Raw genomic sequence first — 72,089 nt, 5'->3', positions numbered from 1 at the left:
AATTAGACTTTTATTCAAATTACCCATTGTTAATTTAGTTAAATTGCATCTAGATTTAGAATTTATTTGCTTGCTCTTTACCCATTCCAATTAGATTTATCAATTTACTTTGCTCATTTACATTTACCATTTACTCATCAATCACTAGCTCAAATAATCGCTTTATTAATAGTTTGGTACTCAAATAGCAAATCCTCGTGGGAACGATACTTATCACTCTATTACTTGATACGACCCGTATACTTGCGGATTTGCGCATCAAGTTTTTGACACCGTTGCCAGGGATTTGATTTTTGTTTGATATTGAACGATTGTTTGTTTGGTTAATTTGGGCATTTTACTTTGAGAATTTGTTTATTTGGTTTTTCAGGTACTTTTATTTTATGAGAAGGACAAAAAGTGAAGAAATCAATTTATTCTTTGATCCAGAAATAGAAAAGACAGCAAGAGCTTTAAGAGCAGAAGCTAAGAGGAGAAAAATTGAATTTAAAGCTCAACAACAAGAAAGAGCACAAGAGCAAGAGCAATTACAAGAAGAAATGGCCAACAACAATAACAATCATTTTGTGAAGGATCATGCCTATCCTAACATTGGAGATTTCATACCAAGTATCACAAGACCAAGAGTAGAAGCTAATAATTTTGAATTGAAGCCTGCACTGTGTCAGATGGTACAACAATCACAATTTAGGGGAAGTCCAAGTGAAAGTCCACATGTACATCTAGCACATTTTCTTGAGATCAGTGATATGTTGAAGATAAATGGAGTTTCTGATGATGCAATTAGACTCAGATTATTCCCTTTTTCTTTGAAGGATCGAGCTAGAGAGTGGTTACATTCTTTGTCATCGGGTTCTATCACAACATGGGATGAACTTTCTCAAGCATTTTTGGCTTAATTTTTTCCACCAAGCAAGACAGCTAAGCTAAGAAATGAGCTGACTTCTTTCAAACCTAGAGATGATGAGAGCTTGTATGAAGCATGGGAGAGGTACAAGCATTTGCAAAGGAGATGTCCACATCATGGGATTCCTAAGTGGATGCTTGTTCAACACTTTTATAATGGAGTTTCACCAGCTATTAGAAGTACAATTGATGCATCTTTTAGAGGCGATCTTATGGAGAAATCTGAAGATGAAGCTTTTTCTGCTTTAGATAAAATTGCTTACAACAATTACCAGTGGAGTTGTGAGAGGAATGAGATCAAGAAACTAGCTGGTATGATTGAGCTTAATGCCATGAATATGATTAATGCTAAGTTTGATGCTTTAACAAGGAAGATGGACAAGCTAAGCATGAACATAGATTCTTCAGTTGGAGGTTCAAGTAATTCAGTGGAAGTTGGAGCTACAAATGTGTAACACCCTCACTGTAGCAATTTCGTACATTCTACTGTTTCGGTGACCGGTGTCGGTCCGGACAGCTAGAACGTTTGGAAAAACATTTAGACTAAAGTGAAGAGCCATAATTAACTCATATATTAATAAGAAAAATTTAGGAAAAATTTTAGAAATAAAATACAACTAACTAAAATGAGCCGGTGCCCTAGCGATGGGTAACCTAGTGGGAAGTTGCGGTCTTCACAGTTAGGAGCTCTAAACCCGGGGAAAATCTCATGAAATAATTTTTGGGACACCAGAGAAGAGTCATTGAGATTTTTATGGCATTAGAATGCCAAGAAAAGGCTTAGAAAAATTTTTCAATTGGTACAAACAATTTTAACTCATTAAGCTAAACGGAGGGCATTTTGGTCATTTCGTCTTCAGAGATGATTTTTGGCCAACTTGTCCAGTTAACTAAATAATTAAAAATGAGTAAAAGAAATGAGAAAAGAAAATAAAATGTAAATTGAATCATTACATAAGCAATTATGTCATAATGCATAAAAGAAAATTTCCAACAAATTATAAATTCTAACTAATGGGAAATGGACAAGCCAATTAAAAAGAGATAAACACAAATAAATTGAGGTAAAAATGAAAACAAAATTCTACAACTTACCTTCCCATTTCAGCCGGCTTCTTCCTCTCACTCCTCTCACCATTGTTGATCAAAACTTCTCATTAGAAATTCTTGATAAACCACCATAAAATTTTAAAGCTTACTTCACAAAACCTCTTCCTCACCCCTTAAAATCTCTCTAGCCAGTAAAAAGAAGAAGGAAAAGGAAGGTTTTGCAAACTTGGGAGTTAGCTCTAACAAGGTTAGTGTCCAATTCCTTTTCTCTTTCTTTCAAATTTCTTGTTAGAATGATAAATTAAACTAGGATATGTAAAATTCCATCAAAAATAAACATGTTGAAGTGTCACCCCATTTTCGGCAGCCATGGACTTATGAGGGTTTTGATGATTTCTTTGGATTAATTGAGTATATAAGCTGCCCTTTGATATGAACTTAACACTTAGCACATTGAATTGTAAGTTAATGGAAGAATAGAGAAATTGAGAACGTAGGGTTTTGAGCAAATTGAGGTGTTGCTCCTATAATGGTGCAGGAACATTTTGATGGCCAATTAGTGACCATTTGGTAAGTTTTAAACTTAATATGAAGTGAATTGAGTCATTGAATGTTGGAAAGGGTAGGCTGCCTTGTGTGCTGCAGTCTAGACTCTTGGAGTCTAGTGTGCTTGGAGAGCCTTAACTGAACTTGTGTAGCTCCAATTGGTGTAAGTACAACTGGAGGTGAAACTAGATACATAATGCCACAACTTTGGTGAAGAAATCCTGCCCAGAAAACCAACGTAAGTGGCCCTAAAAATTGGCCTAATCTGGGTGACCAATATGTAGTCCCTAGAAAATGATCAAATGAATAGTGTTTATTCATTTGGCCATAACTCAGTGTAGAAATGTCCATTTCACCTGAACTTGATATCAATGGAAAGATTAGACAATTTAGGACAACTTTCATGAAGACCATAACTCTAAATTCTGGCCAGAACTAAATGAAATTGTCCATCAAAGTCAGGACATCAAAACTGCAGAATTGATTCTGCCTAGAAATTTTGGAAAAATTGCAATCTGGCCAGTTATGGTATTTAGGCCATAACTTGAGCTGTAAAACTCCAAATGGAGTGATTCAAAAAGTGAAATGTAACTAGACACAATAAGGAACAACTTTGATTAAGAACACTTGGCCAAATTCTCACTGTAGAATGGCTTAATGGAACAGTGAACTCTAGCTCCCAAAAACTGAAATTTTAATTTATTCTCCATTGGTTAGAAGTATGGATTGGCAACTAATACCAACACTTTTGGAAACCAAAATATGGTAAATTTATGTGATTAGGACTTATGTAACTATTATGCATTGAAAAGTCAATAATTTGACCTAAATAGTAAAATGAATAGTAACCTTATATGCAAAACATGAAAATTCAATCAATAACTTTGTAATGTGCCCTAGTACACCTGGTAAGATTGGTTTGGATAGGTTAGCATGCCAATAGGGTTCAGTTAGTAGTACTGAATATGGCATTATGCCATTCTGTGATTTTATGGCTTTTAGCCATTCTGATATCAGTGTGATACTTAGCCTTGTGCCCAATGTTTATTACAGCTTATTAGCTGTTCTGTTGCACACCGGGAGATACATACATGACCGATGGTGTGACGGCCCGAGGTACTTGGTACCCAGTGTCAGTTTACTCGTTTATCCAGTCCAGTCATCTAGTATAGGTTACTTGGGCAACCAAATATGGAAGTTGATAAACTTAATGAAATAATTGATATAACAAGTGCCAAATAAATAGACTATAAATAATTACCAAAATTTTTTCTGCATGAGAAATTAATATATACAATGCATATTTATTTTCTTTTAGTTCTTTTATTTTATTATTGGCACCACTAAGCATTATTGCTTAGCGCGTTGCTTTTTGCCGCACGTAGGTTCAGGAGAGACTGACAGAGAGCCCAGCAGACTACAGACTGGGTGAGGCTTGTTCACATCTACATAGTATCCGTATCACCTCGCAAACTTCAGTGCATTGGTAGGACACTAGGTCCCATTTTGGTATTGTGTACTATTTGTATTTTGTAATTAAACTTTTATTTTCTCATGTATAGTTGAAACTCACGTAATATATGTTGGTATTAATGCAAATGTTTGTAATTTGTGTTTATAAATAAAAATTGAGTATTTATGTATGATTTGTACATGATTATCATGTGAAACGAATGAATGACAAAAAGAAGAATTTTTGAGAAATGGTTGAGAAATATTGAGATTATGTTGATATAATGGAGTTTGAGAATGATGAGAAATGCATTGGAAGTGTTTTTCACAGGTTCTGAAGAACTGTTTTCTCCATTTTTAGCCGAAGCTCTGCCGGATTTTCTATAAAATTTTCGGAACCTCAAATGAATTTATAATTTCAATAAATGACTTAAATGAGTTAAATTTCACAAATTGCACTTCATAACCATAAAGAAATAAATTAAGGAATGATAAAAATAATTGAAAAAAAATATGGTGTTCCAGTACACTGTGTGGCATGTCAACACCATATTTTGGCCGATCCCCAGAATTAATAAACTCTGAAACCGATCCCCGGTACTAAATCTCTTTGTGCTAGATAACCACATTTTCGATCTCTCCTCACAAGGAATTAAATCAATGCTAAGCCCTCACATCAGTCAAGGCCTTACCGGTCTATTAAATCACTCACCGATCTCTCAAACCCATTGTCGAATCTCCTGACCAGTCAAGTATATTCCTGATCTCTGTTGACAAACGAAATGAACTGACACTAGATCTTTTCTTACCAGTTTTATTGCCGATCTCCCTTTCAAAAGTTTAAGAATAATCAAAGGTTTCGTTCCGGTTTAAGGATGATTCCGATCTTAAATGTTCAAGCCAAATTTCTAATTTTAATCAAGTTCCGTTTAGCATTGGTTCTCTACTGATCTTATGCTCATTATGTCTTCCGATCTCTCACACTTGGGTTGATAATCACTTTCAGTTCTTTCAAGATACTCAAACAATCAAGTGTTTAATAATTTAGAAATGTTCCGATCACAACCATTCATCGAACAAAAGAGGCATTCCATTTCATTTCAAAATTTGTACAAGTTATTCAGCTGGAGGATCACCCCCAGCCTGATCTACATTTTGTCCGTTTTCTCCCTCACCCTCAGCCTCCTCCTCACTATCCTCACCCTCGCCTCCGAGAGCCAGATCGGCCATCCAAGAGAAGTCCTCCTCTGGGTAACGCTTCTGGAGCTCAGCCAAGAGATCCTTGTGAGCATTCACATAAGCACCGGCTATTCCTGTCACCATCTCTTCATCTTTTGCCTTAAGCTCCTCAGTAAGGTGAGCGACCCGAGCAGCTTCGTTGGCCCGGAGTGCATGGACTTCTCCAAGAGCATGATCCTTTTCAGCCAGAATATGAACCTGTTCGGCCAGCTTATCCTCATAGTACTTCATACGCCCCTCAATTTGAGATATGTAATCCTGAGCGGATGAGAGTTGGGATCGGAGGGATGCCACTTCTTGACTCTTCTTCTCGACCTCCTTACCCAGGCGGTGAGCCTTTTCCCGGACTATGTGCTGGTTCACCAGGCACTCTACATTCAGACTCATGGATCGGGTCAGAATGTCGTTCAGATTGTCCAGAGACAGCCAGTCCCGATCCTCCCGAAGGTAGATGGAAGACCCCAAGACTTTGGCAAAACCTGGGTTCTCCCAAACAGTCCAGTTCTTCTCCAGGGAAGCGATCAGCACTTGAGCGCAACGAGGAGGGGGCCTCGTAGAAGGTTAAGAAGGACCCCCTTCTGTGCTTGGAGCAACTGGAGGAAGTGGAGGCGGCTCTTCTCGTCGAGGAGGAGATCGGACAGCTTCTGCGATCGGCGATCCTGAAGGTTGAGGTGGGCCTCTTTGTATCTCCCCAGGTTCATGGCCGGGTGTTTGAAGCAGTTCCGAATGCTTCATCTCTTTTATCTTCCGGGAAATCTCTCTTTCTTTCTTTCGCTTCTTTGAACCCTCACCACCCGCCATACCTGCACAAAGAAGAGGTCAGTGAGATCGCTAAGGTCCTGAGATCTGAGATGTAGAAAGTACCAATGCCGAGGTCAAAGAGCGGAAGCTCGCGATCTTGGCCGGTGATCAGCTGTATAGTCCAATGATGCAGCTCGGCAGTCACCGCATCTAAATAGGAGAACTTCTCCCTAGCCGCTTGATCTTTCAGTTCCATCACTACGGCTCCCTCTTCCCTATTCAGAGCGAGATGCTTCGGAATCAAGGGCCCCTGGTGCCACCAGCTACGGGGGAAGCCCTCAAAGCAATTGATCCAACTTGTAAGGACGAGCCCAGAGCCCTTGGATCAAAGAAGAAGACGACAAAACCAGCGCCTTTCACTCCTAGCCCTTGGATCGCCCCGGACAAGAGAATTTGGGGCCGTCAGATTAGAGGAGGAAGAAGACGAATATTCTGAAATGGATCTCGGTCTGCATTACGATTCTCTTTAATTCTTGAGCTTAGGATTATGTCCCTTCAAATCTTGACCCTCCATCTCCCTTAGGATAAATCCTGACCCTTCAAGGAGAACACCCGGTCCCTATAAATACCTGCATGAAAAACTGTTCAAGGGACGAAAAAAAGATAGAAAAAGGTAGTGACCATAGTGGAAGAACTCTGAAACTTAATTCAGTTCGTTACTCTGCTATTTTAGCTTTCATAAGAAAAACTTTGGAAACCAGTTTTCTTGCAAAGGGATTTTTGAATGCTGAAATTCTTCATTTTCAGTCCGTTCATTATCCTGTGATACTCTCACCTTTTGTCTTTGTTATCTTCTATTTCCATTCATATTGTCCAAGTTCAACTCCATTCAAGATTGGTTATTTTGACCTGTTTACATTTTAACAAAGAATCCTTCATTTCGAGGCGAACCTTGGTCCTCCAGCTATCAACCTGCAGTCCTGTTACATTCTGTGATTCCATAGTTAGTTTAGTATATTCGACTCCCAACAGGTGAGTGCTATATTGTTATTTTATCAAATGTTCTTCTTTATTCACGTATTTCATTTATTCTTTTTCTGTTTGTAATTTTCACCAAGTTTATACTATATTTTAAACACGGAGGCAGTCATTCTCGAGTTTACTTCTTTGTTAATCAGTTTATTCTTTGATTTATCTTCATTACTTCTTAGCACAGGAGTTCTGGTCCCGAATAGCTTAGAGGTAACTAAACAAAATGTAGGTAACGGCAACTTAAAAGTCCTTTTATAATGATAAAAGGTCTAAATAATAAGACAGGAAAATGGTGAAGCCAAATCACGAGGAAAATTCAATAGGTCATTAGGCGAGATGTCATAAGACAAAATGAAACCAAACCTTGGATAACTAAATGGAATAGATCGGGCATTAATAAGTATTGGTAAGGCAACCACATGGGAGGTCGGTACATTCAGTCTAGTATCTCCCGTCTAGTCACAAGGTATCAATTAGCTAAAAGAAGCCTTATCCCCAGCACCTTTGAATGCCAGAATCCTTAGCTTTAAGACATGTAGCTGAAATTAAGATTCGGGAGATCGGAAAAGTCCCTTTCAGGCCCCTATTAATTTAAAAGAGATCGGAGGAGAGTTCTTATCCGATTCTCAACTTAAAATTCCAATATACACTTAAAAGAGATCGGAGGAGAGTTCTTATCCGATTCTTAGTTCAAATTTTTAATAAGTACTTAAAAGAGATCGGAGGAGAGTTCTTATCCGTTTCTCGATCTAAAATTTCCATAAACATTTAAAAGGAGATCGGAGGAGAGTTCTTATCCGATCTTCGAGCTAAAATTTTAATAAATACTTAAAGGAGATTGGAGAAGAGTTCTTATCCGATTCTCAATCCTAAAACTCTAAATACTTCAAAAGAGATCGGAGGAGGGTTCTTATCCGATCTCCAATCAGAATTTTAATAAATATTTAAATGAGATCGGATGAGAGTTCTTATCCGATTCTCACACCAAATTTTAACCTGTGCGCAAAAATAATCCCAAAACCAAAAATGATATGCGACATCAATTCACTGAGGTTGTCTCATTTACTTATGTATCTGGGTAATCCAAATTTAGTGAAAAATAAAATATTCCTTTGGTCAAAAGGATTAACATTCCCATTCAAGCCCTCCTAACTAATGCAAAGTTAAATCTACTTACCCTTATTAAGGGACGAGGCGGGGTGCCTAACACCTTCCCCACCCGTTTACGGACCCCGAACCTAGAATCTCTGCCTTGAAGTGGTTTCATTTCAATTTATCTTCACAAACGATTTTCTTTAATTTCCCTCAAAATTAAAGTGGCGACTCCTCACTCTTTCCCACTTCGGTGAGGGTTCGTTCAGGTGACCTCAAAATACCTTGCGATAGCTTGGCGACTCCACTGGGGATATTGAGATTTAACCCCGGTCTAGAGGTCCAAAAGTAGATTTAATTTTTCAATCAAATTATAGTTAGGTGGGCTCACCCGGCAATATTTTATGTGTTAATTTTTGTTTATTCCTACTAACTATTCCACTTGTTTTGCTTGTTTTGCTTGTTTTATTTAGTGCCCTCCGTTTCGAAAAAAAGGAAAAAGGAAAAATGGGAAGAATAAAATCCCCCAGAATTGGGAAGAGGTAAAGGTGTCCCTGCACACACTGAACACTCACACGATGTCCTCACACACTTCGGCCCTATACCCGGGCTTTCTTACCCTTTTAGGAAAGTAGGAGGGGGTCATGTAGCGGTACCCATGGGTTTTACCCCGTTAGTATTCGTGAAGGCTTCTGCTTAGATTGAAACTCGTTCTATCCACTGTGATACTCGTGGAATTTTCCCGATAATATCATGGTTATAGAATGGGGCTCTACTGTTACAGTAGGGGCAATTTGGGAACCTGTGGCTTTTAGAAAATTAGACCTTGAGCTAAACTATCGCAATAGCTGAAAGCCGTAGTAAGCTACCTTATAAGATAGAACTACCCGATTAGGTAGCACCTAGCTGGTATTACGACTTTCCTTTACTTTAGGACAAAAGGGGCATACTTACTCTTACCCTATTCTGTTTATTTTATTTTGTTCTTATTTTTAAGGGTAATCTTGAATCATACTGTTAAGAAAACCTACACATTTTCCTACTTTGATAAATGTGCAGGTGTCACTCTGCCAATAGTATAATTCAAGATTACCTGAATTTATCCTGCTAACAAGTTTTTCCCGCAGGCATCACCAAATTAAGGTCTGTAAAAGGATAAGCATCATTTTTAACATGGCATCCTCGAGTCAGTCGGCAGAAGAAGTTCTTAGACCAGAACAGAATGCTAAACCATTGTTGAACCTATGAGGCGGTTCGGGCCATGGTTTAGCAAAATTGTGAATGAATAGTATGACTCCCGTAGGAACCTCCTCGCTAGGGTTATGCAAAAAAATTGGATGCGCCATATGGACAGGTATCATAGATGCGCGTTCAATCCAGTCATTCACGGTCAGACTATCGAACGATGCCATGATAAAGTTAATGCAATCATCCTTTCGCAGATTTCATTCTGGCTCCCAAACGCCACTGTATCCTTCGTCCGGACCAGGACTTTTAGTTTTTTTAAAAAAAATTCGAAATTCATTAAAAACCTTTTTTTTCCCCAACAGGAAATCAACATTGCTTCAAACAAGGTAAGTCTGACCAAGCACACGATACAACCCAAGCGAGTGTACTTAACAAGGTCCCAAACAAAGAAGATAATGGAAGATCAGGAACAAGTACAGAACCTACAAGGGCAGGTTTCCGAATTGAAAGATCAGGTCTCAGAACTTATGAGACTGATGAGGGAAATGTCCCAGAATAAACATGCTTCAGAACCAAACTTACCATTACCTCCACCACCACCTACAACAAATGATCCGCACCAAGCTTCAACTTCTTTTACCTTTCAGTCACCTATTCCGGACCCGACAATCACTGTCAATCCGGCTACCATGAATAATGACCTACCTTACTCTCATTACCCAACCGTTTCAAACACCGATCCATACCCTTCAATTCTAATCCCTCCAGTTCACTCCACCCTTCATCTCCCAGCTGGGGGAGCATTTCATGCAGTGGGAGGAGAAAATAAGACGAGAGAAAACGAGAAACTATCTGCTCTAGAAGAGAGATTGAGAGCGATAGAGGGGCTGAATATGTATGGCTCAGTTGATGTGGCATCACTTAGATTGGTTCCCGATGTGGTGGTGCCACCCAAGTTCAAGGTCCCTGATTTCGACAAGTACACTGGGAATTCAGACCCTCGTATTCACTTGGCCACCTATATCGCCAAGATGTCTGCTCTGACAGAGGACGACAGACTGCTGGTCCACTTCTTTCATGAGAGCCTCTCCGGGGCAGCTTTGAGGTGGTGTATTCAGTTGGACAGGAGCAAGCTACGGTCCTGGAAGGATTTAGCTGATGCCTTCCTAAGATAGTACAAATTTAACTACGATGTGGCCCCCACAAGGAGAGATCTTCAAAACCTAGTGCAGAGGGACAGGGAAGGCTTCAAGGAGTATGCCCATAGATGGAGAGAAAAGGCGGCAGAAGTACACCCTCCGGTGACTGACAATGAGTTGTGCTCTCTGTTCATCGAGACTCTGAAAGCTCCCTACTTCAACTTGATGATTGGAAACACTTCCAACAGCTTTTCTGACATCATCCAGGCCAGTGAAAGAATAGAGGCCAACTTAAGAATGGGGCAACTGCAGGAGTTGGCTGAGAATCCTGCAAAGAAGACTGCCAATTTTGGCAAGAAAAAAGAGGGTGATGTGCATTCCGTCACCCGGCAGAATAATTACTCCCCACTCCCCCAAAATAATTACCGACCATACCCTTTTCATGGCCAAACCATCGCAAACATTCCACCTCCTTTTCCTAATTATCCACACCCACGCCCACAATATCCCCCACCTACAAATTACCAACCAAGACCACCTCCTCCTCCTGCTCAACCAAGACCACCACAAAACAACCCAAGACCCCCAAGAAACCCTGATCCACCTCTTCCCCTCCCACTCAGTGAAATATACCGATACCTTGTCGGTATAAACTAAATTGTACCAGTTCCTCTAGACCCAATTCAGCCTCCATATCCCAGGTGGTATGATGCCACTGCCCATTGTGAATATCATGGAGGAGCACAAGGGCATTCAACTGATAACTGCGGGGCACTCAGAGGGAGAGTGCACGCTTTAATCCGAAATGGGTGGTTGAAGATTGAGGGAAATGGTTCCCTCCCCAATGTTACCTCAAACCCATTGCCCAACCATAATGCGGGTAATGGAGTAAATATGATAGAGCCAGATGGAGAGAGGTTGGCACCAGAGGTGGATGAGTTAGTTCCTCACTTTGAGGAAATTTTTGCCATGGCAATGAGTGAAGGTTATCTTTGCCCTCAGATATCCGAATCAGGAAACGGCACGGGATGTCCTTACCATGGAGGGGCAGGTGATCATGAGTTACAAGACTGTGCGGGATTCCGTCGAGAGGTACAGAATTTGCTGTCCCTCAAAATTTTAAGATGCCAAAGGAGATTAAAAGTGGAGGGCGAAGTAAACACCGCCAGGTTTGGCCAAAATACCTCTACCCCCAACCCTAAATTAACCTACTTTGTCCCCAATCCCCCAGTAGCCTCGCCGCCAGTAACGGTTATCCGAGCCCCATCTCAGCTCCCTGTTACCAACACCCACGCCATACCTTGGAACTACAATTTCCAAGTCTTCACCCAAGGAGCGTCAAGCAGTACATCAGCTCCTAATCTTGCCTCACCTCTAGCACCACCAAAACCATGTTTTACTCCTCATGAGCATTTTAGAATGACTTATGCCGGACCTACCACCAGTATTACTCCCCGAACTAATCCTCAACCCGTCACTACCACAAAATCCTCCTCGCTTGAGCAAGAAGTCGAGTTCGTAACTCGAAGTGGGAGGTGTTACGGGAACGAAGAGAGAGAAAAGAGGAAAGGGAAAGTAAAAATGGGAGAGTCACTAAAGAATACAGAAGAGGAGGTTGAGAAGGCAGAGGAAGTAGAGCCTACCGGACATAAAGAAGAGGAAGAACTACTGCTCCAAATAATGAAACAGAGTGAGTATAATGTAGTGGAGCAGTTGAGAAAGACACCTGCCCGAATTTCACTGTTATCACTGATCCTGAGCTCAGAAGTCCACCGACAAGCCTTGCAGAGAATCTCGGATCAGCCTTTGTAAACCTGCACATCACACCGAGGCGCTTTGAAAAGATAGTAGGGCAAATCCAAGCATCCAGTTTTGTTACTTTCTCGGAAGACGAGATAGACCCTGCGGGTTTAAGGCACAATAAAGCTCTGCACGTGACAGTGAAATGTAAGGGTTGTATAGTAGCCAAGGTACTTATTGACAACGGATCCGCTCTCAATGTACTGCCTAGTGCTACCTTGGCTAGGCTGCCAGTTGACCAATCAGATATACGTCAAAGTGCTATGGTAGTAAGAGCCTTTGACGGTACAAGAAGAGAAGTCCTGGGGGATATTGACTTACCACTTCAAATCGGTGCATGTACTTTCAACGTCACATTCCAGGTGATGAATATTGAGCAGGCCTACACTATGTTGTTGGGGAGGCCGTGGATCCATTTCGCAAATGCTGTTCCTTCAACTTTGCATCAGAAAATAAAATAAATCATAGATGGCAAAATCATCACGGTGAAAGGAGAAGAAGCCATATTAGTCACCAAGCCACAATCACTTCCCTATGTAGAAGCTGCTGAAGAGTCGTTGGAAAGTTCTTTCCAGGCCCTCGAATTACAAAACACCGGGAAGGAGCGGGCTATGGCTATGGTGGCCAAAGTAATGTCAAGGAATGGGTATCAAGAGGGCAAAGGCTTGGGGACCGCTTTGCAAGGAATCGTGGAACCAATATCGGCTATCCAGAAGGTAGGCCGTTGTGGATTGGGTTATGAGGAGGACGCCCTTATGGATGGGCGATTCTGGATGAGGAATAGACTTCGGGATCAGAGGTTTGACCAGAAAATGGGAAAAAGGGAGGTAGTCCCGCGGATCACAGATGTCTTCACTAAACCAGTCATCGAAAATCCGACAGAGGTTGAAGAATCACCTGATGAACCATCCATTGACGTCATCCACCTAGATTCCTTGTATGAGGCTCTAGTCTCGCCAATAGCTAAGGGGCAAGAGTTGGACAACTGGACGGCAGAGGACATCCCTGTACTCAATTTCGAGACCTTTCATCTAACACCTAATAATCCAATAGACTCAGAGATTCCTCTGGTTAATTTTGAAATCCCCATAACTGCCATTACTTCAAGTGATTCTGAGGTAGAGCTCACAGAGGAAAGCAATGAAAACGATGAACCTTCCCTCGTGCCTTATGGAGATGAAACACGCACCATAAACTTAGGCACGGAAGAAGTAAAGAGGGAACTTAAGGTTGTGGAGAATGAGGAATTGGGAGATATGATCAGTTTGCTCAGAGAATTCCTGGACGTATTTTCCTGGAGCTATGATGATATGGTTAGTTTGGAACCCCAGATAGTGGCGCACAAAATTCCCCTAATTCCAGGGATAATCCCGGTAAAGCAAAAGCTAAGAAGAATGAATCCTGACACACTACTCAAGGTTAGGGATGAGGTCAAGAAACAGTATGACGCTGGGTTCATAGAAGTAGTCAAATATCCCCAATGGATAGCTAACGTTGTCCCGGTAATGAAGAAGAACGGGAGAGTTAGGGTGTGTGTTGATTACAGGGATCTTAATAAAGCAAGTCTAAAAGATGATTTTCCTCTCCTCCACATTGATGTGTTAGTAGACAATGCTGCGGGATTGGGCAGGTGCTCATGCATTGATGGGGCATCTGGGTACAATCAAATCCCAATGGATGAGGAAGACAAAGAGAAAATCGCTTTTATCACTTAATGGGGAGTATTTTGCTATCGGGTCATGCCCTTCGGGCTGAAAAATGCTGGTGCCACCTATCAACGCGCTATGGTCACATTATTCCACGATATGATGCATAAAGAAGTGGGGGTGTACGTGGATGATATGATCATCAAATCCCGGGGAGAAGAAAGCCATGTGCAGGTGCTGAGGAAAGTATTTGAGAGACTCAGGAAATATCAGTTGAAACTGAACCCTGCCAAATGCATATTCGGAGCTAAGTCAGGGAAATTGTTGGGATTCATAGTGAGCGAAAAGGGAATAGAGGTAGATCCAGACAAGGTTCGAGCTATTCAAGAGATGCCATCCCCAAGAACAGAAAGGGAGGTGCGTAGTTTCCTGGGAAAGTTGAACTACATCTCGAGATTTATTTCCAATCTCACCTCTAAGGCTGAGCCTATCTTTAGACTTCTTCGGAAAAATAACACCACCCAATGGGATTTAGTTTGTCAAGAGGCTTTTGAGACAATCAAGCAGTATCTGTCAAACCCACCAGTGTTGGTTCCTCCCGTGGCGGGGAGGCCTCTGATCCTGTATATGGCAGTCCAACAGAACTCGATGGGATGTGTTTTGGGACAACATGACGACACTGGCCAAAAAGAGAGGGCTATCTATTACCTGAGTAAAAAGTTCAATGATTGTGAGTTAAGGTACTCTTTCTTAGAAAAGACTTGTCGCGTTAGCACGACAAAGAAACCGCCTCAAGCACTACATGTTGAATCACAAGACATGGCTCATCTCCAGGATGGATCCTATCAAATATGTATTCGAAAGCCCATTCGTGCCAGGCAGGATAGCCAAATGGCAGGTTATACTCTCCCAATATGACATAGTCTATATGACCCGGAAGGCGGTGAAAGGTAGCGTGATCGCTGATCTCCTAGCAGAAAATCCTATCCAGGATTATGAAGCTCTGGATTTTGAGTTCCCTGATGAGCACATTAATGAAGTGGACTGCGAAGAAGAGGGGCCAGCCAATGTATGGGAAATGTATTTCGACGGAGCTGTCAATTTGTCCAGTAATGGAATTGGAGCTATGTTGATATCCCCGGATGGAAAACATTTTCCGATAGCTGTCAAGTTGAGATTTGACTGCACCAACAACGTCGCGGAATACGAAGCTTGTGTGATAGGTCTACAGGCGGCCATCGAAATGAAAATCAGGAAGTTAAAGGTACATGGAGACTCAGCCCTGATCATTTATCAAGTCAAGGGGGAATGGCAAACTAAGGATCCGAAGCTAATACCGTATCAGAAGTACTTGTTGGAGCTGATTAAGAAATTCGAAGAAATCTCTTTCACTCATCTTAGTAGAGACAAGAATCAATTTGCTGATGCCTTAGCTACTCTAGCTATTATGGCTCAAATCGAAGAGAGTCAGATGATTCAGATATTGAAGATTAAAGCAAGAAGTGAGCCAGCATATTGCTTCATGATTGAGGAAGAACCCGACGGTAAACCTTGGTATCATGACATTCTGGTCTACATCAGAACCAGAGAATTTCCTCCAGGGGCCAGCAGAAACGAAAGAAGAATGATCCGAAGATTAGCATTGGGATACTTCCCCAGTGGAGAAACCCTATACAAGAGAAGCTCCAACGGTGAATTGTTGAGATGTGTGGATGCAAAGGAGGCAAAGAAAATCCTTTTCGAGACGCATGAGGGAAACTGTGCAACCCATGCCAATGGGTACATGATGGCTAAGCAAATCATGCGACAGGGATATTTTTGGACTACAATGAAAAAGGATTGCATCGAGTATTTTCGAAAATGCCATAAGTGTCAAATCTATGCAGATCCGATAAATGTGCCGCCTCACAAATTGTTCAACCTCGCCTCACCATGGCCTTTCGCAATGTGGGGCATCGATGTGATTGGTCCCATCAACCCTAAGGCATCCAATGGGCACAAATTTATCCTAGTAGCAATCGACTATTTTTCGAAGTGGGTCGAAGCCACGTCATACGCCCATATCACGCAGAATATGTTTCTCAAATTCTTCAGAAGCAACATCATCTGCCGGCATGGTCTCCCCAATGAAATCGTCACTGACAACGCTAAGAATCTAAATGGCCCGAAGATTCAGAAATTGTGTGATCAATACAAAATCCGACACCTCAATTCCTCCCCATACCGTCCTCAGATGAATGGAGCGGTGGAAGCCGCGAACAAAAATCTCAAGAGGATAATTCAGAAAATGACAGTCACATATAGGGATTGGCATGATATGCTTCCCTATGCTCTTCACGCATACCGGACTTCTGTAAGAACCTCAACCGGGGCAACTCCATACTCACTGGTTTACGGGATGGAAGTGGTATCACCTATTGAAGTTGAAATTCCTTCCCTAAGGATTCTGAAGGAATCAGGGATTGATGAGTCGAAATGGATCCAGTCAAGGTTGGATCAGTTAAACTTGCTGGATGAGAAAAGGTTAGCAGCAGCATGTCATGGGCAGTTATACCAGATGAGAATGGCTAGAGCATTTGACAAAAGCATTCGCCCACGCGAATTCCAACCCGGGGACCTAGTTCTGAAGAAAGTGCTGCCGAATCAAAACGATCCCCGGGGCAAATGGTCACCAACCTACGAGGGACCCTATGTGGTTAAAAAGGCATTTTCTGGAGGAGCCTTGATCTTGACCCACATGGACGGTGAAGAGTTTTCGAGGCCTGTGAACGCTGACACCGTCAAGAGATACTATGCCTAAAAAAAAAAAAAAAAAAAAAGAAAAAGTAGGAGTGAAAACCCGAAAGGGCGCTCCTAGCAAAATGTGTGAAAGAAGGCGAAAACCCCAAAGGGGCGCTTTCTGCAAAATGAGTGAAGGATGAAAACCCGAAAGGGCATCCTGAAAAAGTGAGTTATCCAAAAAAAAAAAAAATCTAGGGGTGAAAACCCGAAAGGGCATCCCAAGAACCAAAAGGGAGAAATAAGGAAAGAAGCATGAGAACGAGAAGGGAAATAAACCATCGTGACATGAGGCTTCAGAGAATTTGAAATAATGGCAGTTAAGGGATTTCAAAGCCAGCCACAAGGAATATGTGAGATCTATCCTTGTACCCTTCTTCTTTGAAACTCTATCTTTGTTTTTATTAAAACCGTAATAAAGTCATACTTCATTCCCTATGCTTCTATCTTTCCCTTATATTTATTCTTTAACATTATCCTTCTGCAATCTCGTTATTTAATGCGCTATTAATCAGTTAAAATTTTTGCCATAAGATTAGGATTTAACAATTGATAACCTCACATACTTTACTATGAGATTTGCAGGGAATGACCAGGAAAAGGGTACACAAAAGGAAAATAGGGATGAAAACCCGAAAGGGCATCCTTAAAAAAGAAAAAAGGAGTGAAAACCCGAAAGGGCACTCCTAGCAAAATGTGTGAAAGAGGGTGAAAACCCGAGAGGGCGCCTTCTGCAAAATGAGTGAAGGATGAAAACCCGAAAGGGCATCCTGAAAAAGTGAGTTATCCAAAAAAAAAAAAAAAAACTAGAGGTGAAAACCTGGAAGGGCGCTTCTAGTCATATAGACGAAGGGGAAGTGAAAACCCGCAAGGGTGCTTTTCGGGAGAAAGTAAAAAAAAAAACAGAAATGGGGCATTTGAAGAAATGAGGCCATAGGTCAAGTCTTGCAACTCGTCCTCCATTCATCATTGGCCTTCGGGATTCTGTTAAGTACACTTCATTGGGGAAGAACTTCTTGTGTCCAGATTAGGCTTGCTTTGTAAGTGCAATTTACATTTCCTGTTATCAACCTCTGGTTCCTTGATCTAAGTTGATTTTAATTTCTTGCAATTTAAATTTCCTGTTATCAACCTCTGGTTCCTTGATCTAAGTTGATTTTAATTTCCTGCAATTTACATTTCCTGTTATCAACCTCTGGTTCCTTGATCTAAGTTGATTTTAATTTCCTGCAATTTAAATTTCCTGTTATCAACCTCTGGTTCCTTGATCTAAGTTAATTTTAATTTCCTGCAATTTAAATTTCCTGTTATCAACCTCTGGTTCCTTGATCTAAGTTGATTTTAATTTCCTGCAATTTAAATTTCCTGTTATCAACCTCTGGTTCCTTGATCTAAGTTGATTTTAATTCCCTGCAATTTAAGTTTCCTGATATCAACCTCTGGTTCCTTGATCTAAGTTGATTTTAATTTCCTGCAATTTAAATTTCCTGTTATCAACCTCTGATAAAAGTTGATTTTAATTTTCTAATGTTTTAACTTATGTTACCGATCTCTAGGTCACTAACTTAGGTATGCCTTAGTTCCCTAACTTCGAACACCTAATCGTCCAAAATTTGGGTCTGAATCTTTACATAATTCCTACACGGGAAAATTTTCCCTTTAATAGAAATTATGTAAAGAGGGGCAGCTGTCGACACCATATTTTGGCCGATCCCCAGAATTAATAAACTCTGAAACCGATCCCCGGTACTAAATCTCTTTGTGCTAGATAACCACATTTCCGATCTCTCCTCACAAGGAATTGAATCAATGTTAAGCCCTCACATCAGTCAAGGCCTTACCGGTCTATTAAATCACTCACCGATCTCTCAAACCCATTGTCGAATCTCCTGACCAGTCAAGTATATTCCTGATCTCTGTTGACAAACGAAATGAACTGACACTAGATCTTTTCTTACCAGTTTTATTGCCAATCTCCCTTTCAAAAGTTTAAGAATAATCAAAGGTTCCGTTCCGGTTTAAGGATGATTCCGATCTTAAATGTTCAAGCCAAATTTCTAATTTTAATCAAGTTCCGTTTAGCGTTGCTTCTCTACTGATCTTATGCTAATTATGTCTTCCGATCTCTCACACTTGGGTTGATAATCACTTTCAGTTCTTTCAAGATACTCAAACAATCAAGTGTTTAATAATTTAGAAATGTTCCGATCACAACCATTCATCGAACAAAAGAGGCATTCCATTTCATTTCAAAATTTGTACAAGTTATTCAGCTGGAGGATCACCCCCAACCTGATCTACATTTTGTCCGTTTTCTCCCTCACCCTCAGCCTCCTCCTCACTATCCTCACCCTCGCCTCTGGGAGCCAGGTCGGCCATCCAAGAGAAGTCCTCCTCTGGGTAACGCTTCTGGAGCTCGGCCAAGAGATCCATGTGAGCATTCACATAAGCACCGGCTATTCCTTTCACCATCTCTTCATCTTTTGCCTTAAGCTCCTCAGTAAGGTGAGCGACCCGAGCAGCTTCGTTGGCCCGAAGCGCCTGGACTTCTCCAAGAGCACGATCCTTTTCAGCCAGAACATGAACCTGTTCGGCCAGCTTATCCTCATAGTACTTCATACGCCCCTCAATTTGAGATATGTAATCCTGAGTGGATGAGAGTTGGGATCGGAGGGATGCCACTTCTTGACTCTTCTTCTCGACCTCCTTACCCAAGCGGTGAGCCTTTTCCCGAACTATGTGCTGGTTCACCAGGCACTCTACATTCAAACTCATGGATCGGGTCAGAATGTCATCAAGATTGTCCGGAGACAGCCGGTCCCGATCCTCCCAAAGGCAGATGGAAGACCCCAAGACTTTGGCAAAACCTAGGTTCTCCCGAACAGTCTGGTTCTTCTCCAGGGAAGCTATCAGCACTTGAGCGCCACGAGGAGGGGGCCTCGCAGAAGGTTGAGAAGGACCCCCTTCTGTGCTTGGAGCAACTGGAGGAAGTGGAGGCGGCTCTTCTCGTCGAGGAGGAGATCGGACAGCTTCTGCGATCGGCGGTCCCGAAGGTCGAGGCGGGCCTCTTTGTATCTCCCCAGGTTCATGGCCGGGTGTTTGAAGCAGTTCCGAACGCTTCATCTCTTTTATCTTCCGGGAAATCTCTCTTTCTTTCTTTCGCTTCTTGGAACCCTCACCACCCGCCATACCTGCACAAAGAAGAGGTCAGTGAGATCGCTAAGGTCCTGAGATCTGAGATGTAGAAAGTACCAATGCCGAGGTCAGAGAGCGGAAGCTCGCGATCTTGGCCGGTGATCAGCTGTATAGTCCAATGATGCAGCTCGGCAGTCACCGCATCTAAACAGGAGAACTTCTCCCTAGCCGCTTGATCTTTCAGTTCCATCACTACGGCTCCCTCTTCCCTATTCAGAGCGAGATGCTTCGGAATCAAGGGCCCCTGGTGCCACCAGCTACGGGGGAAGCCCTCAAAGCAGTTCGGATTTTTGCTCCTCAGAATAAAGAAGCGGTTCTTCCAATTCTTAAGGGAGGAGGGCAGATCGGTAAAGAGCCCACAATGAGGCTTCGCCTGAAAGAACCAGTGCTCGTCGTCCTTTTGGCGAGTTAGCCTGTGCAGTTCGGCGAACACCTTAGCCATAGGACTGATTCCCTTAGCTCGGCACAGGCCTCGGAAGGCTACTAAGATCCGCCACGAGTTAGGGTGAATTTGGGCAATGCACACTCGGTGAAATTTTAAGACCTCTTTGAAGAAGTCGTCCAGAGGGAACCGAAGACCGGCTTTTAATTGTTCTTCGTAGACCATGATCATATCGTTTTCTTCGAAGAAGTGATCGGCACGAAGATCGCCGTGGCATTTAATTAGCTCGTACGAGTCAGGCCGAATGTTGTATTCTTGGCTGAACGACTGCAGATCGGTTTCTTGAAGGACCGATGGCAGCTCGTCCAGGGGGAGGTTCTCTCTCCCTGAAGAAGGCGCATGCCTTGATAATGTCGCTTGTCCCAGAGCTGGAACGGAGACCCTAGGAGGTTCAGGTCGTGCGCTTGGCCCGACTACCTCTACCTCATCGGACGACCACGAAAACTGAATAGAAGGAGGGCTCGTAGCTCTCTGACCTTCGGCACCGCTCATTTTCAAAGGAAATAAAGATTTTAAACTAAAAAGAAAGATCAAAGCCCTTACCGGAGTCTGATCGGTGTCGGAAGAACTTGAGAAAATGAGAGGATTTCGGGGTTGTTCGCGAGAGACTGAAAATGACATAAGAGAGCGAATGGCTGGCCCCTCCTCTATTTATACTGATCCGAGCATTTAATGCTCACTCTGTCCTAGGCGGCGCATCGGTTAACGGGATTCGCCAGCTGTTTCTGACATTTCCCAAGAATATTCTACATACCTCACAAAGAGATCGGCTAGGTAAGGATCGGCAAATTAAAAGGGATATTTTGAATTGCAGATCGGATAAGTGTCATTCAGGGAAAGAACCAGATCGGATAATCACATTAGAGATCGGAAAATAATCAATGCAATAATAATAAGATGATAATCGACAAAATAAAGTCTTTATTTTCAAAAGATCGGATTACATCATTTGGGCGATCTCTAGGGATCGGATTACATTAAAATTGGATTACATCATTTCTGTGATCTCTAGAGATCGGATTACATTGAAAACAAAATACATCATTTGGGCGATCTCTAGGGACCGGAATGTCACATTGTGACTGATCCAAAGGGGTGTCACCGACGTAACCGAGGCAATCGCTTTAACACCCAATGTGGAGGAAAGCCGCTGTCAGAACACCCAATGTGGTGAGAAGCCGAATAAACTTGGAAGAGCAACTGTCAAGGGTCGGCGGAACATCAGTAATTTGCTCAGTCAAAATCGGTTTGCCGATTATGCCAGTTGAACGACTTGAGATCGGCACAACTGAGGTCCGCAATCCAGATCGGTTAATTGAGTCAGTTCTCTCACCATCATCAGATAAGGTCATCACGATTATTCGATCACCAGGGTCATGAGTTTTCAGTTGGGGAATAAAAAGGTCCATCAAAAAAGATAAAAAACCACAATCCTGCCGGAACAACGGTCGGAACGACTGCCGGAATAACTAGAATAGAAAAGTAAAGAAGAAAAGAGGAAAATCGGATGGAGAAAGTTTTTGGGTCAGGGGGTATATATAGGGGGAAATCAAGCATTTATTGCTTAGCGTAAAAACAAAGCTGACGCCGGGAATCGAGGGGAATTAATGCTTTGACCGGACCGGGCCTGGTTAAGGGAAGTATTAGAATAATAGAGATCGGAAGAGGGGAGATCGGTATGAAAGATCGGAGAAGGACCATGTTAAGAAGGTCAAAAAGGAAGAGAGAGCAGAAAACGAAAGGGCGCCTACTGCCGTCACCATGATCAGAGCCGAGGTAGTTAAAGCAATTGCCAGGTAAAATCTCAACCGCACGCCCCAGAATCGCCCACACTTCTGACATGCGTACGTCAGGACGGCACTGTACATCCTAATCTCCACCGTTGATCCAACTTGTAAGGACGAGCCCAGAGCCCTTGGATCAAAGAAGAAGACGACAAAACCAGTGCCTTTCACTCCTAGCCCTTGGATCGCCCCGGACAAGAGAATTTGGGGCCGTCAGATTAGAGGAGGAAGAAGACGAATATTCTGAAATGGATCTCGGCCGTCTGTTCTGATTCTCTTTAATTCTTGAGCTTAGGATTATGTCCCTTCAAATCTTGACCCTCCATCTCCCTTAGGATAAATCCTGACCCTTCAAGGAGAACACCCGGTACCTATAAATACCTGCATTAAAAACTGTTCAAGGGACGGAAAAAGGATAGAAAAAGGCAGTGACCATAGTGGAAGAACTCTGAAACTTAATTCAGTTCGTTACTCTACTATTTTAGCTTTCATAAGAAAAACTTTGGAAACCAGTTTTCTGAAGTGTTTTCTTGCAAAGGGATTTTTGAATGCTGAAATTCTTCATTTTCAGTCCGTTCATTATCCTGTGACACTCTCACCTTTTGTCTTTGTTATCTTCTATTTCCATTCATATTGTCTAAGCTCAACTCCATTTAAGATTGGTTATTTTGACCTGTTTACATTTTAACAAAGAATTCTTCATTTCGAGGCGAACCTTAGTCCTCCAGCTATCAACTGCGATCTACATTCTTACGTGATTCCATAGTTAGTTTAGTATATTCGACTCCCAACAGGTGAGTGCTATATCGTTATTTTATCAAATGTTCTTCTTTATTCACGTATTTCATTTATTCTTTTTTTGTTTGTAATTTTCACCAAGTTTATACTATATTTTAAACACGGAGGCAGTCATTCTCGAGTTTACTTCTTTGTTAATTAGTTTATTCTTTGATTTATCTTCATTACTTCTTAGCACAGGAGTTCTGGTCCCGAATAGCTTAGAAGTAACTAAACAAAATGTAGGTAACGGCAACTTAAAAGTCCTTTTATAATGATAAAAGGTCTAAATAATAAGACAGGAAAATGGTGAAGCCAAATCACGAGGAAAATTCAATAGGTCATTAGGCGAGATGTCATAAGACAAAATGAAACCAAACCTTGGATAACTAAATAGAATAGATCGGGCATTAATAAGTATTGGTAAGGCGACCACATGGGAGGTCGGTACATTCAGTCTAGTATCCCCCGTCTAGTCACAAGGTATCAATTAGCTAAAAGAAGCCTTATCCCCAGCACCTTTGAATGCCAGAATCCTTAGCTTTAAGACATGTAGCTGAAATTAAGATTCGGGAGATCGGAAAAGTCCCTTTCAGGCCCCTGTTAATTTAAAAGAGATCGGAGGAGAGTTCTTATCCGATTCTCAACTTAAAATTCCAATAGACACTTAAAAGAGATCGGAGGAGAGTTCTTATCCGATTCTCAGTTCAAATTTTTAATAAGTACTTAAAAGAGATCGGAGGAGAGTTCTTATCCGTTTCTCGATCTAAAATTTCCATAAACATTTAAAAGGAGATCAGAGGAGAGTTCTTATCCGATCTTCGAGCTAAAATTTTAATAGATACTTAAAGGAGATCGGAGAAGATTTCTTATCCGATTCTCAATCCTAAAACTCTAAATACTTCAAAAGAGATCGGAGGAGGGTTCTTATCCGATCTCCAATCAGAATTTTAATAAATATTTAAAAGAGATCGGAGGAGAGTTCTTATCCGATTCTCATACCAAATTTTAACCTGTGCGCAAAAATAATCCCAAAACCAAAAATGATATGCGACGTCAATTCACTGAGGTTGTCTCATTTACTTATGTATCTAGGTAATCCAAATTTAGTGAAAAATCAAATATTCCTTTGGTCAAAAGGATTAACATTCCCATTCAAGCCCTCCTAACTAATACAAAGTTAAATCTACTTACCCTTATTAAGGGACGAGGTGGGGTGCCTAACACCTTCCCCACCCGTTTACGGACCTCGAACCTAGAATCTCTGCCTTGAAGTGGTTTCATTTCAATTTATCTTCATAAACGGTTTTCTTTAATTTCCCTCAAAATTAAAGTGGCGACTCCTCACTCTTTCCCACTTCGATGAGGGTTCGTTCAGGCGACCGCAAAATACCTTGCGACATGGCATATCTTACTCGGCTACACTGTAGACGGGTAAGGGGTGTCACATTTAGTGGTATCAGAGCACGGTTTAGGCATTTCTGGGTTTAGATCGAGTCCATACCATGCATTGCATTTGTAAGAGTCGAGGTGACACTAATGTAGATCTGTTTGGTTTTCTTATTTTGATTAGGATATGGACCCCATGTCACAGAGAGTAGTTGAGGAGGAAGTGGAGAGTCATGCTCCACCTGCAGCAGCTGAAACTAGGGGTAGGGGAGAACCTGCTCAGCCTCCACAGGCCATGTTCTAGCAAATGGCCGAGTTTTTCAGACAAATGACAGGAGTAATGCCACCATCACCACCTCCACAGTAGAAATCCCATCTGGAAAAACTGAGAAACTTTAGAGTAGTATATTTTTTTGGCAAGAGAGAAGATGATTCTGTTGCAGCTGAGAACTGGTTGAACAGAACAGGAAGAGTTTTAAAACAACTCCACTGCACCCCAGAGAAAAACATAGAAGCTGTTGTATCTTTATTGCAAGATGATGCATATCAATGGTGGGATACAATGTCTAGTGAAGTGCAGCCAGAACAAATAATCTGGGACTTCTTCCTCTCAGAGTTCAAAAAGAAGTATGTGGGTAGTGTATATCTGGAAGAGAGAAGAAAAGAATTCATTGACCTGAGGCAGAGACAGCTGACAGTGGCAGAGTATGAAAAAGAATTTGTTAGATTAAGCCATTATGGAAGGGAGATAGTCCCTAATGAGGCTGAGAGGTGTAGAAGATTTGAAGAGGGGCTAAATGACAACATAAAGATAATGATCACTGCCTTGGGAATCACAAACTTCACCAAGTTAGTCAAAGTTGTAGTAAAAGTTGAGAAAGTCATAATAAGTGAGCAGACCAGAAGAGAGAGACAGCAGAAGAGGGGTCCAGGTCAGTCTAGCTCATCTCCTGCACCTGGAAAGAAGTTCAGAGGTCCACCTGCTCAGAGTTCAAGTCAGCCTTAAGGTCAGGGTCAGTCTTAGGGGCCCAGGCCACAGTTTACACCTAGGAGAGGCTAGTCCACACCATCAGTGGGCAGCTCTCTTGGGAAGTGTTCAGGGGACCAGCCTCAACATCTTTTGCTTGTCCACACTACCTGAAGTGGCATAAGGGGGAGAGTTGGAGAGTGACAGGTGCCTGCCTAAGGTGTGGGTTGACAGAGCATCAGTTAAGGAATTATCCACACAGAACTGCTACAGCTGCTTCAGCACAAGTAGATAGACCTGCCCCGCACCTTAAAGGGGTAGGAACTTCGGTAAATCTGAGGCAGTTGGTCCATTATAGAGACCTGCATCTGAGCCAGCCGAGAGGCCAAAGGCTAGAGCACCTGCTAGAGCCTATGCCATGAGAGCTCAAGAGGAGTAAGATGCCCCGGATGTTCTTAAGGGTACATTCTCCCTCTACTACACATCTGTGCATGCATTGGTGGATCTAGGATCCACTCATTCATACATCTGCATTAACCTACCCATAGAAAGGGGAATACTAGTAGGGGAGAGTGACCAAGACATTCTAGTCACTAATCCATTAGGCCACAGTGTGGTGGTGAACAAAGTGTATAAAGGTTTCCCATTAAGGATTTAGGGGTATGAATTCTTGGCAGACCTAATTGAATTGCCTTTCCATGAGTTTGACGTGATTTTGGGAATGGACTAGTTGTCACGTCATTAGGCAATGGTTGACTATAAATTGAAGAGGATTTCCTTGAAAACTCCTGAGGGTAATGAGATTACAGTTGTGGGGGAAATGACAGATTTCTTATCCAATGTCATCTCAGCCACAGTTGCAAGAAAACTGATGAGAAAAGGCTGTGAAGCCTACCTAGCACATGTGGTGGATACTAGGCAGGCTAAGCCAGATCAGTGTGACATACCCACAGTAAGAGACTTCCCAGATGTGTTCCCTGAAGAATTGCCTGGTTTACCACCAGAAAGAAAAGTTGAATTTGCTATTGAAGTACTGCCTGGTACAACACCAATCTCTATTGCTCCTTATAGGATGGCACCTACTGAGTTAAAGGAGTTGAAAATCCAGTTGCAGGAGTTACTGGATAAGGGGTTCATATGCACCAGTGTATCACCATGGGGAGCTCCATTGCTGTTTGTAAAGAAGAAAGATGGGACTTTGAGTTTATGCATCGATTACCGGCAGTTGAATAAAATGACTGTGAAGAACAAATATCCATTGCCTAGAATTGATGATCTGTTTGATCAATTGAAGGGAGCAGGAGTATTTTCTAAAATTGATCTCAGATCAGGGTATCATCAGTTGAGGGTGAAGGATGCAGATGTGCCAAAGACTGCATTCAGGACCCGGTATGGGCATTATGAGTTCATGGTGATGCCCTTTGGCCTAACAAATGTACCAGTAGCATTCATGGACCTTATGAATTGTATCTTCCATCCATACCTAGATCGGTTTGTAGTGGTCTTTATTGATGATATTTTGGTGTATTCCAAGACCAGGGAAGAACATGATGAGCATTTGAGGATTATTCTGCAAACCCTGAGAGAAAAGAAGCTGTATGCTAAGTTGTCCAAGTGTGACTTCTGGTTAAATGAGATTGCATTCCTTGGACACATAGTGTCAGCTGATGGAATTAGAGTGGATCCCAAGAAAATAGAAGCAGTGATGGAATGGAAGCCTCCTAGAAATACAACTGAGGTCAGAAGTTTCTTAGGGCTAACTGGGTATTACAGAAGATTTGTGAAGGGATTTTCTTTAATAGCTGCCCCAATGACCAAGTTGTTACACAAGAATGTCAGATTTGACTGGAATGATAAGTGTCAGGCCAGTTTTGAGAATTTAAAGGCTGTGTTAACAAAGGCACCAGTATTAACATAGTCAGTGTCAGGAAAGGACTTTGTGGTCTACAGTGATGCCTCGCATAATGGGTTAGGGTGTGTATTGATGCAAGAGGGGAAGGTGGTTGCCTATGCTTCCAGGCAGCTAAGGCCACATGAACAGAACTACCCTACCCATGATTTAGAACTTGCAGCAATTATCTTCGCACTAAAGATATGGAAGCACTACTTGTATGGTGAAAAGTGCAATAATTACACAGACCACAAAAGTCTAAAATATTTGCCAACCCAAAAGGAGCTCAACCTTAGACAGAGGCGATAGATTGAGTTCCTAAAGGACTATGACTGTGTGATTGACTACCATCCTGGGAAGGCAAATGTAGTTGCTGATGCTTTGAGCAGAAAATCCATCATAGCTTTGAGATCATTGAATGCCCATCTATCTTTGACTCGAGATGGAGCTATTTTGGCTGAGTTGCAAGTAAGGACAAACCTGCTACAGCATATTTTAGATGGGCAAAAGGTAGATGAGAAGTTAATGGCTATTATGAGCAAAATCTCATAAGGGAAGGCAACTAATTATGAGGTAAAAGCAGATAGGTGTCTGTACTACAAAGGAAGAATGTGTGTGCCAGATGATGGGGAATTGAAAGCCAGTATTCTAAAAGAGGCACACACCAGTGTTTATGCTATGCACCCATGAAGTACAAAAATGTATCATGACCTGAAGCTTCATTATTGGTGGCCTGGTATGAAGAAGAACATTGCTGACTATGTGAATAAATGCTTGACATATCAGCAAGCCAAGGCAGAACATCAAGTTCCATTGGGTTTGCTACAACCCATACGCATACCTGAATAGAAACGGGATCGGGTCACCATGGATTTTGTTAGTGGTCTACCTCTCACCTAGAAGAAGCATGATACAGTATGGGTGATAGTAGATACATGACGAAGTCAGCACACTTTTTACTAGTTAGGACTGACTACTCACTGGAGAAGTTAGCAGAATTGTATATCAGTGAGATAGTTAGACTGTATGGAATTCTACTTTCCATCATATCTGATCGAGACCCAAGGTTTACATCGAGATTTTGGAAGAAGTTGCATGAATCCTTGGGTACACAACTCCACTTTAGCACAGCTTTTCATCCTCAGACGGATGGGCAATCAGAAAGAGTAATCCAGGTAAACATTGAAACCAATTGAATTAATACAAATATTGAACTGAAATGATAATAATAACATGAAATATATGTTAGGTTCTTGAGGATATGCTGAGGAGTTGTGTCATTGAATTTGAGGGAAGTTGGGATAGATATCTCCCACTGGCAGAATTTGCATACAATAATAGCTACTAAGCTAGCATCCAAATTGCCCCGTATAAAGCATTATATGGGAGGAAATATAGAACCCCTGTGTGTTGGACTGAATTGGGCAAAGATAAGCTGGTAGGGCCATATCTGGTGAAACAGACTGAGGAGAAGGTAAAGTTAATCAAAGCCAATCTGAAAGTTGCCTCAAATAGACAGAAATCTTATGCCGACTTGAAGAGAAAAGAGATAGAATATGAAGTTGGAGATAAGGTGTTTCTTAAAGTCTCACAATGAAAAAAGGTGTTGAGGTTTGGAAGAAAGGGTAAGTTGAGCCCTAGGTTCATTGGCCCATATGAAGTCATTAAACGTGTGGGACCAGTAGCCTACAGGCTAGCTTTAACACTAGAGCTGGACAAGATCCACAATGTGTTCCACGTATCTATGCTAAGAAGATACCGCTCAGATCCTTCATATGTCATCTCCATAGAAGAAATTGAAGTACAACCGGATTTGACATATGAAGAAGAACCCATACGGATCCTAGCTCGAGAAGTGAAAGAGTTTAGGAATAAGCAAATTCCATTGGTGAAAGTGCTTTGGAGGCACCACAACACCGAAGAGACAACTTGGGAAAGTGAAGAGATGATGAGGCAACAGTTCCCTCAACTGTTAGCATCAGGTAAATTTTGAGGACGAAATTTAAATTAGAGGGGAAGAGTTGTAACACCCTCACTGTAGCAATTCCGCATATTCTATTGTTTTGGTGACCGATGTCAGTTTGGACAGCTAGAATGTCTGAAAAAACATTTAGACTAAAGTGAGGAGCCATAATTAACTCAAATATTAATAAGAAAAATTTAGGAAAAATTTTAGAAATAAAATATAACTAAGTTAAATGAGCCAGTGCCCTAGCGATGGGTAACCTAGTGGGAAGTTGCGGTCTTTACAGCTAGGAGCTCTAAACCCAGGGAAAAATTTATGAAATAATTTTTAAGACTCCAGAAAAGAGTCATTGAGGTTTCTATGGCATTAGAATGTCAAGAAAAGGCTTAGAAAAAATTTTCAATTGGTACAAACAATTTTAGCTCATTAAGCTAAACAAAGGATATTTTGGTCATTTCGTCTTCAGAGATGATTTTTGGCCAACTTGTTTAGTTAACTAAATAATTATTATGAGATAAAATATGAATTAATATTTGTGAGAAAATAATTAAAAATGAGTAAAAGAAATGGGAAAAGAAAATAAAATATAAATTGAATTATTACATAAGCAATTATGTCATAATGCATAAAAGAAAATTTCCAACAAATTATAAATTCTAACCAATGGGAAATGGACAAGCCAATTAAAAAGAGATAAACAAAAATAAATTGAGGTAAAAATGAGAACAAAATTCTGCAACTTACCTTCCCATTTCAGCCTGTTTCTTCCTCTCACTCCTCTCACCATTGTTGATCAAAACTTCTCACTAGAAATTTTTGATAAACCACCATAAAATTTTAAAGCTTGCTTCACAAAACCTCTTCCTCACCCCTTAAACTCTCTCTAGCCAGCAAAAAGAAGAACGAAAAGGAAAGTTTTACAAACTTGGGAGTTAGCTCTAACAAGGTTAGTGTCCAATTCCTTTTCTCTTTCTTTCAAATTTCTTGTTATAATGATAAATTAAACTAGGATATGTGAAATTTCATAAAAAATAAAAATGTTGAAGTGTCACCCCATTTTCGGTAGCCATGGACTTATGAGGGTTTTGATGATTTCTTTGGATTAATTGAGTATATAAGCTACCCTTTGATATGAACTTAACACTTAGTACATTGAATTGTAAGTTAATGGAAGAATAGAGAAATTGGGAACTTAGGGTTTTGAGCAAATTGAGGTGTTGCTCCTATAATGGTGTAGGAACACTTTAAAGGTCAATTAGTGACCATGTGGTAAGTTTTAAACTTAATATGAAGTGAATTGAGTCATTGAATATTGGAAAGGGTAGGCTGCCTTGTGTGCTGTAGTTTGGACTCTTAGAGTCCAGTGTGTTTGGAGAGCCTTAACTGAACTTGTATAGCTCCAATTGGTGTAACTCTAATTGGAGGTGAAACTATATACATAATGCCACAACTTTGGTGGAGGAACCCTACCCAGAAAACTAACGTAAGTGGCCCTAAAAATTAACCTAATCCGGGTGACCAATATGCAATCCCTGGAAATTGACCAAATTAACAGTGTTTATTCATTTAGTCATAACTCAGTGTAGAAATATCCATTTGACCTCAATTTGATATCAATGGAAAGCTTAGACAATTTAGGACAACTTTCATGAAGACCATAACTCAAAATTCTGACCAAAACTAAATGAAATTGTCCATCAAAGTCAGGACATCAAAATTGCAGAATTGATTCTGCCCAGAAATTCTAGAAAAATTATAATTCAGCCAGTTATGATATTTAGGCTATAACTTGAGCAACAAAACTCCAAATGGAGTGATTCAAAAAGTGAAATGTAACTAGACACAATAAGGAACAACTTTGATTAAGAACACTTGGCCAAATTCTCATTGTAGAATGGCCTAATGGAACAGTAAACTCTAGCTCCCAAAAACTGAAATTTTGATTTATTCTCCATTGGTTAGAAGTATGGATTGGCAACTAATGCCAACAGTTTTGGGAATCAAAATGTGGTAAATTTATGTGATTAGGACTCATGTAACTATTATGCATTGAAAAGTCAATAATTTGACCTAAATAGTAAAATGAATAGTAACCTTATATGTAAAACATGAAAATTCAATCAATAACTTTGTAATGTACCCTAGTACACCTAGTAAGATTGGTTTGGATAGGTTAGCATACCAATAGGGTTCAGTTAGCAGTACTGCATATGGCATTATGCCATTCTGTGATTTTATGGCTTTCAGCCATTCTGATATCAGTGTGATACTTGGCCTTGTGCCCAATGTTTATTACAGCTTATTAGCTGTTCTGTTGCACACCGGAGATACATACGTGACCGATGGTGTGACGGCCCAAGATACTTGATACCCAGTGCCAGTTTACCCGTTTATCCAGTCTAGTCATCCAGTATAGGTTACTTGGGCAACCAAAAATGGAATTTGATAAACTTAATGAAATAATTGATATAACAAGTGCCAAATAAATATACTACAAATAATTATCAAAAATTTGTCTGCATAAGACATTAATATATACACTGCATATTTATTTTCTTTTAGTTCTTTTTATTTTATTATTGGCACCACTAAGCATTATTGCTTAGCGCGTTACTTTTTGCCATGCGTAGGTTTAGGAGAGACTGATAGAGAGCCCAGCAGACCATAGACTAGGTGAGGCTTGTTCACATATCTGCATAGTGTCTGTGTCACCTCACAGACTTTAGTGTATTGGTAGGACACTAGGTCCCATTTTGGTATTGTGTACTATTTGTATTTTGTAATTAAACTTTTATTTTCTCATGTATAGTTGAAACTCATGTAATATATGTTGGTATTAATGCAAATGTTTGTAATTTGTGTTTATAAATGAAAATTGAGTATTTATGTATGATTCGTACATGATTATCATGTGAAACGAATGAATGACAAATAGAAGAATTTTTGAGAAATGGTTGAGAAATATTGAGATTATTTTGATATAATGGAGTTTGAGAATGATGAGAAATGCATTAGAAGTGTTTTTCACAGGTTCCGAAGAACTGTTTTCTCCATTTTTAGCCGGTGCTCTACCGGATTTTTTATAAAATTTTCAGAACCTCAAATGAATTTGTAATTTCAATAAATGAAATGGAAGAGGATGTATACATTCCTATTATTCTTGGTAGACCTTTCCTTGCTACTGCTGGAGCTGTGATTGATGTAAAGAATGGAAGGCTTACATTAGAAGTTGGGGAAGAAAAAGTTGAATTTAATCTGTTTCAAGCAATGAAAAAGAAAGATGATTCAAATTCATGCTTGAGAATTGATGTGATAGATGAAGTGGTCAGGGAAGTGTTCAAAAAGCAACATCCTGAAGATCCCTTAGAAGCTTGTTTGGTTCACAACATAAAAAAAGGGGATGAGATTGAAGAAGCCGTAGAATATGCTCAAATTTTGGAAGGAAATCCACCTTTGTCTATGGCTAGTATTGAGAAGATTGGAGATTTGAAGCAAGATACAACTTCACCACCAATGCTTGAAAAAAGTTAAGCACCGAAGGTAGAGTTGAAACCTCTTCCAACAAATCTCAAGTATGCTTTTCTTGGTCAAAATTATACATATCCTATGATTGTTAGTGCTAAACTGAATGATTGTGAAGTTGAAAAATTATTAAGAGTTCTTAGAAAGCATAAAAGGATAATTGGTTATACCATTGATGATATTAAAGGAATACATCCTTCTGTGTGCATGCATAGAATTTTGTTGGAAAATGATCACAAAGCCTCTAGAGAGTCACAAAGGAGATTGAATCCAAATATGGAAGAAGTTGTGAAAAAAGAAATCTTGAAATTGCTTGATGCAGGTATCATTTACCCTATTTCTGATAGCAATTGGGTAAGTCCAGTTCATGTTGTACCCAAAAAAGGGGGCATCACAATAGTAAAAAATGAAAATGATGAACTAATACCTACTAGGACTATAACTGGATGGAGAATGTGTATAGACTATAGGAAGCTAAACAATGCAACTAGAAAGGACCATTTTCCATTACCATTTATAGATCAGATGCTTGAGAGATTAGCTCATCATTCTTATTTTTGCTATTTGGATGGCTATTCAGGGTTCTTTTAGATCCCTATTCACCCAGATGATCAGGATAAAACCACCTTCACATGTCCCTATGGTACCTTTGCATATCGAAGGATGCCATTTGGATTATGTAATGCCCCAGCTACATTTTAGAGATGTATGATGTCCATATTTTCTGATTTCATTGAGGATATTATGGACGTGTTCATGGATGATTTTTCTTTGTATGGTAAATCTTTTGATGAATGCTTATCTAACTTGTCTAAAGTTTTGCAGAGATGTGAAGAATTTAATTTAGTTTTGAATTGGGAAAAGTGCCATTTTATGGTACAAGAAGGAATTATTTTGGGACATCTTGCGTCAAACAGGGGTATTGAGGTGGACAAAGCAAAGGGAGAAAGTATTGAGAAAATGCTACCCCCGACATCTATGAAAGGAGTGAGGAGTTTCCTGGGGCATGCTGGATTTTATAGGAGATTCATCAAGGATTTTTCTAAGATTTCTAAACCTCTTACCAATTTATTGAGTAAAGATGTGGAATTTCATTTTGATACTGATTGTATGAATGTTTTTTGCAGGATAAAGGAAGCTTTAATATCTGCTCCTATTATGCAGCCACCTGATCGGTCATTACCTTTTGAGTTGATGTGTGATGCTAGTGACTATGCCATTGGGGCTGTTTTGGGACAAAGGAAAGATAAGAAGGTGTATGCAATTTATTATGCAAGTAGGACCTTAGATGATGCTCAAATAAATTACTCTACTACAGAGAAAGAGTTTTTAGCAGTGGTATTCGCAGTAGATAAATTTAGGTCCTATCTTATGGGGTCTAAGGTAATAGTGTACATAGATCATGCAGCTATCAAGTATCTCCTTCAGAAAAAAGAGGCTAAACCTAGGGTGATAAGGTGGGTACTACTCCTTCAAGAGTTTGACTTGGAAATTAAGGACAAGAAAGGAGTAGAAAATGTAGTAGTAGATCATTTGTCTAGATTGAGGCAAGAACAAGGAGATAATTTGGGAAAAGAGCTTCCAATAGATGATTATTTTCCTAATGAGCAGCTGTTGGCAACCATGAGTGCAAAAATCCCTTTGTATGCAGATTTTGTGAACTATTTGGTGTGTGGGATCCTTCCACCTGATCTGACATGGCAGCAAAAAAAAGAAATTTCTTTTTGATGTTAGGGATTACGATTAGGAAGACCCATTTTTGTTTAAGAGGTGTGGAGATGGGCTAATTAGGAGATGTTTAGCTGATGAGGAGATAGACGATGTCGTTAGAGATTACCATTCTTCACCTTATAGGGGTCATATGAGTGTTACAAAGACTGTAGAAAAAGTTCTCCAAGCAGGGTTCTTTTGGCTACATATGTTTACAGATGTAAGAAAGTTTGTAAATGCATGTGATAGGTGTCAAAGGATGGGAAATATCTCAAAAAGAGATGAAATGCCCCTTCAAAACATATTAGAGGTGGAACTATTTGATGTGTGGGGCATTGACTTTATGGGACCCTTTCCATCATCCTTTGGACACAAGTACATTTTCGTTGGGGTAGATTATGTGAGCAAATGGGTTGAAGCTATACTATCTCCAACTAATGATGTTAGAGTTGTGATCAAATTCCTTAAGAAGTTCATTTTTACAAGATTTGGAGCTCCACGTGCCATTATAAGTGATGGAGGTTCTCATTTTTGCAACCATCAATTTGAGAGATTTTTACAAAAATATGGAGTAAAGCACAAGGTTACAACACCCTACCATCCACAAATTAGTGGTCAAGTGGAGATTTCAAATAGAGAGTTGAAAAGAATTCTTGAGAAAATAGTGAACAGTTCAAGGAAAGATTGCTCATTAAAGTTAGATGATGCTCTCTGGGCCTATAGAACAGCTTTTAAAACTCCCATTGGCACCACCCCTTTTAGATTGGTTTATGGGAAAGCTTGTCATTTAGAGCATATTGGGCTATAAGGACACTAAATTTTGACTTAAAGACTGCAGGAGAAAATAGAATGTTGCAATTAAATGAACTTGAGGAACTTAGATTGGATGCTTATGAAAATGCCAAGCTTTACAAGGAAAGAACTAAGAGATAGCATAATAAGCATATTAGGAGGAAAGAATTTCAAGAAGGGGATGTTGTTCTCTTATATAATCTAAGTTAAGGTTATTTCCCAGAAAATTGAAGTCAAGATGGTCAGGGCCTTGCATTGTTGCAAAGGTATATCCATATGGAGCTGTGGAGATAGGGAATGAAACCTCAGATACTTTCAAAGTCAATGGGCAAAGATTAAAACACTATATTGTTGGAGAGTCCACGTAAAAGGTTGTAGAGGTTTCATGGCTTAGTTCCCCAACTGGGGGTATTTAGGTGATTTGGAGTGGAAGGTCAAGCCTAAGACCTTAAACAAGTGCTTCTTGGGAGGTAACCCAAGTGTATCCTTTTATAGTTTATTAATTTTCCATTTCATTTCATTTTAGTTTTTACCCTCATAAATCTCAAAAAAAAAATGACATTTGTTTATCTTTTATAGGTCATTCATGAAGATTGGGTAAATTGAAACTTGTAGCAAAAGGAAAGAATTGAAAGGGAGCAAGTATAAAGAAAATTCCTGCAATTTATCTAGTCCCTGTGAACAGTAACACTTTTAAACTTGTGCTAAATTGCTGATATTGAAATCTACTTGATAGCACATGTCTGATTTTGTGTCTTGTGTAAATTTTTGTGAAATGCAACTTAAAGGAGGATCAATTTTGATATTTAGGACTGATGTGAGCTTTATTGGAATACAAAAATAGTATTTGTTGAGTTTTACCTTTTAGTGTATATATAGTTTTTGTAGTTTGTTAGAATTTGCATGTTTTTTTTAAGTCACTGTTTATGTTACTGTTCACACTATTGTTCATGCTGCTTAAGAGGTCAATCTTTATATCTTTTCTGCAATTTTTGAATGCTTCGAATCTGTCTCAAATGTTGTTGAAAATGTGCTTTGGGTATAAGCTTAGAAATAAGACTATTTCATTAAGTTTGCAAAGGGTGACCACAATCTGTGCCTAATTTGAGCTATTTGTCTCTCAATTTCCTCATGGTTGTATTATGTTTGATAAGTTTATGAGAGATGATGAGCTTAAATTCTTCAATTTTATGGTGTTTATGTGTATTTGAGATTTGCTGAGGGTCATGATAGTATTCTGTAGCATTTGGACTATTTTTGATAAGTGAAATCACAAATTTTCCCAAAACCTACCAAACTTGCTCATGATGTTGCTTACCCTAAGCTGTACCTTATGCAACTCCTGCTTAACCCTAAGCAAATTTCTGCTTAACCCTAAGCAACACCAGAATCTTTAGTTCAGCCATGGCTATGTGCTTACCTTAAGCTGTACCCTTTGCAATCCATGCTTAACCCCAAGCATTACCCCAAATCACCAGTTGTCTGCCCTAAATTTTAAAAGTCCCAAATTTTCACCACTTTTATTCCATTCTCACTCCCGATAAACTAGAGCACTCTCCCACTCCCTCCACCAACTCTTCCGGCTATTCTTGAGAAGTTAAAGAGATTATTCCTACTTATTAAATGGCGAGAACCAAGATTTGGTCTACCCACAAACCCAAAAAATCCAGAAAATTTGCTAAATCGAAAATGGCCACTCTTTCACCATCTACTAGCGCAAACCCTACCCCCAGTTCAAGTCCACCGTCGCCACCGAGCACCCCACCACCACCACAATTGCCTCCACCATCTTCACCACCACTACCCCAAAACCAAACACCCTTCCTCATTCTACTGACACCCCTCACACCACAAAATGAAGCCGCTATTGAGACACCCATCCTAGCCCCTGCCATAGAAACCCCAATTGAAACACCCATTATCGAAACCCAAATTCAAGAACTGATGCATGAACCTGCACCAACTCAAGCCAAACCTAAAACTAAAACCTAAATGGTTGTGGGTAGAACCAAGAAAGCCTTTGTTGCGAAAAGAAAAGGGTCATCACCTGTTCCTATGGATTTCGAATCCTCACCTAGGGTTTCCTCATAGCCAGTTAGTAAGAGAACAAGGTCAGCATCATCAATTCCATCACCAGTTGCTCCAATTCCTGCAATTCAGTCGCCCTTAACATCTTCTCAGCCTGCCAGTGCTTCGGCAGCACCTTCAGCGTCTACAGATGATATAGAGGAGGTAATTTCTCCATTACTTTGGGCTTTCAAAGACATAGATATGAAAAATGCATATGAGAGTTTAGCCTCTAAGCCCATTGTAGCAAATAAATATATGGATGAGAAAATTTTAAAAGAATTAGGAATTTATGATTCTGTGTTTGCTTATTTAGATGCTGTCAATTGGACTGAGTTTGGTAGGATTAGGGAACGAGTGTATAAAGATTTGACTTTGGATTTTTTGAGTTCCCTAAGGTTGAATTGCAAACCTACTGTCCCTGGCCATAGAGATGTAATATGCTTTAGATGTGCTGGCATTGATAGGGAGTTAGATATGGGCTCTATGAGTGCAATTTTTGGTTTTCAGGATACTGAATATAAGAGTATTAAGTAGCAACAAACCATCTATGATCCTGTTAAATTCTGGAAGGAAGTTGCCCCCTATGGAGGTTATTATAGGTAGAGGACAACAAAGGCAACCAGGATAGCGGATCCTATGTTGAAATATCTTCATAGATTTATCTCTTACACTATTTTAGGCAAAGGGCATAGTAATAGCATTGTGGGTGCTGGAGACTTATTTTTCTTGTGGTGTATGAAGGAGAGAAAACTAGTTAGCTCAGCCTACTTCTTAGCTACTCATTGGCACCAAACTGTCATAAGGCACACCATAGGTAACATAGTTTTTGGCAGATATATAACTGCCACAGCCAATTCTTTTGGCTTTGATGCTAGTTTATATAAGCATGTGCCAGTTTCTGGTGAGTCATTTTTAGACAGCACAATGTTGCTTCACATGGATCTTTGTGAGAAGAAAGGGCATACTTATGTATTGTTACAGCAGCATGGTGATGCTAGTGGTTCTGCAGCACAAAGTGCTTATGCACCAGCTAAACCTATGCCAGCACCTCTAACAGCCACTGAACAATAATTTTCACCATAAATTTTGTCCCTTCTAAGATCCTTAGAATCTAAAGTAGCCAGCTTCATTGCCCAACCATCTGTTCCTCCAATTGAAACCACAAAAATTCTTGAAACCTTGAAGGGGTTAGAAGTTAAAATTGATGTTCTGGGTCAGCAGCAAGTCAAACAATAGAAGAGGCTAGAAAAGAGGCTTAAAAAGAGATTTTCATCTCTTAAAAAGAAGCAAAAATAGTAGGAAATTCAAATGTTGGAGCTTTACAACAAATTGGCCTAATCTTTCAACAACTTATACCATTGGGGCCAAGACATGCTCCAACAAATGAAGGACCTCACAGAAAACTTGGAGACAGCCTCTGAAGCTTTGGATCACCAAGAAGACCCTACAGAACTTGATGCGGCAACCCCTGTGCCACCTGCAGACCCATCAGCAGCAGCAAAGCTTTGACAGCAACATAAGCAGCAGCAGTTTATTCAGTTTTGTTTAGTTTAGTTTAAATTTCTGTCATGGGATTCCTTTTGTAATTTAACAGTTCAATTTTAAACTTTGGTAACAGTTGTAGTTTATTTTATTTTCTGACTGTGCTTGCAATTTACATATTTCCTTTAGCTTATTTTTATCTTACTTTATTTTCTAATATACATTTGCAGTTCTGAATATAGTTCTTTTATGCATACTTTTTGGTTTAATTCTTGATTTAACTGTTAGATCTTATTTCATTACACTTTTTTATCTTTTTGCACATTATTTTTGCACTTTATCTTTTACTCAGTTCTAATTTTGTTGATAATGATGAGTGGCACAGTTTACCTTAAGCTAAATTTATTTATCATCATCCTAAGGTAATGGCTTACTTGCTGTTCTTTATATATTTTTAGCATACTACCAGTGCTTAAGGTCTTGCTTAACCATATGCAAATCTTGCTTAACCTTAAGCAACAGGTTAAGCAACATCTTAAGCACCTTCTCAAGCATTGTAAATTCATACATTTGGGATACTTTCTGACATTTTCTGTCACGACCCAAAATTCTGAATCGTGACCGGCGCATAATTTAAGTATTCTTAAATCATGCAAGCCTTATTAGAGTATCTTGAATGAATATATTGTCACTTACTAATCCCAAAAATAGACAAAATCCAAATAAACAAAATGCTGAATAGACATCATAAATATCCCATAAGTAAACTGCGGAGTCTCTACAGATTTCAATAAAAACTTAAACTGTTCAATAAACCAAACTAATTATTAGCCCGAGAAAACACGAATTCGGGCATACCATGAGAATAAATCAAAGTTGTCCCTCTCCAGAAAATGGACTGAATATTTGGATCAACTGCAGAATTCTACTGATCCAAAACGATATGCAGAGAAAACGTGGTTTGAGCTAGATGCTCAGTGAATGATAATTATAGCACACAACGGAATAGGAACAGGCAGATGCTTGATTAATTTCACAATAAATTTCTATTCAATAAAATCATGCTCATGCTGTCAAAATCATTAATAAAATAATTTCGTAAAACATATATATAAAATAAATTCATTCAATAAAATTTTTATGGTACAGTGCACCAGGGTGATGATACCCCACATCACCAAAGGTCAGATGGTAAGCGCGCTACCAGATATCAGATACCTTCCTCCTCCTTCACAGATATATATTGATATGATACTAATGCAAGCCATAAACTGCAATGATGCATGACTCGATAATGCAACCTAATACCGTGATAGTCCACACGGCGGGGCCAGATAACAGAAACAGATACTGGGCACAGGTACCAATTCAAAACAGAAAATCAATTTGTACAAATCAATCAAAATCAATAAAAAATTTCAGATAGCAAATAATAACTGATAGTGCAATTCCAATAGTGTATTTCAATAGTTTCAGAGAGTCAATAAAATCAAATCAATCTCAAATCGATTCAATAAAATCAAATCAATCTCAAATCAATTCAGTAACACATCGGTAAATTTTATAGTCAAATATCAATCAATATAAATACATTAAAGGCCTGTTCCCGGAATCCTAATGGGTCTAATGCAGAGATAGTTGGCAAAATCAATTATTTAATCAAAATCGAAATAAAATTCAATAATAAAATAAAACTCTAGAAAATCACATATAAAATCATTGTTAAAATATTTATTTAAATTTCATTTAATAACAAACTTAATGCTAAGAAATTTTAAAAGGGACAAAAACGGTGCCATGTACTATAATTACCACTCACCTGGAACCTTCAAGCCAATAATTATTTTCAATGGAAAAAAAGACAATTTCAACTGACTGACTGAATATTTGAATCTCCTACATACCCAAAATATAAAGAAAATATCAAATAATAATAAAATATAATAACTTATATATATATATATATATATATATATATATATATATATATATATATATATATATATTTGCGGCGGATTGGATTTGCGGTGGAGGAGAGGACGAGGTGCATGTGGATGAACAGTTATATATATATATATATATATATATATATATAATAATCAATTATTATCTAATAATAATTATGATCAATCCAATTTAATACCAATGATCGAAAATAAATTTTTTTAGAGTAGTTGTAATAGATCAAAAAAATAAAATAAAATTAGATTCACCCATTATTGAATAAGGAATGAGAATTCTTACCTTGAAAACAGAATCGAATGTGATGAATAAGAAGTAAAAATTTAGGAATTCTCTGTTGAGAGTATTTGATAGAAAAAGGAGATGACAAACAGGTTTTGAGAGTAAAGTTTAGCAGAAGAGATGATTAGGGTATATATACATTTCAAGAGTTCTATTAGGTGTAGAATGGAAATAGAGTTATTATTGAACTGGGTTGTTCAAATTGCAGATATATATTTAATTTCAAAAATATATATATATCTAAAAATAAATAAGCAGACCATCTAATAAAATATATATATATTTATAAATATATTAAATTATTGTTAGCTAATTAAAATAAAATAATAATAAATAATCAATGTATATGGGTTTTCACATACTTCCCCCCTTAAAAAAAATTCAGTCCCCGAATTTGAATAGACAAAATTCTAACCTGAAGAATCAAATAAGTGAGGATATTTGGCTCGCATTTCAGATTCTGCCTCCCATGTGGCCTCACTACTTGAGTGATTATGCCACAAGACTTTGATCAAAGCCACTTCCTTGGACTGAAGTTTCCTAATTTGTCGATCTAAAATCTTTACTGGTTGTTCCTCATATGACATATCATTCCTAATTTGCATGGTTTGAGGTTGTAAAATATGAGATGGATCTGGTACATACTTCCTAAGCATAGAAATATGAAAAACTGGATGTACATGTGCAAAACCAGGTGAAAGGGCTAAACGGTAAGCAACTGCTCCAATTCTCTCCAAAATTTCAAATGGACCAACAAAACGAGGGCTAAGCTTCCCTTTCTTCCCAAACCTCATGATTCCTTTCATAGGGGAAACTCTCAGAAATACATGATCACCAATCATAAATTCTACATCTTTACGCTTAGGGTCGGCATAACTTCTCTGTCGACTTTGAGCAGTCAAAAGTCGATCACGAATTAGTCGAACCTTCTCTGAAGTTAATTGTATCAACTCTGGTCTAGTAAGCCTTCTTTCTCCAACTTCATCCCAACAAACCGGTGACCTACACTTTCAACCATATAATGCCTCATATGGAGCCATCTCTATACTTGCCTGATAACTGTTATTATAAGCAAACTCCACTAAAGGCAAATGATGATCCCAACCGCCACCAAAATCCATAATGCATACACGAAGCATGTCATCTAATGTCTGTATGGTCCTTTCTGACTGTCCATCCGTTTGAGGGTGAAAAGCAGTACTAAAGTCTACTCGTATTCCTAAAGCTTCTTGGAATTTCTTCCAAAATCGAGAAGTAAACTGAGTACCACGATCAGAGATAATGGAAACTGGAACTCCATGAAGACTAACAATCTTGTTTATATACAACTGTGCAAGTTTAGCAAAGTCATATGTAGTCTTCACAAGAAGGAAATGAGCAGATTTTATCAATCTGTCCACTATCACCCAGATTGCATTATAACCACCTCGTGTACTAGGTAAACCCACAACAAAGTCCATGGCAATATGCTCCCATTTCCACTCGGGAATAGGCAATGGATGAAGTAACCAAGATGGTCTCTGATATTCTGCCTTAACCTGTTGACAAGTCAAACATTTAGCAACAAAGTCTGCAATATCCCTCTTCATGCCACCCCACCAATAATGCTCCCTTAAATCACGGTACATCTTAGTTGAACCTGGGTGTACTGTGTAAGCAGAATGGTGTGCCTCCTCCATGATTTCTCTTCTCAACTCATCAACATTGGGGACACAAAGTCTAGTGCCATAACGAAGAACTCCATCATCATTCAACATGAACCCTTGAGCTTGGTCTTGATGAATATTATCTATAATCTCACACAGCTGAGAATCCCTCTTTTGAGCAGCCTTAATTCGATCAATTAAGATAGGCCTAACTCGAAAATGTGCTAAGAATGATCTAGCTATGATTTCAAACTCTACTCCCTGATCTAGCAACTCATGTAATTCACCAATCAAAGGCCTCATCTTGGTAGATATATGGGCTAAACTACCAGAAGACTTCCTGCTTAGAGCATCAGCCACTACATTAGCTTTTCCCGGGTGATACTGTATGGTGCAATCATAATCCTTCAACAATTCTACCCATCTCCTTTGCCTAAGATTAAGATCACGTTGGTCAAATATGTATTTGAGACTTTTGTGGTCAGTGAAGATTTCACAAGTCTCACCATACAGATAGTGCCTCCAGATTTTCAAAGCAAAAATTACTGCAACCATTTCCAAATCATGAGTTGGATAATTTTGCTCGTGCCTTTTCAACTGACGAGAAGCATATGCAATAACCCGTCCATGCTGCATCAAAACACATCCTAAACCAATCCTAGAAGCATCACAATATACTACATAGCCCCCTAATCCAGATGGAAGGGCTAACGCTGGTGCTGTAGTTAAACGAGTCTTAAGCTCCTGAAAACTTTTTTTTCACAAGCCTCAGACCACTGAAATTTCACATTCTTCTGTGTCAACTTAGTTAAAGGTGCTGCAATACGAGAGAAGTCTTGAACAAACCGTCTATAATACCCTGCTAAACCCAAGAAACTACGAATCTCTGACACAGTTGTGGGTCTAGGCCAATGAAACACTGCCTCAACTTTCTTCTTATCAATGCACACCCCATCCTTAGATATTGTATGGCCTAGGAAAACCACACTATCTAACCAAAACACACATTTTGAGAACTTGGCATATAGCTTGTGTTCTTGTAAGGTCTGAAGGACAATTCTCAAATGCTGTTCATGCTCCTCCTTACTCTTTGAGTACACTAGAATGTCATCGATGAACACTATAACAAATTGATCTAAGAAAGGCTTGAAAACTCTGTTCATGAGATCCATAAAAGCGGCTGGAGCATTGGTAAGACCAAAAGACATTACAAGAAATTCATAGTGTCCATACCTAGTCCTAAAGGCTATCTTGAGTATGTCTTCTTTCTTGACCCTCAATTGATGATACCCAGATCGAAGATCAATCTTGGAAAAATACTTTGTACCTTGAAGTTGGTCAAACAAGTCATCTATGCGTGGAAGAGGATACTTATTACGCACAGTTACCTTATTCAATTGCCTATAATCAATGCACATTCTCAAAGACCCATCATTCTTCCGTACAAATAACACAGGAGCACCCCATGGAGAAACACTAGGGCGAATAAACCCCTTATCTAGTAGGTCCTGTAGTTGCTCCTTCAACTCCTTAAGTTCTACGGGTGCCATACGATAAGGTGGCATAGATATGGGCTCAGTTCCAGGAACTAAGTCTATACCAAACTCTACCTCTCGCTCCGGGGGTAAACCTGATAAATCTTCTGGAAACACATCAGGAAACTCCTTAACCACTGCAACATTCTCCAAACCTACACCTTCTACCTGAACATCTCTAACATAAGCTAGATACCCCTTACACCTCTTTCGCAATAATCGTCTAGAACTCACTACTGAGATAAAATTACTAGAGGCTATATTGCGATCTCCCTGAAATTGAAATTCTTCCTCCCCAGGAATTTTAAAGAGTACAACTTTATTATGACAATCCAATGAAACGTGATAAGTGGCTAATCAATCTATGCCTAAAATCACATCAAACTCAAATATATCTAAAGAAACAAGATCTGTAGCTAATTTCCTTTCTCCAATGTGAACTATACATCCCCTATACACCATATCAGTGTCTATTGCATTCCTCAAAGGTGTTGATACAGATAAATGATACTCTAACAAATTAGGTGGTGTACTAAATATCATGGAAAAGTATGGAGAAACAAAGGAATGGTTGTGCCCCAGTCTTAGCCATAGGCGTCTGTTCAGATGTCTGATTAATAGTTTGAGGCGGTACCTCCCTTGTTGGATCAAGGTTTGCACCATTAAGACCCTTGACCCAAGCTCTCCTCTTACGTTTAACAGACTCAGGCACCTATTCATTTTAATAAACAAGTATGAAATTTGAAAATGTGAGCCAAATTAAGACAGGTGAGAAGGTACGAAGGACGCAGACATCTAAAGCAATGATAAACTGAAAAGACGTTAAGGATCCTATACTCCGCAAGTTTACTAGACCTCAATCGAGCTCTGATACCAACTTTGTCACGACCCAAAATTTTGAATCGTGACCGGCGCATAATTTAAGTATTCTTAAATCATACAAGCCTTATCAGAGTATCTTGAATGAATATATTGTCACTTACTAATCCCAAAAATAGACAAAATCCAAATAAATAAAATGCTGAATAGACATCATAAATATCCCATAAGTAAACTGCGGAGTCTCTACAGATTTCAATAAAAACTTAAACTGTTCAATAAACCAAACTAATTATTAGCCCGAGAAAACACGAATTCGGGCATACCATGAGAATAAATCAAAGTTGTCCCTCTCTAGAAAATGGACTGAATATTTGGATCAACTGCAGAATTCTACTGATCTGAAACAGATAACAGACAGAGAAAACGTGGTTTGAGTTAAATGCTCAGTGAATGATAATTATAGCACACAATGGAATAGGAACAGGCAGATGCTTGATTAATTTCATAATAAATTTCTATTCAATAAAATCATGCTCATGCTGTCAAAATCATTAATAAAATAATTTCGTAAAACATATATATAAAATAAATTCATTCAATAAAATTTTTATGGTACAGTGCACCAGGGTGATGATACCCCACATCACCAAAGGTTAGATGGTAAGCGCGCTACCAGATATCAGATACCTTCCTCCTCCTTCACAGATATCAATGCATATGATACTAATGCAAGCCATAAACTGCAATGATGCATGACTCGATAATGCAACCTAATACCGTGATAGTCCACACGGCGGGGCGGATAACGAAAGCGAATCGGGCACGGTACCAATTCAAAACAGAAAATCAATTTGTACGAATCAATCAAAATCAATAAAAAATTTCAGATAGCAAATAATAACTGATAGTGTAATTCCAATAGTGTATTTCAATAGTTTCAGAGAGTCAATAAAATCAAATCAATCTCAAATCGATTCAATAAAATCAAATCAATCTCAAATCAATTCAGTAACACATCGGTAAATTTTATAGTCAAATATCAATCAATATAAATACATTAAAGGCCTGTTCCCGGAATCCTAATGGGTCTAATGCAGAGATAGTTGGCAAAATCAATTATTTAATCAAAATCGAAATAAAATTCAATAATAAAATAAAACTCTAGAAAATCACATATAAAATCATTGTTAAAATATTCATTTAGAATTTCATTTAATAACAAACTTAATGCTAAGAAATTTTAAAAGGGATAAAAACGGTGCCATGTACTATAATTACCACTCACCTGGAACCTTCAAGCCAATAATTATTTTCAATGGAAAAAAAGACAATTTCAACTGACTGACTGAATATTTGAATCTCCTACATACCCAAAATATAAAGAAAATATCAAATAATAATAAAATATAATAACTTATATATATATATATATATATTTGCGGCGGATTGGATTTGCGGTGGAGGAGAGGACGAGGTGCATGTGGATGAACAGTTATATATATATATATAATAATCAATTATTATCTAATAATAATTATGATCAATCCAATTTAATACCAATGATCGAAAATAAATTTTTTTAGAGTAGTTGTAACAGATCAAAAAAATAAAATAAAATTAGATTCACCCATTATTGAATAAGGAATGAGAATTCTTACCTTGAAAACAGAATCGAATGTGATGAATAAGAAGTAAAAATTTAGGGATTCTCTGTTGAGAGTATTTGATAGAAAAAGGAGATGACAAACAGGTTTTGAGAGTAAAGTTTAGCAGAAGAGATTATTAGGGTATATATATATTTCAAGAGTTCTATTAGGTGTAGAATGGAAATAGAGTTATTATTGAACTGGGTTGTTCAAATTGCAGATATATATTTAATTTCAAAAATATATATATATCTAAAAATAAATAAGCAGACCATCTAATAAAAAATATATATATTTATAAATATATTAAATTATTGTTAGCTAATTAAAATAAAATAATAATAAATAATCAATGTATATGGGTTTTCACATTTTCTCTCTAAACCTTCATTGTTAATATCATTTTGAGCTTAATTTTGGAATTCTTGAGCTTATATTGATCTAATTCCCAATTATATATATATATTTCATTAATTGATTTGTTCACACAATTTTGCCCATCTTTACATTCATTTTAGATATTGAGGACAATGTCTCATTTGAGTTTGGGTTAAGGGCAAAATTTTTACGAAATTTTTAAAATTTTCATTCATTCATTTATTGCATCTCATTCATTCATACATTGCTAATCCATGCACATACACTTATACCACACATATGCCTATATTCATACACATACACTTGTATATAATTTTCATATAGATTACACTTAGTTTTAATTTGATTCATGCATTCATTTTAGGATCATGCATATCATAAAAATAAATTTTTACCTTATTCTTAAAGGATTGAAAATTGCTTTGAAGAGCAATTGAGCTTACTTTTAGAAGGGTTTGATGGATTGAAAGTTCTAGATAGGTGCATGGTTATTAGATTCTTACCTTAGTATATATCTTCTTAGCCAAGGGCATCCCAATCAATTGCATTGAGTTTGAGTGCCTAGAGAAAACTTTAGGGTAAGAAGTAGCTAATTGATGTCTCATCAATCCTAGAACAATCCTTCTAAACCTTTCAAGGCGAAATCATAGCATGCACTTGAGAAAGAAATGATCTAGGCATTCTTTGAATTTTAAACCCACATTTTAGCCTTAGCCAACCTCACTTTAAAATTTCCCTTTGGAACCAATTTGAGCCTACATTCATCCCTTGTATTTCTTTTAAACCCACATTAATGCCTAGCCATAAACCCAAACATTTACCTACCCTTTATGAGAATAATTCTTTGAGTGATAGATACACTTAAAATAATAATAATAATAAAATTTTAAAAAAATGAAAAAGAAAAAAAAATATAATAATTAGTTGGGAGAAGTGACTAAAGTAAAAATGCTAGCAAATTCAATTATGGTATGTAAAGTAATTCACCACCCAAGTATACATAGAAATGAGTTTGGGGGTGAATTAAAAGGGACAATTGTAATTCAAAGTCAATGTTATTTATGTAGTCTCTCCAAAAGCTTCAAAATTATATGCTAGCATTGGTGAATAGTTGTAAAGTTCCTTCTCCCATTTGATTCAAAAAAAAAAGAATAAAAAAAAATTTGCATGTCTTGATCTTTTAATAATTTGATTATTCTCATGTTTTGTTACCTTTATCCTTTCCTTCTTAGCCACATTATCACTCCCTTAGCCCCATTACAACCCTTGAAAGTCCTTTTTATCTTTTAATGGTGTTTTGCTACATTAGTGAAGATTGGAATAGGAGAATTGCCTATGGGATTGGGATATCATTCATCCATTCATTTACTTCCGTCATTATTAAAGACACTTTTGTTTATGAATTGCTCTAGAGTCTATTTAGGTATGATTATTCTTTGTGATTGATTGGTTTGGGCTTGATGATATTAATAATTAACCCAAGACTAAGTGGTGATAACTTTGGTAAGGATTAAATTCTTTGTACCTTGAAAGTGGGTATATGGCTTATTAGTGGCTAAAAGTAAGTTTGAGAGCTTGGATAAGAAATTTTCATGAATTTAAAGGAAAGTACCCCAAATTGCATTAATTATTTTTAATTTGCTTGAGGATAAGCAAAGGTTTGAGTTTGGGGGAATTTGTTGCACTCATTTCATATAGGCATTTTAGGGTAGTTTTGTATCTATTTTGCCCTTATGTTTTAGTATATTTTATATTTTTAGCTTTATTTTACCTTATTTGTTAACTTTAGTTACTTTATATTTGATTTTTGTAGTTTTGTTATTTTTTATAGGTTTTTGTGGCAAATTGAGGATCAATGAGTGCATTAGGAAGTAATTTGAAGAAATTTGGAGCCCCTTAAGCATGGAGGAAAGCTGAAGAAATCAAGCCTTAAAAGATCAAGTTAGCCGAAATTTGCTTGAGACTTTGCTTATGATGCTACTCAGGGTATGTCATATTGCTTAACCTTAAGCTGCAAGTCAAGCACAGCTTAAATCCTACACATGCAAGCTTTCATCCTAAAACTTGCCGAGAATTGCTTGAGGTCCTGCTTAGGGTAAGCAGCAGTGCTTAAGGTGCAACACAGGTCAAGCCAAAAGTTAAGCATGAGCAGAAAAAGTTATTTTATTCCAAACCTGCCGAGATTTGCTGAGGGTCTGCTTAACCTTAAGCAGACAATGCAATCACAGGCCGAAAATTGCTGAAGAACCTGCTTAGGGTAAGCAGTACCCTAAGCAGACTGTCCAGAATGTGGATAACTCTGCTGAGATGGATATTTTAACACCTCATTTCCTATCCACTCCTTGGCTCTTATCTATTTTTAGGGCAACTTTTGGGACCATATAAAAACATCATTTTCTAGTTTTTGCCACAAGAAGTAACAAAAGGAAAGAATAAGAAATAGAAAGAAAAGAAAAATTACAAAAAGGAGAAGGGAAGAGGATGCTATAAATTATGCAGAAGAGAAGCTGCTGCTGCCATTCTGGGAGCCCATGACTCAGAGTTTTTGGTCCCTCCACCTGGTTTTTTCTATTTTTAGTCCCCTTATCATGTTTTTGTTTACTTTTCCATTAATCTCTCTTATAAATACCAACATGAGTGAGTAAACTCTTTGGATTTCAGAGTTGGGAAATATGTTTTAGATTAATTTGTGGATTTGAACTGGGTATTTCCATATTTTATATAAATATGAGTTTAGATTCTTTCCTTGTGTGCTTGATTTACTTGCCTAATGTTGGTATCCATTGGGTATTGTGTTATTCTTTGATTTAAGAGCCGAAAGGTGAAGATCATTGATAGATAATCAAGGATTAGAACTTAAAATCACCTATATTTAGAAATAAACTAGGGTTTTAAGAGAAATTAATGATTGATTACAAAACTTAATGAGCTTTAAAGTAATCAAATATCATACGAAAGTAGGTTTGGTTATTTAGATCACACTTTGGTTTACTTGAAAAATATATCAAAGGAATTTAAAATCAATCACTTTCAAACTCTATTTTCCCTTAAAATTGGAATACCCAAAACAAATCCCAATTAATTTATGCATAAACCCCCAACTCTGGAATCATTTTTATCATAATTAGACTTTTATTCAAATTACTCATTGTTAATTTAGTTAAATTGCATCTAGATTTAGAATTTATTTGCTTTCTCTTTACCCATTCCAATTAGATTCATCAATTTACTTTACTCATTTACATTTACCATTTATTCATCAATCACTAGCTCAAATAATCGTTTTATTCATAGTTTGGTACTCAAACAGCAAATCCTCGTGGGAACGATACTTGACTTATCACTCTATTACTTGGTACGACTCGTATACTTACGGATTCGCGCACCAACTTTACGGTCGAATCACGTTAAATCATGTATTATTTTTCTTTTCTTTTCTATATTGTATGATTGTACGATTTGTATGTATGCCTTAAATTTGCATGCTTGCTATAACACTATACCATATAACATGTTGGACAATTGTCCTTTGTTTCATATATTTTATGATAAATTATTATTTAATTTCTAAATTTTATTATTATTAATATTTTTTATTTTAAAAAATAAATTAAAATATATTCAAAATTTGATTCAGTGTACAAAATGTTTCATCTATTTATTTTTTCATTCACTACATTATAAAATGGATTAAATTATTATTTTGTCCTTAAATTTTTTCATTATTAATTCACCTAACTCTCCCTCTCTTTTCTATGTTTTTGTCTCTCTCTTCTTGGTTTCCCTCTCTTTCCACATTTTTGTCTCTCTCCTTATTTCCGTGTTTCTCTTTGCCATTAACAAACTCCAATTCACCGATATTAAAATCAAAATCCACATAATAAATCCAATTAGTAACAGAGAGAGAGATAGAAACTGCATTGATTTTAAAAGTATTGATTTTTATTTCAGGCTTAATAAGATGGAGTTTGCACATGGCAAAGAGAGAGACAACATATATATAAATGGATTGAAAAACAGAGGAAGGAGGGGAAGAGAGAAAAAAAAAAAAAAAAGGGGGGGGGAGAGAGAGATAGATAGACAAAAAATGGAGATAGAGAGAAAAGAAAATCATAGAAAAGACAGTGGGAGAAAACTTAGATTAAATAGTTAATAATGGCAAAATTCAGCTATTTAGTCTATTACAAATTATCAAATAAACCGTAAAATGGACAGACCGATTTTTGTGTACGGAATCAAGATTTAAGAATATTTTAATATATTTTCAAAAATAAAATGATGAAAATGTTAATAATGATAAAATTTAAAAATAAAATAGTAATGTATCCTATCTTTTAAACATGGCTTAGCCAAAATTGTGGGAATTTGCTTTCAAACTCTAGCTAGCAAACTACCATTATATATTTTAGACCTATTGATAAAAAAAGTCCAACCTTATCATTTTCCAATCCTTTCAATCTTAATAGAATTGGTTAAATTTTTAAAATGCGCAAAATTTTTATCTAAATTTTTGAAAAATTGTTGTAATTTTATTTTTTAAAATATTTTTTCATTTTATTTTTTTGGCTAATCCAATCTTACTATTACCATCAATTATTTCTCAGTTTCAAAATTTTTAATTACTTGATTGAATTGGATGGTTTTAGTTACACACTCTCTCTCATCATTGACCCCAAATCTCATCGTCATTTGATGCTCAATGGTTATCAAAATGAAATTATGGAAGAGATAATAAATGTGGTAATGTTAGATTTTCAATAAACAAATCGAAAAATGAAGTTCAAAATTTGATTCAAGAAAATTAGATAAAATTTTAACAATTTTTAAAAATTTGGCTAATTATATCAAAGATTGAAAGAATTTGATAAAATTGTCAAAACGCAATAAAGTTTGACTTTTTTAAGTTAATAAGCCTACATTTTATGTATCTAATATTCTACAAATTATTAAAAAAAAAATTATCACATGTTAATCATTATTTCATTTAATTCAATTCTACCAATTGGGCATTATTATTCTCAACATGAGTTGTTTTCTCATTGATCATTTGGCATAGTTGTGGACATACACTGCTCCTTAAAAGATTATAATGATCATTGATCTTTAATCAAACCCTACATATTAATTATTATTATTATCCATCAACGTAATTTTTTAAATTGTAAAATATACATTTAACAGCTAAACTATTGATTCAATATTAAGTACAAAATTAGTTTATTATAATGTAGGCATTTTGAGAGGTTATCACTCTCATTATATTTTATCATTTTCATCCAAGTTGTTGCATTTATTTTCCAGGGTGCTTTCTGATATTTTCACCCACAAATACTGCTTAGTCCTTATATTCCATTTGCAAGTATTTCCAAGATTCTAATAGTTTTGTATGAGAAAATACCATGACACTATCCAGTCAATTACGCCAAATATTATCTTGAATTATCAACATTTACAAAGCAATAAGCAGTAGACTCAATTGATTTCATTCTACTCAGAGCTTCAAGAATAATCAGATTCTTTCTCTTTTGATGCTCACAGGATTAAACCCAGAAACAAAAAAAAAAAAAAAAATAATGCTATATTATAGATTTCTCTTAAAACTATAAGCTCCACAAGCTAGGTTTACTTGGACTTTATATCAAATTGCCAAGAATTGAAGGTAGAGTTCAAATCCTACCTAGCATCAGATTATTTCCAGTTCTACTTAACAGAGTAATCACTGAAATTTGACATTACAACCAAGATTTCTTAAACTCTACCTATTCAAGCCATTAAGCTAATCCAAAAGTAAGGGGTAAAAGAAAATCAACATCCAATTATAACATCACCATAATTAGTATTCTCTCGTTCACTAGAGTGAGAACTGGGCTTTACATGGTTACGGCACACCCATTGCAACTAATGATGAGTTCAAAGAAACAAAACCACAGAGTAGAAATTGTAGTCAACGGATAATAGGAGAGTCAGGATTTTATATATATATATATATATATATATATATATATATATATATATATATATATATATATATATATATATATATATATATGGTTTGAAGGAGGGTAATTTTGGATTTTAAAACTTCTCTCTCCCCCTTTGACCAAGTTTTTTAATAGGAAATATGTTAAAATGGATGGAAGGACCTTTTAGTTTAACGGTCGCAAAGGGTAAGATGTTTTAATGAGTTTTTCATAATGCAAGGACTGACTTATAAATAATAACAATATACAATGACCAAATTATAAATCCCCCTTGAGATATTAATACATTAAAAAAATCACACTTTTGCTCATTACATGCATATACAAGAAACTTTTATGGTACCCCTATTCTCTCTTTTTATTTTTAAGTTTTTTTTTATTTTTTTTTAAATTATATCATTTATATTATTTTATTATCATTTATTGTTAAAAAGAAAAAAAGAAAAGGCACCTCATTGTCCACTTTTTCTTCTTTTCTTTTCTTCTCTTCTCTTTTTAATTTTTATTCTAAACTATTATTTCTCTCTCTCTATATATATATATTATATTTTTGTTATTGTCATTTTAGTTGTTTTGAATTATTTAACTATTAAATTATTAAATTTATGTTAGACAATATTATTTTTCTTAAACCAATCTTAAGATTACTTTATTTTATAAAAACTCAACTCAACTAAGCCTTTATCCCAAAAATTTGGGATCGGCTATATAGATTCGCTTTCTCCACTCTAAACGATTTTGGGTTAAATCCTCATAAATGTGTAATGTTTCTAAGTCATGTTGTACTACTCTCTTCCAAATCAATTTAAGTCTACTCCTTTTTTTTTTCTATCCTCTAACCTAATGTGCTCTACTTGTCTAATTGGAGCCTCCATATGTCTACGCTTCACATGATCAAACCACCTCAATCTCCCTTCTCTCAACTTATCTTCAATTGGCACCACTCCTACCTTTTCTCTAATACTCTTATTACGGACTTTATCTAGTCTAGTATGGCCACTCATCCACCTTAACATTCTCATCTCTGCAGCTCTTATTTTAGATGCATACGACTCTTTCAGTGCCCAACACTCACTACCATATAACATAGCCAGTCGTATGGCTGTACGGTAAAATTTTTCTTTTAACTTATTGGAAATCTTACGATCACATAAAACTCCCGTGGCACGTCTCCACTTCAACCATCCGGCTTTAATCCTATGACTAACATCCTCCTCACATCCCTCATCTACTTGAAGGACTGAGGCTAGATATTAAAAATGATTACTTTAGGACAGTACCACTTCATTCAAACTAACTCCTTCCCTATCACTAGTTTGGCCTTCACTGAACTTGCAATGCATATATTCTGTCTTCGTTCTACTTAACTTAAAACCCTTTGACTCTAGAGTACTTCTCCAAAGCTCTAACTTTTTATTGACTCCTTCTCATGTCTCATCTATCAGAATAATATTATTCACAAACATCATGCACCAAGGAATACTCTCTTATATATGTTTCGTCAATTCATCTAAAACTAATGTAAAAAGGTAAGGGCTTATGGCTGATCCTTGGTATAATCCAATTGAGATCGGAAAATCTCTTGTGTCCCCTCCCACTATGTGCACAATAGTAGTTGCTCCTTCATATATATCTTTCAACACTTGTATGTACCTAATAGATACCCTCTTTTGTTCTAACACATTCCATAAGACATCTCTTGGAACACTATCATAAGCCTTCTCCAAATCAATAAAAACCATGTGTAGATCTTTCTTCCCATCTCTATATTTCTCCATCAAGCTTCTAATGAGAAAGATCGCTTCCATAGTTGAACGATCGGGCATGAAACCAAATTGATTGAGAGAGATAGAAGTATCATAACGTAGTCGATGCTCTACAACTCTCTCCCATAACTTCATAGTATGGCTCATGAGTTTAATTCCCCTATAGTTTGAGCAACTCTGTATGTCTCCCTTATTTTTTAAAAATAGGTACTAAAATACTCCTCCTCCATTCATCAGGCATTTTCTTTGAGTTTAGAATCTTATTAAATAATTTAGCTAACCATGCTACTCCCATATCTCCCAAACACTTCCACACTTCAATTGGTATTTCATCGGGTCCACAGGCTTTACCCATTTTCATTCTCTTAAGTGCTTCCTTTACTTCTAAAGATCTAATCCTTCTAGTATAATTCACATTCTTTTCTATTATTATATAATCTATATTCACGCTATTACCATTTTGACTATTATTAAAGAGATCATTAAAATAATTTCTCCATCTTTCTTTAATGTCCTCATCTTTCATCAATACTTTTCCTTCTTTATCCTTAATGCACCTAACTTGATTGAGATCTTGACATTTCCTTTCTCTCCTCCTTGCTAATCTATAAATATCTTTCTCCCCTTCTTTAGTTTCAAGTTTCTCATATAACTTTTCAAAGGCCTGTGCTCTTGATTGACTAACTGCCTTTTTTGCCTCTTTCTTTGCTATCTTGTATTGTTCATATACCTCATTATTATTACATTTAGGTAATTTCTTATATCATTCCCTTTTTCTCTTCACTGCCTTTTGTACTTTCTTATTCCACCACCATCTCTCTTTTGAGGGTGGTACATGTCCTTCAGACTCTCCAAGTACTTGTCTAGCTACTTCTCTAATCTTTGATGCCATCTGTATCCACATATCATTGGCCTCCATATCCAGCTTCCATACTTCGAACTCAAGAAGCTCATTTTTGAACTTCACTTGCTTTACTCCTTTAAACTCCCACCACTTTGTTTGAGCTACATTATTTCTTCTGACCTTACTTGAATTGTTCCTAAATTTGACATCCAAGACCACCAACCGATGTTGACTTGTTAAAACCTCTCCTGGAATGACCTTGCAATTCTTGCATAGAGCTCTATTTGTCTTCTTGGTTAAGAGGAAGTCGATTTGGCTTCTATGTTGCCCACTTTTGAAAGTCGCTAAATGTGACTCTCTTTTTATAAAGTAGGTATTTGCTAGTATTAGGTCATATGCCATAGCAAAATCTAGGATGTTTTTTCTCTCCTCATTTCGACTGCCAAAATCAAAAACTCTATGAACATTCTCATAACCTTGTCTATCACTTCCAACATGTCCATTCAAATCTCCACCAATGAAAACATTCTCTTCATTCGGTATGCTTTGCGTTAAATCATCCATATCTTCCCAAAACCTTTATTTACTCTCATTGTCTAGTCCTATTTGTGGGGCATAAGCACTAACTATATTTATTGTTTCTCCTTCTAGTACTAGCTTTACTAGTATAATTCTGTCTTCTACTCTTTTCACAGCTATTACTGCGTCTTTTAATGTCCTGTATATAATTATACCCACTCCGTTCTTGTTTCTCTCCTTTCCGGTAAACCACAGTTTGTACCCTGAATTACCCACTTCCTTACTTTTCTCTCCTACCCATTTAGTCTCCTGAATGCAAGCAATATTCACCCTTCTCCTTTCCAAGGTATCCACAAGCTCCATTAATTTTCCTATAAGTGATTCAACATTCCAAGTACCAACCCTAATCCTCCTCCTATCCTGCTCCTTCCTAATTGGTCTCCTTCTATGATATCTTCTATTGTTTTCTATGTCTATCTTGTGTTCTATTCCACTATCTGTTCTACTATCTATCCTATGGACTAACTTCTTTGCCCATACCTGTCCATGATGTGGGAACCCTTGCTCACTTAACACCACACTCGGGCGCCGGCATGGCGTGTCGCTTTTGGTGAATGCCCTACACCCTTGCATATTTCTCACTACACTCGGGCTCTAATGTAGTGCGTTGTTAGTAGAGGACGCCCCAACGTTTATATCATTTGAATCCATATCGTAAGGTGTGACGAAATTTTTACGCTGGTTGTCACCTACCGCAACCCTCCTCCTTTATCCGGACTTGGGACTGGCTAAGCGCAAACTACTTAGGCAGAGTTAAGATTACTTTATTTTATGATCAAATAAATTTTATTTTATATACAAATATTATTTTGATAAAATATCATACTTCCATCCATTACCAAAAAAGTACAATAACAGTAAATTATTCATCTATTTTAGTGATATCTCTTGTGATTTTTGTTTTTCTATAAAATTACTTAAAATTGTAATATCTTTATTGAATTTTTTAACTATTTTTATTATCTAAAAGATATTTTTTAAAAAATAATATATATAGACTTTTTGATAATATCTATTTAGAGTTGTTCATTTATTAAATAAGTAAATTTGATTTATAAGTAACAAATAGTTAATGCTTTGCTCACAATAATGAAAATAGTTTACAGTATTTATTTTTAATAATAAAAAAATATTTTAAAATAATATGCATATATATTATTTTTATATACTGAAGCAATTATCATTAGAATAGTGTTATTATTTTTTTAAAAAACAAAATGGTTTAATTAATTTAATTTTTTTTTACCAATATTATTATTATTATCTGATTTTATAAGTAGGTTATATAATTAAATATTTTTTACGTTCAATATTTATTTTATTATGGACTAAAATAAGTAAATAATAAATATTATATTATTAATATTTGTTTGTCTTAAACTAAACTATATAAAAAAATTACTATTTAGTCTCTATATTTTAACGAAACTAACTATTTGATTTTTGTACTTTGAAAAATGTACTATTTAGTCCCTGTGTTTTATTTTCATTAAATTATTTTGACCTTCCATCAAATTTTCTATTAGTCAAAAGATTTTAATACCAGTCAAATTACTATTTAATCCATCTATTATAGTGAAACTAATTAATTGATCTATATATTTTAAAAAACACATTTGTTAGTCCTGTAATATGGTTTTATTAACTTTTTAATCCATCCTATTATTTTTTATACACAAACTGTCTTGACCCTCTCTCCTTATATTTCTTTCTCTGTGCACTCATACCCTTCTCCCTTCATTCTCTCTCTATTTTTAATCTTTCGTTTGAAATTGGTACAAGCTGTATGTGTAAAAAGATTAATCAATTGTCCTAGATTTTCAAGTAATCAAGGAAATAACCAAGGAAAATTGTTTTCTATTACAAAAAACACACAAATAATGCCTAGGAAATTGAATAAAATTACTTGAACAATTTTAAAAAATGCAAATTCATAACTAGTCTCCTCATAGTAAAATTTTTATTTTAATCTAGGAATATATTTGTCAAAATATTGTGTTTTTAAAATATAGGGACTAACTAATTAGTTTCACTAAAATAAAAAATTAAATAATAGTATTTTTCAAAATAAAGTACTAATTAATTAATTTCACTAAACTAAATAGTAATTTGACAAGCATCGATTAGCAGAAAATTTGATGAAAAAATTAAATAGTTTAATGGAAGTAAAATGTAGGAATTAAATAGTATATTTTTAAAAATATATAGACTAAATAATAATTTTTCAACTCTTTATATGACTGATTAATCTTATTTCAGATGACTTGGATATGTTTTCTACATAAAGAGTTTTATTTTTTAATTAAATTAACATGATAAATTTATAATAAAAAAAATACATGTAGCAACGGGCAGGCCTCCGAAGTTTGTGATTATTAATTAGCCTATAGTTGGACAATCTAATCATGTCGTAAGGCGAACTTACTTGAAAATATCATTTAGGCCCATACTATTCATATAAATTCTTTATTAAATATAAAATGTAATTACTAATTTTTTATATTGCAAAATATTAAGTTGCAAAACACAGTAGTATGGTAGTAAAATTACATGTCATTACTAAAGGGGTTCTACAAAATGTTCATATACCTTTAAGCAAAATCGAGGTGGTAAGCTCTTGAAATCAGCTAGCAAAATCCGCTAATTATATCTTTTGTACTTGTCCCTGAACGGGAAGGTAGAGGAAAGGGGGTGAACTGAGGCCTTAGTGAGTAAAAGCCTACTTTAGATAAATAAAGCATATAATAAAACAATTATATTTAAGCATGTGAAATGCAATAATGACATGATGTTTACACACTATAGACAAGTGACATCAAGGTAGTTCATGTCACCAGTGATTCTCCAGTCATATCATAAACAAATCATATAATCAAATAAAAGGGCTAGAGACATAGAATTGTTTTATCCAGTTCTCCTCATATCTAGGCATCCTGTCTTCGGAGTATGCACCAAATCATTCCCCTCAGGGAGTTTGTGAGTCCACTAGCATGCATGCATTTCCATTTATTTATTCATTTGGGACTAGTGGGTCATCCATGAACTATCAGTACATTAATTGTAATTAATACAAATGTAGCATCTTCATGATATGCATTTACTAACTTATATAATTAATCAAGCAACTATAATTAATATAATCATATAACTATCACGAAAGCATGAACATACCAGAAATGCTGTAAATGTTTATTTAAAGAAATACATTTAAAAATAGTTTAAGTAGGTTCTACTAATAGACTGGTCAACTCTTTACTGTAATTGAACCTACTAGCACTACTGTTGGATTGTCCTATACAGACATGTTAACAGTTTGTTAGAGATTGATCATTAATTAACTGTAATTATAGAGTTAACTTAGTTATCCTGTCGAAAATTAGATTGATCATTAATTAACTGTAACTATAGAATTAACTTAGTTATCTTGTCGAAAATCCGATAAAGTCTCCCTTGTAAGTAGACCTATCCTCCTTGCAAAGTAACACAAACACAGGGCCTCAGACATATAGCAATACCACAATGCCCATCTGAGACTTGCAGAAACCTAACTCTATGTTCAGTAGCTTAATTCTCTAGTTAGGGTTTTTAATTCCTCTATAGTCCAATCAATTAGGTTCTGAGTTTTGGAAATTACATACTTATTCTTAGAAGTCCTTTGCAGTGTTCTTAAGTTATTACAATTCATTTTACATACTTATTGCTTGTCAGGAATATTTTATAAATCAATAAGCAACCCTAGCCTTTAAGTAAAACTATTAAAGTAGAGATTGGGCTTACTAATGTTGATTCTACTACTTGTAACATGTCTATAGTGTCTAAAAACCCTAAGATTGACTATAAGCATGACTAGATTTCGGGTTGACCCTTTGGGTACCTGAATTGAGCTACAAATTTGGTCTAAGTGTTGCAAGGCTACAACCTATCTGATTGTACCTACATGAAACCCAAATGATGTTACTAATTATCATATAATTATATTTAATAAATTATGGTCGAAAAGGCTCAGAAATCTCATAGAGTGATCTGCACGTCTGATGATCACTTTTCTTAAATAGTATCCAATCAAAGCAGGGTTAGTGCAATCTCGAAGGTTTCATTGAATTGGATCCATTGGTAGTCTCAAATCGTGGATCCGACAGCCAGATAGACTAAAATCTCACCGGAAAGCCATTGGATTTATCAACAATGAAAACGGAAATATATATTTTTTTGGACATAATTTTAGTGTGTGTGTATATATATATATATATATATAAAGTTATTTAAAGTTATTTTATGAAAAAACAATAGTTAGTAAAAATTAAATAGTTAAATAAACTAAATAGATAATTAAACTAATGAAAAGGAAAAATGAAATGATTATATAAGTCATGAAGAGGATGAAGCACAGGATGGTCTAACAATCTTGTGCAAAAAAAGTAAAATAAATAAATAAAATAACTCTATTCACTAAAACAATGAAGGTGAAATGTAAAAGAAAAATTAAATGAAGAAATTTAATAATTATATAAGCCATACTTAAACGGTTGAAAAGTTAAAATAAATTAAAAAATTGTAAAAATTAAAAAAAAAAGGTAGTTAAAGGAAAAGGGTATTTGGGTGCATTATGGAGTTATGGAGGGGATGGAGTATTGAATGGCTTTGCATTTTTGTGCAAAAAGAGTAAAAAAAAAATTAAATTTAAAATTAAAAAAAAAACCATTACCGTGAATAATAAATGTCAGTATCACTTTAGTACATTGTGTGAAACGAATAAATAATTATAAAAGATTTGAAAAAATGAAAAAGGGAAAAGCATTATTCACATCAACAATGAAATGAGATTCAGTTTCAATATATAAGTGTTGAAAGTTCACTTTTGACTTAATAAAGAACATTTAAAAAAAAAAAAAACTAATATATCACTTACTAATTCATAAATCTTATTATGACTTAATATTTTAAATCAGATTAGCTGATTGATGGGTTGGCAATCTTATATAAAGGGTAAATAATTAAAAAAGAGTAAAGAAAAAAATAATAAACATTGCTAATCCTAAAATCAAAATGTTTGGAGTTTGAACTTTTATAATGGTTTTATGTATTTTGACTCATTGATAAATATAAATATAAATATAAATATATATATATATATATATATATATATATATATATATATATATATATATATATATATATATATATATATCACATATTAGCTGATAAATTTTTTTATCACTTAATATCTCATATTGGATCTATTGATAGATAATGTAAAAAAATAAATAATTTAAAAAATTATGAAAGGAAAAAAAAAAAGAACAAGAAAAAAAATCCCAAAACACTATATTACCAGGAAAAGTATTTTTTGGATCTATTGATAAATAGAGTAGTGTGTAAAAATAACAATTTAAAAAATTTTATTAAAAAAAAGAAAATCCCAAAACATTGTTATCATGAATAGTGTGTTGTCCCTTGTAGCAACATAAAAAATGAAGTGTAGGTGGAGTTATTAAGTGAAATGCACAAGGAAAATGAAGGAAAGATAGAACACGAGAGATTTTATAGAGGTTCGGCTATCTCAAGCCTACGTCAACTAAAATTCTTGTTTGGGTAAAGAATAAACCCCTTACCAGTTTTGCTATTAAACGCTGACCTGGACAGTTTCAGTATGGAGCTTAGTCAGTATTTCTCTTTTCTCTCTCAAGTTATGTGTAAATTGAATAATTTTTCTCTCTATAGACAGAATAATTTTTCATGCGTAAAGAGAATAATTTTACACTTTGCATAAGATGATGAGAGAAAAATGTTAACTAAGCATCATACTTGAGCTATTCGCGTCAATTTCTAATTGAAAAATCAGTAATTGAAAGTTAGAGGGATTTTACTGTGTAAAATTTGAAAGTTTATGGGGTTTTATGTTATATTTTAAAATTAAAAGACTGTAGTGTTATAACTATATAAGTTCAGGGATAGTTATTGAAATTTATCTTGTATTAAATACAAATATAGTCATTTAACCACCCAAAATCTCATTTTATCGAGTTACAAAAACCCAGGTTCGACTGCCAAACTCTCTTACTTTGGCTACCGAAAGTTGGGTGCCAAAAACATCATTTAAAAAGTGAACTTCGGCTGCCAAAGTTTCCAACTTTGACTGCCAAAGTGTTTTCTAGATAAAATGACACTTAGACTTTAAAAACTCAAAAATTATTATTTAAAGAGTAAACTTCGGCTGCCAAAGTTCTCAACTTTGATTGTCAAAGTGCTTTCTAGACAAAAAAGCACTTAGGCTTTAAAAAACTCATAATTTTTTTACTCAAACTCGGATTTTCAATCCATTTAGATCGTTGAAAAACTAATTTGATAAACTTCTCAATAAACACTTTCAAAAATAAATTTGCATTTCTTAAAAGTGAAAATTTCATTTTACTCCCTCTTGTTAAGAAAAAATTAAAAATAGAGACACTAAAAAATTTAGAAGAACTTAGACTTGAGCAACATAACCAACCAGTTGAGATTCACAAGATAAAAGAAAAATTTATATTGTAATATCTCATTGAACTTTGCTTCAAATTCTTGCTCTCTCTTAATCTAAATTTGAAGTAATTTCTCAATTTTGAACTTATGACCTACAATCTTAATACAAACACTTCTAATATAGATTAGTGGTACACTAATTGTTTATTATCATCAAAATATGGATTAAGAGACCTAGGTCCAACACAGTATTTTGGGATTCAGTTTGTGTGTGTGTGTGCGTGTGTGTGTGTGTGTGTGTGTGTGTGTGTGTGTGTGTATTATGGACATTGCATTTTCTTTTTTATTTTTTTTAATTACTATTTAATTCTTCTATTCTAACAAAACTAACTATTTCATCCTTTATTTTGAAAAATATATTAGTTAGTCTCTATATTTTTATTTCATTCATTCTTTAGTCCATCCGGTCATTTTATATATTAGTGTGAATTTCATTCAGTCCTTGTAGTTTAAAAAATATAACTATATAGTGTCTCTATTTTTTAAGTCTTGGAACTATTTAGTTCCTATAATAGTAATTTCTCTCTCTTTTGAATATAATGACTAATAAAAATTTTTTATTAAGGGACTAAAGAGTAGATGAAATAAAAATATAGAGACTAAATAATATATTTTTCAAAATAAGAGAATTAATTAGTTAATTTCATTAAAATAGAGAGACTAAATAATATTTTTTTCTTTTTTTATAGGTGACTTTTATTGGGACTCGAACTCGATAATTTATAATCCTGAAAACAACTCCAATACTATTAAACTAAAGATTTTTATTATTATTATTTCAATAAAAAGGTAATGTTGTCCTTTGAGGCCAATACATAGGCAAAGAAAAGAAATTAGCGCTCGGTAAGAATTCATTTATTAAGTAGCCCAACCCAAATGCCTTTGATGGACTTTTCTCCATAGCCTTTGAATCCAGATTAATTATTAAAAAAATGTAAAAATAAATTACAAATCTAATGTGCATATGAAATTATTTATAAAAAATTGTATTTGCTTAATAAAATGCTATTGGGAAAAGAGATTTTATGGAAAGGTCTATAACAAATGAAATGTCAATCCAAAGAGAATTTTCAAGCACACGCATATCAAAGGCTCTGTAGAAGAATCTTTACTTCTTGTTAAAAATGCTATTCAGAATAGAATTTTCATGATATGTTAAATCGACAGTTTTTTTTTAAAGAAAGTACAGCTAAATAATCTTGAAAATGTGCATCAATGAAATAAAAGCCATGATTATTTAAAGGTATATAATTATTTTTATTTATTTATATTATTTTTTTATTATTATTCAATTATTTTTTTTAATGAATGCATAATTAATATATATTTTAAAATTATTGAAAAATAAAATTAACTAATTGAAAAAAACAATTTTTATATATCACGAGCACTCTACCCTTTATGGTAATGGATAATTGAGAAAATTTTCTTTTAATTTTAGCATGTTTTAGATTTTTTATAGTAAATTACAATATAATCTCTAAAAATGAAATTAAAAATTTAATCCTTATATTTTAAAAGTCAAACAAATTAGTTCATCATTTTTTATTTCGTTGATAGATGGGTTGCTCCACTCAATTTTCATCCAATTTATAGTTGATTATAGAAAATTTAACAAAATGCCTGTTAACTATATTTTTAATTTCAAAGAATTAAGTCTTTGAAGTTCTGTTATAATAACAAAAAAAAGTCCCTTGATTTAAACTTTATATTTACTACATTATATATATATATATATATATATATATATATATATATATATATATATATATATATATATATATATATACATTTTTTGATGCTACAACTATCAAAACAATACTTGAAGGCGACAACCAAGTAACAAGTACTTAAGCCCAACACCTGATCCAAGTAACTGCAAGGTACTTGATCAGAATACTCAGACACTTGGGAAAGAGTTACTCGCCCAAGTATATCCCTAGATATTCAAATCACATTAAAAGATAAAGATCTCGAGATAATCAATATAGTCAAAGTTCTAATATCACGAGGACTCTCAAACAAAGTGGACTCCTAGTCTCATTTAATCACAAACCCCTAATCCTAATAAGAATCTATTGCAAGGCCAATATAAAGGCCATTAGGTACCTACGTGAATCAATCAATCTTATTTATTCATAATTCAGTTCTCATTATTAACTTAGGTATTGGAGTGGCAGTTATATATATATATATATATATATATATATATATATATATATATAAGGGTAACTTACAATATAATCATAATTCCTTGATGTTTTGTTTTATTAATAAAACAATTTATTGATTTAAACTTTATATTTACATAGTTCATCCATTTATATTTAAATAATTATATATTATAATAATATGTTTGAAGACCAAAAAAATGTTAGATTACTATTACATAATATAAACCAAAAAAAAAAAAATTAGAGAAGAGGACCAACCGATGAGAGAAGGGAAAGAATTAAGCAAAATTGGAGCATGTTCAGTTAGTCTTTTATGGAGGGAAAGAACCACCGAAAACGTTATTGGAAGTGGCATTTTAATAAGCATTCATATGTTTATGAAAATTCCTAGTGGCATTTTCATAAGCATTCTCTCTCCAATGATTGTGTTATGCTTGATAAAGAAAACTCTTATTGAAATGGCATTTTTTGTAGCAATTTTTCACCGATATGAATTTTTCAATTTGTTAAGAAAACTCTATTAGAATTGGCATTTTCTTGAGCACAACATTATTTTGGTACATTATTTTGGATTCACATTATCTTTGTAAATTATTTTTTTTCATATTATTTTAATAATTAATCCTTTGAATCCAATACAATAAAAACATACTATAAAATTTAATGTTCAAATCATATATTAAGCTAAGTTTTTTTTTTATATATGAAAATTCTTAGAAAAATGAATTATCCAACGTTCAAAATTTTTACCCTTACATTACAAGACAAGTACTCAATTAGTGGAGTATTAGATTAAAATTTTCCATAATTGTTTTAAAGCTATATTAATTATTTAACAAAAATCAACAATGGCACACTAATTTATATAAACAAAATAGAAATAATTTCACAAATGTATGCATTGTTTAATGCTTTGTTACCTAAGGAATAAAAATTTGATTTTCTTTAAAATGGTATTCCAAGTTCTTAGACAATTATATTATCTCGGAATTTTATTAATAGAATGCTGATAAGGGTGTGCAATTGATCAATTGATTTTGAATTGAATCGAATTAAAAAATCAAAAAGCCAAAAGCAATAATATTATACAGTGAATCGAATTGAAATAAAGGGAAAAAAAATTAAATGAAATCGAACTAAAAATTTTTGGTTCGTATGTAGTTTCATTCATCGATTTGGATACTCTCCTTCCTCAACAAACACACCCACACAACAACACAAAGTAGAAATGAGAAATCTAAAATGTAAATACACATATTTCACTTTTAGCGTAATAAATTACAACAAATCAAGCAAGATTTTACTTTTGACACAATAAATTACAACAAATCAAGTGAGAAATAAACACAAATTACAACAAATCAAGTAAGAAATCAACACAAAACTAATGACTTCGTTAAGGCAATAGCTACTATGCAAATAATCAACACAAACATGAAGCCAAAAATCTTAGAATGTGGATGTTGAATGGCGAGATTCTTTAGCTTTGACCTACGAGAAGGTTGCAAAAGCCGAGAAGAATGATTTACGAGCAATGACATGCGAGAGTTGAGAAGAGTGACCTGCGATGCGAGAGCCATTGAGCCAAGGCGTCGAGGGACTAACAGTGTGGTGAGGCTGTAACATTGAGACTCAAGCACAGATCATTGATAACAAGAGCCGAGGGCCCTTGACCACACTAGAGTTAGTAAATCACTAGAAGATGTTGTTGAGTGTCGATGATGATAGAGAGAGTCAAAGCAGAGGAGGCGATGATAGCATAAGAGGTTTGAGGTTGAGGGAGGGACTGATTACGAGGGTGAAGGTGAGAGTCCCAAAGGAATTGGGATTAATTGCGACAATGGATTTGGGAATGGAAAGTGAGACTTAGGTAGTATTTGGTATAAAAGAATCTCATAAAATTTTGTAGAATTCATTTATAAATCTAAAATTTTAATGTTTAATTAAAAATTCTCTCTTATCCATTAAGCATTATAAGTCATAGGGTCAAGTTACTACTTTTTATGCACATGCCAATTAATATATGTCTATCACTTTAATTTTTTTTACCTCTACATTTTTTTTTTAATCTCCTCCTTCTCCTATATTCTCCCTTCTTCTATACCCCCCATTCTCTCATTTTTCTTCAATTTTTATTCAAAAACATATTCATATTCATCTTCATCTTCATTCCTTCTATACACCGCCCCCTTCTATAAGCCCTCCTTCCTTTCCTTTGTCTAACATGAAAATCTTCATCTTCTTCTTTTTGCCCAACATTTACATGAGATACGGCCCCTCTATCTTCATCTTCATCTTTTCTTTTTTTTTTTTTTCCACTTTCTCTATTTTCCATTAAAGTCATCTTTGTAGTTGATTTCATCTTCAAATAAGATAATATCATTTCTTTGAATCCAACTTTTTCTATTATTTTTCATTTTTCAACTTACTATCGGTAAAGGAAGGAGAATATAAAGTATTATATTGTTTTTGAAGATGCTAATCGTAATATACACTTTATGACATGAATTTGCACTTAACATTATTGAAGTTAGCAAGAGTTTATACAAATCTTATGATATAGAGATAGAGGCTATTGAAACTTACAACTACTATTTTGAGTCAAAAAGAAATGCAAGTTCATCTTCAGATAGAGAAATTTTATCATCTAATATCACTGCATTAACATCAAATATAGAAATTACAAAGGAAGAGAATATATCTAATAATTCAAATGTCAATCAATTGATAGTTGCTCTATTTATTGGTATATATATTAGTTTGTGTTCATCAAAGAAAGATTCAATATTAATGAAAATTAATATTTTTTTGCCTACATTTTTTGTCTATTAATTATTTAATAATTAAAATACAATGTTAACAAATGAAATTAAGTATAAAAAGATAGTGTTATTTTCTTTAAAAAGATAACACAACAATCTAACGAAAAAAAAATAAAAGAGAATTACAATGATATTGAGTTGAGAATTCCACTATAGATTGGAACAAGATTTGCTTAATTGTTAAGATTTATGTAAAGGCGTAAGTTAAAAAATGGATTGTATTATAACTTAGTAAGAAATTTATTGGTGTAGTAGATATTGTTTGTAGTTTTTATAGTGTTGAATATTGTCAAACATATTATTATTTCCTCAACTAATCTACATCAATATAAGCTGGAAAAAAAAAAAAAAGAGATAAAGAAAATTGCGGTGATAGATAGAAATCATTTTTGGAGTCTCATTAATGGGTCAGCCAAAGAAATTTTTTGTTCCTTGTCTCTGTTTGGAAAAGCTTAGGCAATGCTAGAAGCAATCCAATTAGCAAGAAATATAGGAGGCTAAATCAATTATCCTAGAGTCAGATTCAACAGTCCTTCTCTCATTCTCTTAGCATTGCGAAATGAGAATTAATATGAATGGGATGTTGTGTTGTAAACTTGTAATCTTATTTAATTCTTACTTTATTATAGTACTTCACACTAAATATTGCACTTGACTAAAAAAACTATAACTTAAGTTTATTAATATAAGAAATTGTAATAAAATAATATTAATATAACAAACAGTAATATAATAATATTAATATAAATAACTGTAGAATGTACAAAACTTGAATCTAAAATCGCGGCAACTAAGTGAGATGAAACATCCTCTATCCATGTTTTAAAGTATGTATAAGCAAAAAAGGTTCTAAAAGTTCAGTTCTTTAAATATAACACACACACACACACACACACACACACACACACACACACACATATATATATATATATATTGTTCTTATGGTAAATAAAAAAACAATACATTCCTAATTTTGCCTTCTGATTATAGCGTAAAAGAGAACATATTTTGGTTTATTTGCAATCATGATGAACTCCACTGTATCAATTTTCTTCAAGTTGTGGACTATTATAAATTGGATCAATCCATTCTCAATCATTCCTTTCTTCATCACTTCTCTGGCATTATTCCTTGGTACATACTCATACCTCCAATATATTTGCTTCTCAATGATGTCAACATACAACTTCTTCCTCACAGCACCAGCATGATTTATAATTAACTCAATGGGAATGTTCTGTTGTATAATATGAAAAGAAAAAAACAAAATATGAGTACATATGGAAAATATTTATAAAACTATAATAATAATTAGCTATAATAACTCATCATATAAAGTATATTAAAGATTTACTAGCCACTTTGTTTTTGTAGTTATATTTATTCAGTCCATAAATAAATCTTGGATCCTTTGGCTTTAGTGATGTCATATATAGATGCATTAAAAAAAGTACAAATTTGTATTGTTAAAATATATACGCTTAACTAATCTTATGGAAAAAAAAAAAACTTGAAATGGATAAAAATTTAACAATACTTAACTATCAAGATGCCAATTCTCATTGCTTTCGTCACTCTCTTTTTCTCTATCTTCATCATTATCTTTATCACTATCTTCCACATAACCTCCTTCAGCAGCATTATTAACAACTGGAAGAGGTGCATCTGTATATTTTGCCTCGCACCTATTTCTCATGAATACAGATACATCCATAATCATATGCAAAACAACCTTGAAACATATGATTCATAGAGATTTTACACCATATCATTTTAATATATTCTTAAGACCTTCATCAAGAAAAGCAATAGGATAATCTCCATTTGGAAAATTTTATAATGTGACTTTTACTTTCCAAGAGTGTTCCTTATAACCTTACACACAACAAATGATATAATCTCTTAATTGCTGGCCTAATTGTTAGATGATGTGCAAGGATTTTCTGTGAGAAAAAATTCATGTTTGGATTAGAGTGATATATAATAACAAAAAAAAAACTATCACAATCATTGCAATCAATTTTATGATGAGAAAAATGCAATTTGACAGAAGAAACTATCACAACCAAGCAATCAACATTTTAAAGGAATTATCACAATCAAACTATAACAAATTAAACTATAAAAAAATGACTATCATGCGAGTTATTTTTTTACCCAAAAAAAGACCATTATTGAACAAATTATATTAATAAATGAGATTGGGGTGGTATATCAAAAAAAAAACACTTAATTTTGGTTACATTATATAGTTTGGTTCACATACAATCATCAAGTGTACTTTTTTATTGTATGAATTCAGAAGAAAAAAAAAAGGATTAATGGGTTTGGAAAAAAAAATCGATAAAAAAATTATGTTTATACCAATTTGTGATTTCCATAAATAAATTCGTAGTAAAAATTGCAACTCTTGTAGGCCATTTCGTTGTCATCCTACTGTAGACTCTGCAACAAAGAGATGAATGGATTTAGGTGGCCCTAATGCGTCTTCGATTGTTACTAATAAAGTACTTTGCGAACTTATATTAACAAAGAGAATCAACAAAAACAATTGATGGAGAAATGGTTTTGCATGATAGAAGAGAGAATTAGTTTGGAAGACGAAAAGACGTGTTTACATGGCTAGAAGATTTTCTCTTCTTCCAAAAGTAAAAAAAATGTATTTGGTTTTGGAAGAAGGAAAGACATTTTTAAGCCTAACCAGTAGAGGTTTATCGTAAATATGGAAACATTATTATGGCACCAATTTTTATTTTTATTTTTTTGAGACTATAAGGTGACTCTTTTAATTATGTTGACTATTAACTAAAGAATCTCTCAAATTGTACTCTTGAACATACATTCCCCTCCATGCCATAAAATGTTGTCGTTCTTCTTAAAATATTTTGCTTACTATAAATTTGTTATTTATGTTTGGCAGTATATGCAAATATTTTATTCTTAATTTTTTCAATAATATTGCTATCTATAAATATTAAAAATAATATATATATATATATATATATATATATATTAAAAACAATATATTACAATATGTGTATGTGTGTGTGAGACATACCACATAGTCAATTATTAAATTGATCAATGTAAAATTAACTATATAAGTCTTCAACTTTGATCTATGTTACATGTTACATGGTCAATTATTAAATTAATCAATTTAAATTTAACTATATAAGCTTTCACCTCTAGTCTATGTTACATGCCACATAGTCAATTATTAAATTGATCATTTTACAATTAACGATATGAGTCTTCACATTTGATCTATGTTACATGTCACGTAGTCAATTATTAAATTGATCAATATAAAATTAACTATATGAGCCTTAACTTGTGATCTATGTGACATGTCACATTGTCAATTATAAAATTGATCAATGTAAAATTATCTATATAAGTCTTCATCTCTTATCTATGTTACATGTTATACAATCAATTATTAAATTAATCAATTTAAAGTTAACTATATAAGCCTTCACCTTTAGCCTATGTTACATGCCACATAATTAATTATTAAAATAATCAATATATAATTAACTATATGAGTCTTTGCATTTGATATATGTGACATGTACATAGTCAATTATTAAATTGATCAATGTATAATTAACTATATGAGCCTTCATCTCTTATCTATGTGACATGCCACATAGTTCGTTATTAAATTGATTAATGTAAATTTAACTGTATGAGTATTAATCTATGATCTATGTGAAATAATCCATAGTCAATTATAAAATTGATTAATGTAAAATTAAATATATAAGCTTTCACCTCTTATCTATGTTACATGCTATATAGTCAATTATTAAATTGATCAATGTACAATTAATTATACGAGACTTCACCTATGATTTATATTACATGCCACATAGTCAATTATTAAACTGATTAATGTATAATTAGCTATATAAGCTTTCACTTATGATTTATGTGACATGCCACATAGTTAGTTATTAAATTGATCAATGTAAAATTAACTATATGAACCTTAACTTGTGATTTTATGTGACATGTCATATAGTAAATTATAAAATTGATCAATATAAAATTAAATATATAAGCCTTCACCTCTTATCTACTTTATATGCCACATAGTCAATTATTAAATTGATCAATATACAATTAACTATATGAACATTCATATATGATCTATGTTGCATGTCATATAGCTAATTATGAATTGATCGATGTATAATTTAACTCGATTTAATATAACCTATGATTATATTTATGAAATATAAATTAACAAAAAAAAAATTAATTAATATTATAACTCATAAATTATACTTCATATTAGCCTTAATTTATAATATATAGTAAAAAAAAATTATCATTTTTATTACTATTACATGCACTATTTGATAATTTCAACAAAAAAAAATAATTTTTTCTTGAAAATGAAAATATAATTTATTATTATTTGCTCAAAGAAGAGAATATGGTTGGAGGGGAATTATTGGAGGGAAGAGTAGAAGATGGAGAGATTTTACCTCAAAAGTGTAAGGGTAAATAAGACATTTTATATTATTGA

At 35.4% G+C, this 72,089-nt stretch overlaps 1 protein-coding gene and 1 non-coding gene across 2 annotated transcripts; both read right to left on the bottom strand.

The window, feature by feature from the left end:
* Positions 1-923: 923 nt before the first annotated feature.
* LOC131170733 (small nucleolar RNA R71) lies at positions 924-1,030 on the bottom strand. The gene has a single exon (XR_009141501.1). It is a non-coding gene; the product is annotated as a small nucleolar RNA R71 (small nucleolar RNA).
* A 40,232-nt stretch (positions 1,031-41,262) lies between these two features.
* Positions 41,263-69,266, bottom strand: LOC131170274 (uncharacterized; the record flags this gene model as incomplete). The annotated part of the gene is made up of 4 exons (XM_058129332.1): positions 69,106-69,266; positions 66,165-66,347; positions 64,420-64,495; positions 41,263-41,841 (listed from the first exon to the last, which is right to left on the bottom strand). Coding segments are annotated over exons 1-4 (999 nt in total), but the record flags the coding sequence as incomplete, so codon positions are not given.
* Between the last annotated feature and the right edge of the window lie 2,823 nt (positions 69,267-72,089).

The sequence above is a fragment of the Hevea brasiliensis genome, chromosome 11 (genome assembly GCF_030052815.1).
Source record: "Hevea brasiliensis isolate MT/VB/25A 57/8 chromosome 11, ASM3005281v1, whole genome shotgun sequence".
NCBI classification, from domain to species: Eukaryota; Viridiplantae; Streptophyta; class Magnoliopsida; order Malpighiales; family Euphorbiaceae; genus Hevea; species Hevea brasiliensis.
This window is presented reverse-complemented; position numbering and strand designations above follow the sequence as displayed.